Source organism: Ailuropoda melanoleuca, chromosome 1 (genome assembly GCF_002007445.2).
Source record: "Ailuropoda melanoleuca isolate Jingjing chromosome 1, ASM200744v2, whole genome shotgun sequence".
NCBI classification, from domain to species: Eukaryota; Metazoa; Chordata; class Mammalia; order Carnivora; family Ursidae; genus Ailuropoda; species Ailuropoda melanoleuca.
Window position 1 is genome coordinate 62,003,096 of NC_048218.1, and position 71,694 is coordinate 62,074,789.

General features: G+C 40.9%; 3 protein-coding genes and 1 long non-coding RNA gene across 6 annotated transcripts in view; 1 reads left to right on the plus strand and 3 right to left on the minus strand.

The window, feature by feature from the left end:
* Positions 1–4,594: 4,594 nt before the first annotated feature.
* On the minus strand, positions 4,595–22,498 carry POPDC2 (popeye domain containing 2). Of its 3 annotated transcripts, none has more exons than XM_019795307.2 (4): positions 20,009–22,498; positions 15,982–16,090; positions 10,057–10,588; positions 4,595–5,081 (listed from the first exon to the last, which is right to left on the minus strand). In XM_019795307.2, the coding sequence occupies exons 1-3, from the start codon at positions 20,497–20,499 to the stop codon at positions 10,100–10,102; spliced, it is 1,089 nt and encodes a 362-aa protein (XP_019650866.1). In that variant the 5' UTR covers positions 20,500–22,498; the 3' UTR covers positions 4,595–5,081; positions 10,057–10,099. The 3 variants fall into 3 exon arrangements, with proteins under 3 accessions (XP_019650866.1, XP_002915302.1, XP_019650867.1); XM_002915256.4 differs by having other exon boundaries at positions 10,198–10,588; positions 20,009–22,497; XM_019795308.2 differs by lacking the exon at positions 4,595–5,081 and adding an exon at positions 5,088–6,021 and having other exon boundaries at positions 10,198–10,588.
* Positions 22,499–31,038: 8,540 nt separating this feature from the next.
* LOC100479471 (cytochrome c oxidase copper chaperone) lies at positions 31,039–38,537 on the minus strand. The gene is made up of 3 exons (XM_002915255.4): positions 38,325–38,537; positions 36,343–36,431; positions 31,039–31,175 (listed from the first exon to the last, which is right to left on the minus strand). Exons 1-2 carry the CDS (start codon positions 38,429–38,431, stop codon positions 36,347–36,349), a joined length of 192 nt encoding a protein of 63 aa, XP_002915301.1. The 5' UTR covers positions 38,432–38,537; the 3' UTR covers positions 31,039–31,175; positions 36,343–36,346.
* A 9,874-nt stretch (positions 38,538–48,411) lies between these two features.
* CFAP91 (cilia and flagella associated protein 91) overlaps positions 48,412–71,694 on the plus strand; it is a 95,963-nt gene continuing 72,680 nt past the window's right edge. The window contains exons 1-5 of the mRNA XM_002915268.4: positions 48,412–48,623; positions 54,826–54,902; positions 55,417–55,574; positions 56,359–56,442; positions 57,720–57,776. Of these exons, the coding sequence (XP_002915314.1) occupies positions 48,500–48,623; positions 54,826–54,902; positions 55,417–55,574; positions 56,359–56,442; positions 57,720–57,776 (500 nt within the window). The 5' untranslated portion in view covers positions 48,412–48,499. The remainder of the gene's footprint in view (positions 48,624–54,825; positions 54,903–55,416; positions 55,575–56,358; positions 56,443–57,719; positions 57,777–71,694) is intronic.
* LOC117801958 overlaps positions 64,358–71,694 on the minus strand; it is a 90,789-nt gene continuing 83,452 nt past the window's right edge. Inside the window, exon 5 of the long non-coding RNA XR_004624875.1 lies at positions 64,358–64,427. This is a non-coding gene — a long non-coding RNA (uncharacterized LOC117801958). The remainder of the gene's footprint in view (positions 64,428–71,694) is intronic.

The following is a 71,694-nucleotide window of genomic DNA, read 5'->3' on the forward strand; positions in this document are numbered from 1 at the left end:
TTTTCTTTTCACATGTGTAGACCTCTAGTGTGGGGTTAGTGTAGGAGGTTCACAAATCTGTGTCATGTCAAGAATTTTCCATAGACTGAGTAAATACGATGCTTTGTACCTACATGTCATGCTAGATTTCAAGTACATAAAACCGTTGTGCTGAATTTTACATACCCACAAATTTATCTAAAAACTGTATAGGAATCCAGATATCTTTTGCCATTACATACACCATTAGATAACAAAAGCACAACTTCTACCAGGTAAGGTCTGTTCCTTTTAAAAACAAAGACAGGGTGCCTGGGTGGCTCAGTCGGGTTAAACGACTGGGTCTTGATTTTGGCTCATGATCTCGGGGTCCTGAGATCGAGCCCTGCATCAGGCTCCACAATCAGCATAGAGTCTGCTTGTCTCTGTCCCTCCATTCCTCCTCTCACACACTCACTCTCTCTCTTTCAAATAAATAAATTAAATCTTAAAAAAAAAAAAAACCATAGACACACACATTAAAAGAAGTTCCCATCCTGTGAAGCCGCTGATATATACCACATGTATGTACAATAGCTCTGCTTAGGCAGTCCTCTAGCTTGAGGGGCGGCACCATATCCCAGGTAACATTGAGTCTCAATTTACAATGTATGAGCTTTTTTGTTGTTTGTTTATTGCTTCATTTATTCTCCACAGTAGCCCTCAAGGATTGACAGGAGAGCCATTGAATTTCTCAAAATAGCAGGGGAGAAATATACTGTGAATTATAGAGGGAAGAGATAGAAATCAAACAAGAAAAGAAATACACAATGTGATTTCAGAAAAAAAAAAACGATAAAAGAACGTAAAAACTATATGGAACACACTGAACAGTTCTATCAAGCACATAATTTGAATCCCGGAAGGAGAGGAAGGAGAAAAGGAGAAATTAGGACTCTGAAGAAAGTCCAAGCAGGACAAGGGGACAGAAGGTGATGGTGGGGTAAGTGGGTATCGTAGGTGGGATGGTGACAGGGGCTGGAACGGAATGGCCAGGAGAAGTCACCCAAGAGAAGTTATGAGGGAAAAGCATTTCAGGGAGAAAAAGTAAGTAAAGGCCCTAATACAGAAAAAGAAGCTAGGTATGCCTGACGGGCACCCAAAAGAACAGTGTGGCTGAAACATGATATAGAAGAATGAGATCAGAAGGTAATATGGCTGAGGGATGGGCAGGTAGGGCTTTGTGGCTTATACATGGCCAGAAGGATAGGACTCACCAATCATGACTTTCGCTTCCCCACATTTCCCAATCTTTTCAATCAACAGAGCACAAAGTTGATTATTAAGTGGGCCCATGTGACTACCTTTAGTCAGTGGACTCTGGGCAGAAGTGATTTGTATCCTTCCTGAGCCACAGAATCAAAAAGCTAGCACCAGAATGTCAAACTGTTTCTTTCTTCTGGTGACAGAGCCAGAAGGTCAAAATAGATTTAATCACCAAGTTGCAACATCATGATGGCTATGCTTATGAGTCATGCAGACTCTCAGTAGACTTTAAGAGAGAAATAAACCTTTGTGCTATTAAGTCATAATAAACTGATTCTAATATCACATGGTAAGAAGTTTGGATTTTATTCTAAGTATAACTGGAAGGCATTTGAAATTTTGAGCAAGACAGTGATGAGATCAAAAACATGTTTAAAAGATCACTTTGCTGTGTATACAATAGATTATGGGGAGGAGAAAAGGGAGAAATCAAGGGACCTGTTGTAAGTCTACTGAAGTTAATCTAGGTATGAAATAAAGGTAGCTTGAAATTAGTGGTGGCAGAAAGGTGGTGAATTGCATTCAGGATACATTTTGAAGATAGAGCTAAGATGGATGGAAAGACTCCAAGATTTTAGGCATGGGCAACTGAGTGGATAGTAGGAGGTAAAGTAGGTGAGGTAGTACTCAAGAGCTATAAAGCCGTTTGGTTTAAAGATCTCCTTCAAAGAATAGGAAAGAAGAGAGAGAATACTTCCTAACTCCTCTTACAAAGTTGCATAACCCTGATATCAAACCTGACAATGCTATTACAAAATACATAGATGTAAAATTCCTAAAAAAATATTTGCAAACTAAGTTCAGAAATAGGTAAAGAGGAAAATACAACATAATATAATTGGATTTGCTCTGGGATGCAAAGTTATTTTAATATTCACATATCTACTAATGTAATTCATTAACAGAAGGGAGAAAAATAATCTCAATAAACGCAGAAAATCATTTAATGCAATTCAATACTCATCCATGATTTAAAAAAAAAAACCCTCAGCAAATTAGGAATAGAACTTCTTTAATCTGATAAAAACCTAATAACATACATCATACTTAATGATAAAATATTGGAAACATTTTCCTTAAGGTCAGGTATGAGAGAAGGATGTCTTCCTTATCCCTTCTACTCGTCCCTGTACTGGAGGTCCTACCCAGTGCACCAAGGCATCAAAAGAAAAAGGAGGAGAAAGAGGTGGAGGAGGGGGAAAGTATAAGTTAGGAAGGAAAAAATAAAACCATCATTATTTACAGATGATGTATTTGAATCTATGGAAAATCCTGAAGACTCTATGGATTAATGATTAGAGTTGATAAGTTATGTAAACATTTGATTTATGACAAAGGGGACACTGGACAGTAGTGGGGATAGAATAATTATTTCAGTAAATAGTGCTCAGTCTATTGGATATCCACTGGAAAATAAAGAATTTAATCCTTACTTCATCCCATACACAAAAATCAAATCAGGTTGATTGTAGATCTAACTGTGAAATGTAAAACAATAAAACACCGAGAGGGTAATATAGAAGAATATCATCAGGGGAGGAAAAGATTTCTTAAACATGACACAGAAAGGACTACTGATAGAGGAAAAGATTGATAAATTTTTATATTGAAATTAAGAACATATGTTCGGGGGTGCCTGGGTGGCTCAGTTGGTTAAGTGTCTGGTGATTTTGGTTCAGGTCATGATCTCATGGGTTGTGGGATTGAACCCCGCATTGGGCTCCATGCTCAGTGGGGAGTCTGCTTGAGATTCTCCCCCTCTGTCCCTCCTCCCACTCATGCTCTCTCTCTCAAATAAATAAATGAATAAAACTAAAAAAAAAAAAGAACATGTTCATCAAAAGACATGATTTAAAGAAAAAAGAGAAGATTCACAAAGTGGGAGAATATATTTGAATATATATAAGCAATGAAGGATTTTTAACTTGAATATTTAAAGAATTCTTTTAAATCAATAAGCAAAAGCATACAAACAAATAGAGAAATGGGCAAGAATAAGAACAGACACTTCACAATAGAGGATATCGATATGGCTAATAAAAACATGAAAAAGTACTCAACCTTATTACTCTTCAGGGAAATGAAAATTAAAACCACAGCAATATGCTGCTGCCTATATCCAAATGGCTAAAACATTTTTTTTAAATGACAATGTCAACAATTGGGAGGATGAGAAACAACTAGAACTCTCACATACTGCTGGTAGAAATCTTAATTGGTACAATCACTTAGGGAACTGTTTGGCAGTATTTACTGTAGTTGAACATACATGTACCCAGTACCTGAGCAATTTCAGTCCTAGGTACATGCCACAGAAATGTACACGTGTACCAAGAAAGGCGTTCAAGAGTGCTTACATCAGTACTATTCATAATCACCCCAAGCTAGAAACAACCCAAATGCCCATCAGCAGTAGAATGGATAAATAAATTACAGTATATTCATTCAACAAAGAATTGCAACAGCAGGGGCGCCTGGGTGGCATAGCGGTTAGGCGTCTGCCTTCAGCTCAGGGCATGATCCCAGCGTTGTGGGATTGAGCCCCACATCAGGCTCCTCCGCTATGAGCCTGCTTCTTCCTCTCCCACTCCCCCTGCTTGTTCCCTCTCTCGCTGGCTGTCTCTATCTCTGTCGAATAAATAAATAAAAAATCTTTAAAAATCTTTAAAAAAAAAAAAAGAATTGCAACAGCAATTTTGCAAACAGCAACACAATGAACAAACTATTGGGAGAAAGAGACAGATGCCCAAGGACTCCCAGCTGTTTTGGTCCTCAGCTGTTTGACTGTCCCCAGACTAGGCTCCAAACATGAGTGAAGAAGTCTTTGAGATGACTCTAGCCTGAGCCACTATCTGAACATGACAGCATGAGAGATCTTGAGTGAGAGCAGCCCAGCTGGGCCCAGTCAAGCCCCCCATGCATCAGCAAGTAAACTATTTTAAGTCACCATTTCAGGTATGAATGTTACATGACAGTGGATAACCAGAATATATGTTGAAGTATTTAGGGAAAAAGTGAAATAGAATGTGTTAAATTTATAAATCCACTTTAAAATGTTTGAGGAAATTTAATTAACTGAGTTTGTTAAAGTCCCCCTAAAAACTATTGTTTGATGCTAGGGTCCTAAACAGAACAAGAGATTTGTAAGTTGAACTTAAAAGCTTAAGGGAAAACCAGGTTTCTAAATTTCTACTTCCATCAATTGAATCTAACTGGGAAATAACAAACAAACAAGCAAGCAAACCGTGAAAACTTCTCGGCTAGCTGACTCAGAGACCCCTTCAGACAGTTCAAAGAAACAACATAGGGAAAAAGATCCGAGTGATTTATTGAGTGCTTGAGAGGTGCCACGCCATGTCTGAGGTGTGTTACCTAAGTCATCTCGTTCGACGCTCACGACATCCCCGTGAGATGGGTTTTATAAGTCCCAACTTCACAGGTGAGGCTCAGAGAGCCTATGGAACTTGCCCAAGATTCTGCAGTTAGCGAAGGATGGCATCAGTACTTTTGGGTGCCTTCTTCTGGAAGGAAGGCTGGTAAAGGCAAATTTGTACAAGTCGCTGGGGGCCCTTGGTGTAGCTGCAGTGCCGGTGTCTCCTGGTTCTGCTCCGAACTGGCCTGTGAGCCTTCCGTGGGTAAGACGGGGTGTGCACTCAAGTGACCTTCCTGTGAGCATTAGTGTGACCAGAGAAAAAGATAGCCCGTGGATCCTTAAAGTTCAGGAGTGTGGGCTGGAGCCAAGGGGGCCTGTCCCCTGGACATAACTTGAGAGTAACTGTGGAGAGGAGTTCTAGAAGCTGTGGAAAGAAAAAGAGGAAGGATTTCAGCACTGTGGCTCCAGCTGGCTTGCCTAACTTCTCAGGGTTCTTCTCCGTTTTATTTTCTTCTGCTAATTCCCAATGTTTTAGCTGTACCTGAGGCCTGACATGGTACGGGCAGTTGTATCTTTGAATCATTTCATTCTAGAGTATTAGGATGAACCAGCTTTGAAGTTTTTTAGCCCCACCTCTTGTTTTACAGGGAAGAGACCAAGAGATCAACTCCCAGTGCTTCCCATGAAGAATCTATGGAACTCTATTCCTGTCTGGCACTACTGCATGAGTTTCCAAAAAATCGGTATCACTAAATGACTAGTTTAATAAGGCCCCTGCCTTTTATTTTCACAGAGAGAGGGGTAGGTGAACGAGGCTTGCACAACACAAGCAGGAGAACAACGGCGCGGGCACAGGTGGCAGGCTGCTGTGATCCAGAGGGCTGGGAGGGTGCCACTGCCTCTGCTGAGCTGACCCAACATGGGGCCTTGGCAGGCAGAGCGGTGCTACCTTCAGACACCCAGAACCCCAGGCCCCGGGGCAGCTCCTGCCATGCCATGGTCAAAGGCACATGTTCCGTTCTAGGATTCTTCCCAGTGGTTTCTGTGAGAAAAGTGCTGTTTAACAAAACTGACAGCTACAACAGCACCTTAACAGCCACTGCAGAGAGACATTGCACGTAATGACTAGAGTGTGAATAGAGTGGATATAGTGTGATGATGTCCTGTCTCCCCCTGAGCCAATAAAGGAAAAGAGGTGAGGGTCTGGCCAGTTGTTGGTTACGCAGGGGCCGAGGAGCTCCTCGTGTGTGTTTTCTCTGGTTCTCCACCTTTCTGCTGACCCTTCTGTTCTCAGGAGCCCCTGCCAGTTGCCAGCTTCCCTGGAAAGCCAGACTGGGGGAAATGAGAGGGAAAATCATGTGTCTCTGAAGGAGAGAGAGGGAGATTGCTAAACAATTCCACACATAATAGGATACTGAAATACCTTACACACTTATCCCACGCTTTACAAATTACAAACTACCTTTATATACGTTATCTCAATTACTCCTAACCGCAACCTACTAAGGTAGACAGAGGCTACCTGTCTACCTATTAGTAGGTATTAATTATCTATGAGCCTCTCAGTCCTGTTCTGCTGATGAGAAACTCTTCTATATGGTGGCTGAGTGACAGAACCAGAATCAGATCTTAGAATCACAGAATCATAGCATCGCAGAGTTAGAAGGCACCTTACCAGCAATAACCTAGGGCATCCTTCTCTCAGAGCCCGAATCACCTTACAAGATCTCTGAGATTTCCTCTTCCTCCTGCTTGGCTTCTTCCAATGGTGAGAAACTCACAACTCCATGAGGCAACCCATTATTAACGCTGAGCAAAGCCCTTCTCCTTATGACAGTCAGCCCTCACCTCATTTCTGCCCTCAAGAACTACACCAACTGAAAGCAAATTCTAATTCCCCTTCTTTTTGAAATGTGGGGCTATCACTCTTGCTCATCTCTCCCAGATTAAACACCTTCAATTCTTTCTACCGTTATTCACAATGATTCCTGATGTAATGAATAAATTCATGAAAAAAAATTCATGATACCTGGCACAGCGCCTCAGATATAATAGATACTCAAACGTTTGTTGAATTGGCTGTCTGGCCCTTGGCACTATTGTACCGGTCCTGTGTTCCTTCCCTGACCACAATTAGCCTCCATGTTACCATCTGTTTCTCATTTGCTTGCTTATTTCAATAATAGGGAGAAAGGCAGCAACGTATGGTTTCTACTTTCAAATCACAGTTTTCGGAATAACTTGAAAACACAATCAAAATTTGCCAAATTTCAAACTTTCAATTAATTTGTTTCAAGCTTTCAATTAATTTGTGCTAACAGACTTGTGATCTGACTTCATTGCTCACTCCAGAGTTGCATTTGCTGAGCATCTCCGGTAGGAAGACACCGAATGGAGCATTTGGAGAGTGTCCGCTGCATTCAAGCGTGTCGTGAAGGCCAGGTTAATGTGAGGTCTCACTGGAGGACCTTGCATGAGTGCATTAGGCGGCAGTGCTGCTCTGCTTGTTAAAAGGAGCAACATTCAATCCTGGGCACCACCAGACCAAAAGATGCACTGTCTTCCACAGAGAGCTCTAATGGAAGCCCTGACTGTTTGTAGCCGGTCTTGGTGTGAGGGACAAGCACCCGTGTCCATGTGATGAAGCTGTGTCCTTCTCAGTGAGGCAGAACTCAGCCGGCTTCCTGCCTCTTCTGTCGGTGATATGCCAGGATGAATAGCTATGAGCTTACAAGGCTACTAACTGAGGAGCCAGGGAATAGACGGTGAGGTGTGCCCTGCATTGTAAAGGACACAATAGGAAATTGCTACCTAGCACAAGGGACTAGGCTTACTCATTAAAAGAATAGCCCTAGAAAGGGTCTGATGGCAAATGAAGTCAAACCAAGCACCCCAAATCACAGTTCCAGAAAAGGATCTCTGGTTTAAAGTACCCCATTATCACAGACTGAATTGAAAGCCATCTGAAATTTGTGCAACTTGACCAGGTTTTCAAGTTGTTCTCTGAACTCTGTGGTTTGGAAGTAAATATGTTTTTTACATTCTATTACTTAAATAACAAACATTGAAAAACCTACTCTCTTCATACTGTCAATACCAATACTTTAGAAAGGGAGTTATATGAGCAGTTTGCTCCTCTTGAGGTTCAGAAAAAGCTGGATTTGAAAATGGGCATTTCATATGAGAGTGTTAAGGGTGGAGGAGCTTCGAGACTGAGTGGTGACCTCCATTCACATAGAACATCTGCACCGTCGTCACATGGTAGGGGGTAGACTCTTCACAAGTACAGCATGGAGGGCATTTCTAATCAAGGAGGACCCACAATTCAAAGGAGGACAGTCCCAAGTCAAAAGAGAAATTGTAGTGAAATATGGCAGAGTGTTCTTGCTGAAAGACAACCAGAAGTCCTGGGTCCTGGGTCATTATACTGCCAACTGTTTCTCTTTTCCTCTTCTGAACAACTCATCCATTGCCTTCTTACTAAAGCCAAGAAGACCTTTGGGGTCCAGCTGGTCCACACACTCAAACGCAGAAAGTGAGGTTTGGTGACGTTGTGTGGTTTGCAAAAAGTAGCAGATCCAGACACAGAAGCCAGAACTGGCTCTCTTTCTGGCGTATCATGCTGCCTCCTAACGTCTGGGAAAACGCATGCAGGAAATGTGTAGCCACCTACAGCTGGGAATGGTCACACTTTCACTCAAATGGTTTCATCTACAGGCAGAGGGAGAGGCACTAATCTTGGAAGAGTATGGATTAAAGACCAAGATGAGGGTACAGGGTAGTTTAGGAGAAAGAGTAAGGCAGGAAAGGGGGGGGGAGGAAAATAAGGTTATAGAGAAATACGTAAATGAAAAAATGGGGAAAATGTAAGGGACAAGTATAGGGATGAGAAATTATGTAAGAAGAAGAAGGAAAGGGCTTTTTTCTTCTTCTGAGCAGCAAACGGAGACAACCAAGGACTGAGCAGGAGTCAGAAAGAGGGAAGAAAGAAGAGCAAATAGAACCAGGAAAAGAGAAAAAACCCGGAAAAACACGAGAACACCGAGAGCTGCCGGGAGTGAAGTGCGTGTACAGGGGGGTGGGTGTGCTGGAGAAAGCGCGGGAACCACAGGATGGGACCCGTAACCATGGATGGAGGTGGACAAGTAGGACAGAGAGGATGAGCACAGTGGGAAAGGGGCGATGAGAGTGCTCAGTGCAAATGGAGGAAGTCAACAAGTGATCTTGTGTCCTGGAGAGATCCATGGAATTACTCCAGAATCAGCCCAATTATGGTTCTAGGGGCCCTGGTACTACAGGAGATGATGAGCTCCATACCCATAAAACAAGACATCTAATTTCTTATCATTCACTTCCCCTGCCTCTTCCATCATTTACATAACTTGTTTTTACAAAATATACAAACATTCACTCATTCACCTTGTGTACCCTGGAAACCTTCCTCACTGGGCTAGTTTCTTAAAAAATTTGTCTGTGCTTCCCAAAAGACGACGGGTCTCTTAGGCCCCTGCATTATACACACACACACACACGCTTGGAAATGCTTTCCCAGTTGGCAACGGTGGGATTTTCCTCAGGAAAAGCCAGGTCTCCACCATGGCTAGGTAGAGTCCCAGAGGAAAATGTCACTGCATTGTGAGAGCAACCAGGGGGAATATGACAGCAATTTCCCAGGACTACTCAGTAGAGCTTTCTTGTATGTTCTCCTGAGCTGTGAGGGAAATCCTGCGCTTCCTGTTAGGTCCTCCCACATCTGTGCCCATCCACCTCACGCAGGTGTGGTTTGGGGGAAGGCCAGGCTGCTGTATACCCACATGATCATAGTAACAGAACAGCACTGGCCCCTGTCTGAAAAAGCAAGGCATTCTCTACTAGGCAAGAGAAGAGCAAGGTGGGCCATTTTCCTCCTGGGGTTATCCGCCTATATCACAAGCCTCTTTGAAATTTGTGATTTTAACAGAGCTAGCTGCCAATCCAAGCTAAAGAGCGACTGCTTTTTAGAGCTGCCTCTACACTAGGAAGAACTGATAGGCATTAGAACCATGTCAGCTTTTTTTCCCCCTTTAAAACGCATGCCACAAATAAAATCCCCTTGAGCCCTGGCCATCTATGGCCTTAACTCTTCACACAAACTTGCAAACAATTTCGCAACCATTTGCTTGCTCAAAATGTCAACGAGCCCGCTTTCCAAAATGCAATCACACTTAAAAAATGAGTTTAAAAAATCCCCTCATGCCTTACATGCACCTGGAGTGAGTTGCTACCGCAAGGTGGGGTTAACGCCACTTTCTGGGAGTCCCCTGAGAGGACAGGCTCCATGAAAGAGTGTTTTTGCCCTTACAAGCCGAGCTAAGGCCACCTGTTGGCAGGAAGGCGTCAGCGGCCTTCTGAGTACTTACGCAGGGTCCTGAGCCGGGCGGCTGAGCCCGTGCTCGTCCTCCCTCACCTCATGTACTCCCCATCACTCCTATAATCCATGAACGACTCTGATCCCGACACCTCCTCAAAATCCTCCAGCACCAGACTGCTGGAGTCCTCACCCAGCACGCCGCTGTCGGGCCTGGACATCCTGGCCCGCGAAGGAGGGGCAGGAGGGCCGGTGGCGGCCGCAAGAGCAGAGCAAGGGGGCATTTGTCGGGCGGATGTGGGCATGGCTGGCTCACGGGCTTCCTCATCCTCCTTCTCCGACTCTGGCCCTGTATCAGAGGCCGCGGGACCCAGGACGTGGTAGAGGCTGGGGAGACGAATGTCGAAGCGCAGCCCAAACTTGGCAAAGAGCTTGTCGTTGAGAGCGTAGAGCTTCTCTGAGATGTCATAGCCCAGCAGGGCCGAGAAGAGGTGGGAAATGTATCGCTCTTTGGTCAAAAGAAGGTGGAGACTTTTCCGGGGCCAGGAAATGTAGCTACATGGGGTCTCAGCAGTCAGAGTGACCTGAGAGGGGTCCAGAGAAGAGAGTGGAGGTTTAAATTAGACCATGTGTCCATGCTTAACACAGAGAAACATACAGTTACTCAACAAACGGCTGCACTTTTGTTGAAGAAACTGTGGGAGCGCCCGCCATGGCCTTGCCCGGAGGAGGTCCAGTGAATGACTTGACTTGTGTGCACTGATCTGGAGGGGTCCTTGTCAGGGGCCCTGGATCCAGCCATCCACTCACTGGGCCTTCACCCCCTTGGAGCCTCAGCTTCCACGTCCAGTCTCCTCAGCCCTCACATTCTGTGGTCCCATGGGTGATACCGTTAGCAGCTAAGGGAGATTCTGAGTCTGTTGTGATCTCGTGAGAGAGACGGGGCCTCCTGCTGCTCTGAAGATAGGCTGGAGGCTGATGACAGTTTGTTTTGAGAATAAAGAAGGATAATATATTGTAGGAGGGATTAAGGGAGAGTTGGAAAGCAATTCAGTTAGAGAAGAGCTTCTGCTTAGGCATGCCAAGCTGCGTCAAGTGGCAGAATGCTGGCCTGGAATTCAGGCCCAGGAAGCTGCCCTTGACGCGGCCACAAGTAACCAAAGAGATCTGATGGCTAAAGTCAGAAGAAGGGCCTGAAGGAAGAGGAGCTCTTAAGAGCACAAAGTCGAGGGCACCCCACTCTCCAATTATTTAGCCACCTAGGGATTTCCAAGCATTCACTACCGGCCCACAACGCAAAGCTGAATTACACTCGCAGGTAGGTAATGTGTGCCTGGCATGTAGCAGGTGCTTGATAAATCCTTATTAAAACACCGATGAGTGGTAAGGCTAGCGTTAAACTAGAAACGTGCCTAGAATAGTAAAGGAATAGGGTGTAGAATCACACAATTTTCTATATTTGGATTGGCCACAATACTTCATTTTTTAAAAATTTTTCAAGATTTTGTTTATTTATTTGCGAGAAAGAGCACGAGAGGGGGGCAGAGGGAGAGGGAGAAGCAGGCTCCCCACTAAGCAGGGAGCCTGACACCAGGCTTGACCCCAGGACCCCAGGTCATGACCTGAGGTGAAGTCAGATGCTTAACCAACTGAGCCACCAAGGCGCCCCATGGCCATAGTACTTTAAACATGAGAAGGCCAGCAGGGCTCATGGTGAAGATTTGTGAATGGAGATAGTGGAGATGATGGCGATGATGATAGCAGCTAACGTTTATTAGGAGGTGACTGTGTGCCAGGCATAGTGTTCAATTCTTCATGTAGATTTTCTAACTAAAGGTAGGGTTGACTTCCAACCATCCTTTCTTAGAGATCTTCTATAATCCTTTTAATTCCTGCATTGTGTGCCAGAGCTCCCACTACCCTCCTCTCTTCTCCCCTTCTGCAGTACCCCTTGTCCACTTTCTTCACTCACTTCCTCTCCTCTGCTTCTCGCCCCCTAATCCCCAGCACTGAAGTCAGGCCCCTAAATTACCCCATCAAGGCTGGGAGCTGGCTCCAAGTTCCAGCTTTCCCCCTTGACCGGCTGTGTGATCAGAGAAATCACCTAGTCTCTCTGAACAGGCTGCCTCATGAGGAAAAGTGCTGAAAGTCATACTCACAATCTGCCCGCTCTCTGCCAGGGCCCGCGCTGGAGCTGTACTTACTAACGATTCCCAAACCAGACATCAGAGTCCTGACCCTGAAGCAGGTGTGTGTCAGAGCCACTCTGGACATGACCAGCACCCTTAACGCCAAACACAAAGACCATGGGCATGCTTACGAACGTGATCTTACTTCCTTCCCTCTTAAAATAAATCGAAATCCTTTTTCTTCACCTCACTTCTTTCGCTAGCTACCACCTCATTAGTTTACTCCCCTTCTCAGCAAAACTCCAGGGAAGGAGTCACCTGTACCTGCTGTCTCCAGCTTCTCTCCTCTGTCTCTGAGACCAGTTAGGCTTTGCCCCTTGCAGTCCACACACACTGCTCCTGGTAAGGTCACCAGTGACCTTTAAGATGCTGTGTGACATCAGTTTTCCTGGTCAACCCTGCTGATGCTCCCTCCTCTTTGACATGCTTTCTCTACTTGGCTCGCAGGGTGCTTCCCTTTCCTGGGACAATCTCCTGCCTGCTTCTTTGAGGTTCCTTTTGATCTCCAGCTCCTACACACTAGAGTATCCCAGGGTTGGTCTGTTCTTAAACCCTTTCTCTCTCTAAACTCACTCACTCAGTGGACTCATCCAATCCAACGGCTTTAAATATCATCTGTATGCCAAAACTCCCAAATCTATATCTCAGCCTCAGACCTCATTCCTTAATTCTAGACTGTGCAGCATCTCCATTGAAATGTCCACAGATGACACAAATCTAACATAGCCAAAAGCAAACTTCCTCTCTTCCCCCCAAACCTATTCTACTTGTAGGTTCCCTTTTTTCAGTTGATAGAAGCTCCATCTCTCCAGTTGCTCAGACCAAAACCTAGAGTCTCCCTTGATCATCTTTCTCTCACACACACTAAATCCGATGCATTAGGAAATACTTTTGGCTCCATTTAGAAAATGTACNCCTATTCTACTTGTAGGTTCCCTTTTTTCAGTTGATAGAAGCTCCATCTCTCCAGTTGCTCAGACCAAAAGCTCCATCTCTCCAGTTGCTCAGACCAAAAGCACTGTTACTACAAGATGTGGTTCCTCATCCTGTCTTTGACTTCCTCTCCAGCTATTCTCTCCCCTTCCTCTCTCTGTTCCAGCCACACTGGCCTCCTTTCTGCATCTCAAACATGCTAGTCCCTCCCACCACAGGGCCTTTGCACTGGCTCTTCCTTCTGTCTAATATGTTCTGCCCTCAGCTTCTCAGAGCTCACACTGCCACCTCCCTCAGGTCTTTGCTCAAATGTTACCTGCTCAACAAAGACTTCTATGACCACCCTATTTAAAATTGCAACTAGGCCTCTCTTATACCACTCTATTTTTTTTTACTAGCCCTCATTATCTTTTAACATATTTCATAATTAACCATTATGTCAATGGCTTATTTTTTTATCTCACCTACTAGAATGCAAATTGCATGAAGGCAGGGAACATCCTCTGTACCGTTCACTGATACATTCCAAGCACCTTTAACAGTGCCTGGTGTATAATAAATGCTCAGTAAACGTTACAGAAGTGAATGAATGAGTCCACAAATCTTATATGCTACAAAAAAACCGAATGTCACTTTCTCAGGTCCCGTATAAAATCCTTCCTTGAAGGTCTTCAGGAAACCTGCTTATTGCCTGGTTCCCACATGTATATATGCATATGTCTGTAATGAAGTTTTGACAACCTTTTTCTCTATTTCTCATTTCAGAGGCTGGGTAAATGGATTAAATGAAATAACATATGGAAAGAGGGCTCGGGTCCAGTAAGACACAATGTAAATTGGAGAACTAATGAGGATTTCTGTGTGATACCTCCTATGCTATGCTCTTGGTGACTAACAAGAGGCTCACAGTGCTGAAGAGTCAATAAATTCTTATTTAATTGGATTGTTGAGAGGTGTGATGGAACATTGATTCATTTGTGGTAAACACAATGAGAATTATGATTCAGTCACTGTGGATTGCCCTATTAATCTGCAAAGACCGTAATTGCAAAAGGCAAGGACAGGGTGAACTATAACTCAGGATAACACCTGACATTTGCAAAGAGGAAATGGGACTTTACACAGCCAGTAGCGAACGTGTGGATCTCATTGCTCCCAAAGGAGGTGTGCACTAAAAATATAAATGGGAGGAATATGACGGTAGCTACATTCCAGGCTGAGAGGCCATCTGGGGTTATAGCCTCTCCTTTCAAGCAGAGCTTAGGGGAGGACACCCAGCTTATCCACCACCTGTTCCTCGGTGTCAGTGTCAGAGACAGAGGCTGGTCTGGCTGGCTCAGGACCTGACTCGGCCCTCCTGGAGGTTCTTAGGGGCCTGAAGGAGTTCTCATAGAAGACTGCTGGGCTGGTTGGAAAGGGCGGGGGTGTGCGTGGTGGACAGGGAACATGATCAGTGGAGGTCTATGGCTGGTGGCCCAGCAGTGGGATCAGGATTTCCTCTCAGGGTCTGTCCTCACAGAGCCAGAAGTCAGGGTGGGGCAGAAACAGGCCCAGACAGGTGGCCCTGCCTGGCATGTGTCTATTCTGGTGTTAGCTCATAGGCTAGCTTGAGGGACTCCCCAATAGAAGTGGTAAAAGTCACAGGGAACCCAGTACTAGCAAACTATCTGGACAGGGGAGTTCCTATAATAGGGTGTGTGTGTGTGTGTGTGTGTGTGCATGTGTGCGTATGTGCACGTGCATGCATGTATGCACGTGTGTGTGCGTGTGTGTATGTATATACTCTGCTCTACTGGTGCCCTGCTCATTAAAAAAAAAAAAAACAACAACGGTAATAGCAGAGCCAGGCAACTTCGCTTTACCACTTTCTAGGTGAAGACCTTGGGCAAACTCATGTTTTGGAGGCTCACTTTCCTTATCTGCTCAGTGTGGAGGGTTGTTGTGAGAATCAGTAAGGCAATACAATATTTAGTGCCTGACACATACTAGCCATTCAGTAAGTGAGAGCTACAAAGCAAGGAACTAAGGTTTGAAGGTTTGCAGAGAAGAGAGCAGGGGCCAAGCAGCCAGGCCCTCACCTTGGAGTATGACTGTGAATGCCCCATAGAGTTCTCTGAGACACCGATTCCACTGTCAAGCCAGTTCAGCAAACCTTTATTGAACACCTACTGTGTTCAGGGTACTGTCCTTTGGAGCCTGGGAATAGAGAAGAGGAAGCCCAGATTTCTACCTCAAAGAGTTAGGAAAGGAAACCAGATCTTTATGGCAGAGAGCAATCTGTGCCCCAGTCAGCATAAGTAAAAGGGATAGAAAGGCACAGACAGGAACACGGGGTTGTGGGGATTAGAAGCTGATGAGGTCAGTCTGGGCAGGCTTCAGAGGAAGTAAGATGCCACAGCCTCATTTAGAGAGGGAAATGCATTTCGGAAACATTAGGGGCCAAGCATGGCCATTGCAAAACAGTGGGATGTGTTTAGGGAAGTACTAGTCCTTCCGTTCCCGGATGGCTGGTATGAGCAAAAAGTGTGAAGGGGGAAAGAGCTGGAGATGTGGCTGGATGTCACTGAAGGTCTTAGGTTACTCTCTAAGGAGTGTGGGTTCTTATTTTGTGGTCATGGGGCTCTTCTGGACGAGTTTTAGGCATAGGAGTGACATGGCCTCTCAGGGGTTAGCACCTCCTGCCCGCCCCCGCTGCCAGCAGCCCAGGCCCTCTTTCCTCAGGCGAGCGCTCCCACCCCTAGCATCACACTGGCAGTGGTTCAAAGAACAGATGTGAGTGGGGAACGATGGGGGGGGCATGATCCTGGGTCACAGCGGTTTGGGGCGGGGCAGTGCCGCCACAGGCCCCCGATTACCTGGAACACGCCCTCCTCTGAGGGCTGCAGCGATTCCCACTCGGGAGAGTCCATGAACTGGTACGGGAAGATGTAGTGCAGAAACTGCCCATCCTGGGTCACGCGAACCCTGGCAAAGAGAGAGGAGACTGTGTGGGAAAAGCCTACCCAAACCCTCTTCAGTTGAAATTATGTTTAAAAATGGAGAATGGTTAGGACCCAATATGGGCTTTTTCCTCTTTCCCCTGGAAAACTCAGGGTTTCAGCTTCAACCTCTCTCTAACGTTGAGTTATGCCAGGAAAGGAGGTGTTTCTATCAAACAAAGGGGGGGCAGTTTAAGAGATCTCTGAGGTATACTCCATCCATCAGGAAGGAGCTACTGTTCCTTTTTTTTTTTTTTCCCGGAACTTTACTGGCCAAATGCATATGCATGGAGTGCTGCCTGTGCTCCTGGAAGTCTGGAAAAGCAGAGAAGGGTAGGATCTGATCCATGCCTTTAAGGATTTCACAACTTAGTGGAAATCACAGGTGTGCAAATAACTGGCTGTGAGTCTCTGTGTCTGTTGTGGACAGGAGACTGATTAGTTCTCTTCAAGTGAAGACTTCTCAAAGATGACATCTGAGTTGACTTTTGAAAAAAGAATAGGATGCCAAGAAGCCAATGAAGATGGGGCTAGATGGTGGTGGGGTCGTCTGTGTTCTCTTCTGTGCTCTCTCCTTTCTTCCACCGTACTAGAGTTTTAGTGGGGCCTGCGGTGGCTCAGGTAGATGGCATGTCCCGACCCCCCTTGCAGCTAGGTATAGCCACGTGATTAAGTTCTGGTCAAATGGAGTATCAGCGCCCCAAATCTTGCTCCTATTGAATGCCTGCATATGTGCATGCGTACAAATTACCAAAGACCATCACTGAAGGCTATTTATTGCCTGTGGTGTTAGCCCATAGTCTCCGATGACACACAGTTGCTCCTACAAGACCAGGTAATATATGGAGATAGCCAGGCAGAACTTCCCTGAGAAAGAAAAGGATACAAGAGAAGGTGAAGTGCCATGCTCTCCTACCTCAGGGTTTCCCCGTAGTCTGTCCCCTCTAGCTGGCCCTCTTCCCAATCTCTACCTTCTCCTCAGGTCTCAGCTTAAACATTCCTTCTTCCAGGAAGTTTCATCTGACCTCCTCAGAAAAGTTAGCTCCACCAGGTACGTGCTGAGTGCACTTTGCATTTCTCCTTGGAAATATGTCTGTGATAGTATTTTTCATTTTAACACTGGATCCTAAGTCCCCTAGCACTTTTAATAAATATTTTTGGAAGGGGAAAAGTAAAAAAGGAAGGTAGGAATGGAGGGAGAAGGAGAGAAGAAAGGAACAGTTGAACAAATTGTGTGAACTCACTTGTGTTGCCATAAAAGGGGACCAACCTCTCAAGGAAAAGCTTCTCGAACACAGGAAGAGAGACAGCAGGAGAGAAAAAGGGGGTTGGTGGATACACCGGATCCTCTTACCAACTCTTCAGGCAAAGGATCTGACCACTTGAGCGAACTACGAGGAGTGACATCATTTAAAGTATAACGTCTGATGAGCCTGCATGGCTTCCTGAAGCCATTTGAATTGGTATATTATGCCTTTAATCATTTAAGTCTCTTCTTCCTTCTTGATCCCCTGGACCACAGGTATTTCCTCCCACATGAATGGCTCAGACAGTTAGCTGCCTGCTCAGGAGGCTGTGCATGAGAGAATTCTGTAGGAGAGAAACTCACCCACAGTAAGCCCAGCTTAACAAGGTGACGAACTTTGGGGAAGTCACTTGGCCTTTCTTAAAAGGGACTGGTTGCATATATTAAAATAAAATAGAAAGGGCATCTGAGGTTTCAGCAAAGGGCTCCAGATGAGCGCCCGCACGTGATATGGGGGAGGTCTGCACAAGAAGCCCCTACTTCCTGGCACAGAGCTCTTGTTCACAGCTTTGAGGTGTTCGGTACCTCAACTGTAACCAGCCCAAGGTACCATGATTCTCCTTTAAAACTGGAGCCTGGTCACAGACGGGAAGCCTCTTCTCCCAGCTCCAACTTAGCAATGTTGGGACAGGATGACATTGAAAGATAGCAAATAAAACTCTTACTCCAAACCTTGAAAAGCAAGAAAAAAATTGTCTAATTTCTGACTCAGGTTTTTAATGCTAAGTATACTAGGAAAAGCCATACGGAGGAGGCAGGCCCACCTCTCCCCCTCATGGGGAAGCGGTCTTCTACAAGTTCATGGTACATTCATCATATAAAAAATAGCTGAATCAAACAATAATCATGATATACTTCCATAAATGCACACCATCCAAGTGCTGTGGGCCTTTCTCCTACCTGTCTCAGCTCCGTCCTTTGAATAGAGGAGCTACAGGCAGCAAATAACATCCTGGATCTCCTGGATGAGAATGTTTCTTAAATTGTCTTTATTTTATTTTTAAAGATTTTATTTACTTATTTGTCAGAGAGAGAGAGAGAGCACAAGCAGGGGGAGCAGCAGGCAGAGGGAGAAGCAGGCTCCCCGCTGAGCAAGGAGCCCGACTCGATCTCTGGACCCTGGGATCATGACCTGAGCCTTAACTGACCGAGCCACCTGGTATCCCAAATTGTCTTTATTTTAAGCATGAAACTGTAGGTGTCAAACATTTGGCAACAGTCATGATGTACTTCTATTAACACAGGTATTTGTTCACAAATAATTCCATTTGTTTACCTTCAATTTATTCATAAATGAAATGAAATGTCTCCCCACAAAATCTCATAGATCATTCAACCCAGGACTCTCTAGTCCAAACAAAATCACACGTATACCTAACACTTTTGATTCTACACAGTAGTACAGAAACGCGGATTATTACTACTAGTAGTCCTTGTAGTACTGTCATCATCATTCTGAAACTCCTTTTTTCCCCACTGTGTGGTTGGCAGTCTTATCTGGTTTCTTTTTTATTTTTTTTCCCTCAGAATCAGAGCCTTCTAATAAGATTACTATCTTATATTTTCTATCACCTTCTCCCGGTCTCAAGAAAGTAGGGAAGGAAACTGAGAACAAAGCTTTTGAAATACTTTGCTTTCACAGAGGTAGCCCAACTGTACCAGGTTATGTAGTTCACTGTCTGATGCTCAGCCCCACATATAAGTCCCACTAGGGCAATATTTCAAAGATTCTACGACGGGCTACCAAACATACAGCATGGAGCCCTGTGGTATTTGTTCAGAAGATGTCAGCCAATGGCCACACTCATGTAGAGGCTAATTGGGCATCCACTAATCTCGACTAAGACCACTTCTGCTCTTTTCTGCTGTCACCAACCCTAAAAGGAATCAGCCAGTTACCTCCACCAAATCCTCAATGAGACACATGTGGGCATCACTACTCTTTCCTTACGATGTGGTCTTTTTGGTACTCGATCACTGGTCTGTGAGAATCTCAATAGAACAAATGGGAATGGAGAAGTGGACAAGGCATATGCCCTCTTCATACCTGGTTGTATACCAAATGGCTTTCCCAAAGAGGCTATATAGGATATCCTCAACATAATTGGGGCTGTTTCCTTGATGCCCTGGCAAGGAGCAGGCACTGTTTCGAAACACAGTCGGCGTTTAGGAAACACTGAATACACATGTAAGGAACAAATCGACCTTATTGAAATATTCAATTTTTCAAAGCTTACAGAGATATTGTGGCAGCTTAAGCATGACCCGCTGGTGTGTGTAATATGTGTGTGTGTGTGTGTGTGTGTGTGGTCATTTTAGACCCAGGTTTAAGAAACACACTCACCCCACACCTCCCAGCACCAAGCGCACACATGGTCCTTCCTATAAACCAAGAAGACACCTCATGATCTTGTTTCCTCTTGGAAAATGCTAAGAAAGAGGAACCAAACCCATGCTTAGAAAAAAATCTGTTTTTGTTTGTTTGACTTGCCACATCCTTCCCTCAATGGCAGAAGCCTCAGAATGGAAAGAGACACACAAGGAAATGAGAAGCATGGGCAGAGGGCGGAAATGCTGAGCCACGACAGAGCAGCTTACCGGCCAGAGAGTAGCAGGGACAGGCGGTTGATGGGTGTCTCGCCTTCCACAGCGTAAGTCTGCTCAGTGGTCAGAGTCAGGACCCGCTCCTCACAGCAGCGAACAATCTCCTTGTACACCTGCAGAGGCACCTGCAGGGGTAGACACAGAGTCTTGTAGAGGACGTCGAACTCCTCGGGGAGGGTGCTCCTGCGCAGGCGGTCTATCAGGTACCCCAGCTGCAGCAGGCAGGCCGCCGCCAGCAGGACGCTCCAGAGGATGATGTCCAGGCCGCAAGCATCAAACCAGCCCCACATCACGCAGCACACGTAGCCCGTGCCCAGGAAGCCAAAGAGGTAGAAGCATCCGTACACCCCGCTGCCCCCCATGAAGCCCAGGAGCAAGAAGCAGTTGGCCAGATGGTAGACGGCCCCTTCCAGATCCCGCTTCCAGCCAACGCACACTGGGCCCTGCCAGAGAAGCTGGCTCATGGTGCTGCTGTTAGCATTCATCTTCAGGGCGTCTCAAAGCCTGGCCGGGCTCTAAGACTGTCCCCACATAGGAAATGCAAAAAAATGGATTAATCTGTCCTCCCAGGAGTCTTCTCACGTCCGGCTTCTTGCCACCAACTCCACCTTTCCTGAGAGGAATGCTTCCAGTAGCTTTGGGAGCAAGTGGCAGAGCATAGTACACTTCATGGAGGATTTTTAAGCTTGTTTTCCCTCTCTCTGCCCTTCAGCAAGGCCCTGGCCCTCTCCGCAGAGCTCTGGCGAGCTTCCTTGCCTCCAGGTTTCTTAGGACTGTCTTCACATCTGGCTCGCGGCAGAAAACCTAAATTGTCCCGAGGCAAAGCTAGGACTCTGGGCCTGAAAACTTCAGCCGTGAGGGATAAAGTGGCCACATCCTGCTCTCAGTTGTCCCCAACCAGAATGAGGAGAGCCCAGCACGGGAGGCACACTTGTGTTCCATTTGGAATGCGTCTCTCTTGGCACCGGAAGAAAGGGTGACCCCAGATGGATACCATGTTTGGAATTGGAATCCAAGAGGTACTGGCAGTGAGAAAAAACAGGCCAGGCATACAGGCAGCCTGGCAGAGCACTTAACATTATCTCCCCAGAGGACAAGACCTCGGAGCCAGGGAGGCAGGCAGGGGAGAGCAAAGGAAAAGTGAGCGCAGAATTTACCACAACACCTCAGGCAGGATACTGTTCAGAGTTCCTGTGGGGAGGGCTAGGGGCTCTCCTGAAGTAGGAGGACACATCAAAGTAGGAAAGTAGGGGACTATTATAAGAAAAAATCCTAACAGTGAGAACTGGAAAACCCCTCAGAGGCCTTTATTAGGTCACATTATAAACATCACAAGGCATTTATTTGACATCCATTAAACAAAAATGACTATGCAAAGCAGCTCTTTGAATTCTAAGCTGACTTTCTCCTGCATATGTCTGGATCTAGTAATATAGTTAATACGATGGTAATACAGTACTCAGACCATCACCCTACCCATTATTTGCAAATTATAGTAACTACCACCTATTAAACACCTACCAAGTGCCAGACCATGATTAGGTACTTTACACATATATTATTTAGTCATCACACAACCTTTCCAAATAAGTATTGTCTTCCTTCTATATCTGAAAGAAACAGGCTTATAGAAGTAACAAGTTCCCACAGGCAGTAAGTGGTCCAGCCAGGATTGATCCCAAATTGGACTCTGCTGTGTGCCAAGTAGTTTGCACAGTAAGTAGAAATACACTAGATCCATGACTCCCAACCCCGCATGCACCCCCCCTCCCCCGAAGTCTGATGACGTCCAAGGAACTTCTGGACAAACCTAGGGTCTATTTTGGGTCATCAAAAAATAAATCTGGAATATGCAAACATTAAGACATGTCCCTCTGGCTTCCAAATGACTCCATGATTTTTTCCCTTGCTGCTAGTTAGTATTTATTATCAATGTTCCTATTGCCCCTGAGATGGGGTGGGGGACTCAGTAACCATCTAGGACTATTTGAGTACTCAATCCATAGGGATTTTTATTATACTGCTGCAACCTAACTAAAATTAGTAAGAAATTAGAAATTGGCAAATGTGCTGAGGAGTAGAAGTTTCAACTCAACAAGTATTTACTGGGTGGTTGCTATGAGCCAAGCCCTTAGAGAATCAGATTCCTAAAAGCTTTCACTCTATCAAAGGAAAGATACCTCAAAAAACAATGACAGTTCAGTGTGTGAATCACAATAACTGAGTTAAGCTTAAAGAGAGGTGGCTGCCTAGTAGGAAGGGTGGTGTGCAGGAGGGAAGACGGAAGAGCTAACACTGAATTTGAGGCACAAGCATTGAATTAACCAGGTAGGTAGAAGGAGAAGAGCATTTCTAGTGGTGAGAAGGGCAGAAGCAGAACCACAGAGCTGTGAAAATGCATGACATGTTGAAGGAACCCAGTTTTTTCTTTCTTTCTTTCTTTCTCTTTCTTTCTTTTTCTTTCTTTCTTTCTCTTTCTTTCTTTCTTTTCTTTCTCTTTCTTTCTTTCTTTCTTCCTTTCTTTCTTTCTTTTTCTTTCTTTTTCTTTTTCTTCCTTCCTTCCTTCCTTCTTTTTAAAGATTTTATTTATTTGAGAGAGAGACAGAGCAAGCAAGTGAGCATGAGGGGGGGTGTTCAGAGGGAGAGGGAGAAGCAGGGAGTCCAATGAGCAGGGAGCCCGATGCGACGAGGGGCTCCATCCCAGGACCCTGAGATCATGACCCAAACCCAAGGCAAATGGTTAACCGATTGAGCCACCGAGGCATCCTCTTTTTTTTTTTTTTAATTAAATCAACTGACTGACAGGTGTGTATTTTATTCCCTTCTTTCTAAAGTTGGTGGGGGGGGGAAATTGGTGGAAAAGGAAAAGAGCTAGAGAGGGCCTCGAGAAGGAAAGGCCCTGCCCCCAGTCTTCCTCACAGCAATGATATGGATGTCATTTGAGCAGTAGAGTTTGGGGATTTCCATATGCTGCTTTTATGTCACCTGCCTGTCTCCCAACCAACCCACTGACTTTAGCAAGCAGCAGCTGTTCCTCCCTCCACCTTAGTCATGCACCCAGAGCTGCCAGAGTGGCTATTCCTGCCAGCTGTGAGCCAGGAAATCAGAAACAGGAAAGGAGAAGCAACCAAGGCTCTGCCCGAGATAGAATTTCAAAGCAGGTCATCTTTCTCAGCAAGCCTGACGACTGTGCCTGGGCCAGCCCCGACCCGTTAAAGAGACAGGCAGACCCACTGACTGTTATTCTCAGCCTCCCTCCTTTGTCAGTCCACATACGTGTTCATCTGAGGATGATAACATTTGTCAACCAGTTATTGTTTCCTCGTGTCATCCCTCCGTACCTTTTTTTTTAATGGAAGAAACTCAGGTTAAGGAAGGTCACAGAGCTAGTATGTGAACTAAAGCATAGGTCATTTAATTTGTATGCTCTCTGTGTAGTCCCACCTTGCTAGGTACCTTTGGGAGTTTATAAGTATCCACATACAGGCTCCTTTATTGCTCCAGGGGATTTGACTCTGCTTCCGGGGGGTGGGGGGGTGGCATCACCGGTGCATAAACTCCACATGCTGCCTGCAATGACAATGACACTGATGCCTGAAGGATGGGACCTGTGATGGGAATACAACAATGCCAAGTTGTATCTTGTTTGTTTTTAAAAACACATTTGCTAGGGGTGCCTGGGTGGCTCAGTCGATAAGCGTCTGCCTTCGGCTCAGGGCGTGATCCTGGCATTCTGGGATCGAGCCCTGCATCAGGCTCCTCCGCTGGGAGCCTGCTTCTTCCTCTCCCACTCCCCTGCTTGTGTTCCCTCTCTCGCTGGCTGTCTCTCTCTCTCTGTCAAATAAATAAATAATAAATAAATAAAACCACATTTGCTAGAATAGGGAAAAAAAATCGTGTAAAAATGGTATGTCCTTTTTTCTAATTAATTAATTAATTTTCAAAGTAATCTCTATACCCAACATGACCCTGAGATCAGGAGTTTCATGTTCCACCACGTGAGCCAGCCAGATGCCCCCGAGTGGTATGTTCTTATAAGGAGATCCACAAACATGCACGCAGAAGCACAGTAGAAAATATTGGGGGAGAATAAAAGGAAATGCACAGAAATCACATCATCACATCGTTTGTTGGTTGATGGAATTCAATAAGCATTTATTTAGGGCAAAGTATGTGCGCCAAGCACAGGGGATATAAGGATGAGCAAGACAATCGTCACTTTCAAGGAACTGTTGGTCTAATGAGGGAGACTGACCCAGAAATAATTGCAATCCAATGAAATAAATATATTTGGGGGTCAAAGGAAGCACTGACTGGGGAGAAAGAATTCAGAAAAAACATCACAGGGAAGGTGACATTTAAGCTGGTCTAAAAAGATGACGAGGTGTTCCCCAGCTAGGAGGAGGGCATTCCAGGAAAGGAGAACAGAATGTGAAGTCAAGTCCAGAAGTAAAACAAAAATACACGACATATTCTGGTAACAGAGTATAGCCTGCTGTGGGCGAACCAAAAGGAGCAGCAGGACACGAGACAGGAGAGGCAGGTGGGGGCTGGATTATGAAGTCAGCGGGCTAACCTGCCTCTCCAAGTGCGGCTGTGAACGACGGCTGGTCTGTGGCAGTTACTGTCCATGATGAGATAAGTACAGAAACTGAGAGAATTTAGACATTTTTATAGCAATTTGACAGAGGGAATTAGGGCCTTTTAATGCAATAAAAACTTTGGGATTGTAGGGTATATGTTTTTTAAACTGTATTTTTCCCATCTTCCTAGTAGTGGTTGTTAATTGGAAAAAATTAAACCACATATAGTTTGAAAAACACTGAGCTTGAAATTAATCCTTTCCTAATATCTATTAAAATAGAGGCATGACCTAGAGGCTTTGGACACATACTGCTAAGCTGACCTTAGCTAGATACTACTGTTTGTCAATCCTGTAGCCTTTCCTCATTCCTTAGTTTATGGAACTGTGATTTTGCTTGGGCAGTATGTTAAGGAAGGTGGGCTTCTCCCTCAGCTGCCAGAGCCTGAAATAAGACTGGTCAAAGCCAAGCACGATATCCTATTCCCCTCGATGGCAACTGCCTTACGAGTGGGCATGTGACTAACGGGATGTAAGAGGAAGTGTATGTGGGAGCTTCTGGGAAAAAGACTTTCTGACAGAGAGAAGGCCTGCTACCTTCTACCCTGGCTTGACCAGCGCAGTGCAGTGATGTAATGCTTGAAGCTACCATGAGATGAGAAGCTACCTAAGGATGAGAAGGATAAAGAGCTGAAAAATAGAACAAGTCACACTTCTCTGAAGTATTACTGAGCCACTGTCTCAGATCTGGAGCTTTCAACCTCCAGACTTCACGACAGGAGGTAAAGTACATTTATTGCTTCACTTACTGCTTAAGCGCTGTAGCTAGGTGTTCCGGTACTTGCAGGTGAGTGCTTCCAGATCCAGATCTCCCCTAGGATCTCCAGAAGGACCACTCTTCAGGAAACAGTTCTCTGAACATCTGCTGATTATTCTATGAAAACTTAACATCAGACAACTTATTGTGTTCTACTAATACATTTCTCTCAAAAGTTTGAGTAAACCCTGAGAGGAAATGCTCCTTTAAACTCAATTTGACCATTCAGGATGACTTGGTTGTTAAGTGAACGAGGTGGTTTAGTGGAAAATCGGTTGTCTACTCTAAGTCCATTTACCCCTTCCTTTTGTTACAGAATTCCAGTTTTGTGCTGATAACTATAATTAGACATGGATCCAAGGCGGGGGGTGGGGGGGTCCTGTTTAAACCAATCAGCATAAGGCATTCTGTTTGGCAACAATTATCTGTCCATAAAAATACATATAACCTAATTTATCTCAATCAGACTTAAAAAAAAAAGGTTTTTCATGTCTTGTGAATGGTTTCTCTCTTCTGCTGGACTTGAACAAGAACGTACATGGTTTCATCAGGCCTGGAAGAAAGAGCTCTGAGATGAAAACAACTTGAGTCTTGGATGGTATCATCGAACCTCTGACATCATTGCATCTAGAGCTTGCCCTAACTCTGGATTTCCCATCATATGAGTTTCCCTTGATGAGGATTTTCTATTTACATCCTTTCAAAATCACCATAATCAACACAGAACTAAGAGCTAGCAGTTTTTGATAGCTAAAGAAAGAAACCCCGGGTAGTCACACATGCACTCTTTTTAGGAAAGTATCTTGGAATATTCATCATAGTACTGAGTATTCAACTTTTATGTTTATAGCTTATATACATATATCTACTAGATTATAAGCTCTCTGAGAAGCTTATAGTAAGACTGTGTCTTACATCTTTGTTCACTACTTAGCATACAATTAGCATATATTATGTCCCGAGTAAATGTTGAGTCAAATACAGTATGGTACTGGCACAAAAACAGACACATAGATCAGTGGAACAGAATAGAGAACTCAGAAATGGACCCTCAATTCCATGGTCAACTATCTCCGACAAAGCAGGAAAGAATATCCAATGGAAAAAAGACAGTCTCTTCAACAAATGGTGTTGGGAAAATTGGACAGCCACATGCAGAAGAACAAAACTGGACCAATTCATTACAGCATACACAAAAAAGGACTCTAAATGCATGAAAGACCTACATATGAGACAGGAATCCATTAAAATCCTTGAGAACATAGGCAGCAACCTCTTTGACCTCAGCCTCAGCAACTTCTTCCTAGGCACATCGCCAAAGGCAAGGGAAGCAAGGGCAAAAATGAACTACTGGGACTTCATCAAGATAAAAAGCTTCTGCACAGCAAAGAAAACATTCAACAAAACAAAAGACAACCAACAGAATGGGAGAAGATATATGCAAATGACTTATCAGATAAAGGGCTAGTATCCAAAACCTATAAAGAACTTAACAAACTCAGCGCCCAAGAACAAATAATCCAATCAAGAAATGGGCAGAAGACAGACATTTCTGCAAAGAAGACATCCAAATGGCCAACAGATAGCTAAAATTAACAAGTCAGGAAACGACAAATGTTGGCGAGGTTGCGGAGGAAGGGGAACCCTCCTACACTGTTGGTGAGAATGCAAGCTGGTGCAGCCACTCTGGAAAACAATAAAACAGGTTACTCAGAAAGTTGAAAATAGAGCTACCCTATGCCCCAGCAATTGCACTACTGGATATTTACCCCAAAGATACAAATGTAGTAATCTGAAGAGGTACCTGCACCCCAATATTTACAGCAACAACGTCCATAATAGCCAAACTACGGAAAGAGCCCAGATGTCTATCGACAGATGAATGGATAAAGAAGATGTGATCTAGGGGTGCCTGGGTGGCACAGCTTAAGCATCTGCCTTCGGCTCAGGGCATGATCCCGGCGTTACGGGATTGAGCCCCACATCAGGCTCCTCCGCTATGAGCCTGCTTCTTCCTCTCCCACTCCCCCTGCTCGTGTTCCCTCTCTTTCTGGCTGTCTCTATCTCTGTCGAATAAATAAATAAAGTCTTTAAAAAAAAAAGAAGATGTGATCTATAGATATAGATAGATAGATCTATAATNTGCTCGTGTTCCCTCTCTTTCTGGCTGTCTCTATCTCTGTCGAATAAATAAATAAAGTCTTTAAAAAAAAAAGAAGATGTGATCTATAGATATAGATAGATAGATCTATAATGGAATACTACACAGCCATCAAAAATGAAATCCTGCCATTTGCAACAACATGGGTGGAACTAGAGGGTATTATGCTAAGCGAAATGCTAAATCAATCAGAGAAAGACAATTATCATGTGCTCTCACTGATATGTGGAATTTGAGAAACAAGGCAGAGGATCATAGGGGAAGAGAGGAAAAAAATGAAATAAGATAAAACCAGCGGGAGACAAACCTTAAGACTCTTAATCTCAGGAAATAGAGGGTTGCTGGAGTGGAGGGGGCTGGGAGGGATGGGGTGGCTGGCTGATGGACACTGGGGAGGGTATGTGTTGAGTGCTGTGTACTGTGTAAAACTGATGAATCACAGACCTGTACCCCTGAAACAAATAATACAAATAATACATTACATGTTTAATTTTAAAAAATTTGCAGCAAAAAAAAGTAGGAAAATTACCAATGTAATTTACTAAAAATTATTTTATGGATTTTAAAATACTTTTACTTTCTTAACTATTATCTTTTTTTCATTCTAAATAAATGTTTACTTTCTTCCCTGGAAAAAAAAATGTTGAGTCAAATAGCCTCTCATCTCTTCGAGGGCAAGATGTGTGTCTGATTCACACATGAATATTCAACACCTAGGGCAGTTCCTTGTAGGCCTTTACTAAATATGAACTGAATGAATAAATGAATTTAAAACTATGAATATGTGATGTTTATATTAGATACTTGGTACAAGAAAGAACATTGGACTTGAACTCTACTGACCAAGACTCACAGCCCAGATCACCAGCTATTTGACCACAGTGATTTCCTTAAATTGAGTACCTCTTACCTGTAAAATGGGGATTATGGTTTTTCAGCAGCCTCACATCAGACCGATGAAATGTATAGTCATCCTAAAGTAGCCCTTGCTTAGGGTCATGGCCCTATTTTTCTTTAAATATTTTATTTATTTGAGAGAAGAGAGCGTGTGCATGGGCGCCCAAGCAGGGGGGAGGAGCAGAGGGAGAGGGAGAAGCAGACTCCGGGACTCGATCCCAGGACCCTGCGATCATGACCTGGGTGTGAATGTGTTTGTGTTGAATTTGGGAATTACTGTGAATAGCAAGGGCTTAGCAAAGATGTATGTCAGAATGTGGTGGTCACCTACTAGAAAGTGAACTTTCTCATTTTTCAAATTACTGTGGTAACATCTCTATTATTAGTACCAAAATGTTATGCATAATCTTTGGGAAGGCTTAAGCACTAGGGAAGGATGGGCAGAGGGTCTTGTGAGATACATTTTTAACTATGGCAGATGTCAAAAAGGGTGCTTTAGTTTCTTTACATACCACGCGAGCATATCAAACTGGCAAAGGTTGAAAAAATTAACCTTGCTAAGAACTTAGGGTAATAGGCACCCTCAGATACAAAGGTGCAAATGGGTAACCGATTTCTAGAGGTCAGTCAGGCAGTACTCATCCAAAGCCTTGAAAACATGCACAGCCTCTGGCCCATCCTTAGCTAAGTGATTAGTAAAGGATTTGTAAAGAATTTCCTATGGAAACTTCCAGTGCAGTGTTATTATGAAATGGCCTAAATAAATAAATAAATAAAGTAAAAAGAAAGTATATACATGCAGAAAGAGATGAATGGCAAAGTCACCAAAAAGTCCTATTGCAGACTGGTAAGCTTTCAGATGATTTCTTCCTCTCTCTTATATGTTTCCATAAAACCAGCAACAAAACAACAACAAAAAAATCAGAAATAATTTAGGTATCAGGTATATGTCCTGTTCAAGACCAATACTCAATTCCATGAATGGTATCTGACATATAGCAAGCATTCTGCAAAACATTTTGTTTAATGAATGAATGTACTAACAATAGGGAATCAGTTAAATTATAGTAAGCTCAGAATGGATTCATACATAGCCAATACGAATCATGTTATGAGGACTACATTCATGGCTAGTAAAATATATCAAGGGGAAAAAGTAATATTATGATTTCATTAAAAATATACAGCATAGAAAAATGACCTCATTTTTTATTTTTAAACATGTATAAATGCATAAGAAAAGTCTGGAACAGCATACAGCAAATGTTAACACTGGGTGGTAAGTTTATAGATTTTTTTCCCCCTTTTTGTAGTCCAGGACATATTCAAGCAGAATCTGGATGCCCATCTGCCAAGGACTGGTGTTTGGTGGGAAGTTGAGTTTTATCTGTCTTAGGAATCCAAGATTCTATTCTTTACCTAGAATTCTCCGAAAGCTATAAAGTACTTCCTTAAAGTATTATATCCAAACAAATATTCAGGTGGAAATACGAGTATAGAATCAAAGAATTAGAGAATGTTAATTAACACTAAATGCTAGATATTGTGCCAAATGCACAGTACATATGCCATTTTAATTAGTACTCACAATCTTGTACATTAAGTATTACTTCTATCCTTGCTTCTTTCTTTTTCTCTTTCAGATGAGAAAAACAGACAGAGGTTGTGACCTGTTGAATCTAAGTCTGTCATACTTCAAAGCCACACTGTTAATTAACTAGAAGGAATCCTAAGGAATAACTTAATTCAGCTCCTTTAATTTATAAAAGAGGCAATTTTCTCATCCCAGAATGACGAATGGACACTACATATTCTCTTATGTTCATCAGTATTTTTGTTGTTGAGATTTGAAACTCAATTTACTTCAGGCAGAATATGACCTTGCTTCATTAGCCCATAAGCAGCTAACAGGACCATGGGACTGTATAGTAAGTAAAATACACTCTATGTTCTACCCCAGGTATCACTACAGCAGAGCACTGAGCTATTTCATTGGTGACTTATTTGTACTAGTCCAGCCTTTTGTCTGGGCCAGCTTGTGATCAATAAGAGACAATTATCTGGCCAGTAGGCATTAAACTAATGATCCTAGTTTGTCTTAAAATGTAACTAGACATGTACAGATTAATTATGCCAAATAGTTGAGATCTTCCAAGCCAAGGCACATGAATGTGGTCCAAAATCTAAACAAATAACTTTCTCAAAAGAGAGAACGAGTAAAGAATAACAATAATGATATAAAATATTAAGACTGAAGGCTTGTCCAGTTCTTGCCTTTAAGTAAGTTAAAAATAAAAAACAAAACATTTAATGGGATGATATGGTTAACACACTCATTCTAAATTGGTAAAGGGTTATTTCCTTACTTCTATGCACTTCATTTTGGAGATTTCACTGACTGAGATCAGTATCTGCTTTCTCCTTAAAACAAATATCTAGAGTTCCCAGTACGACACAACAACAGAAGAAATCAATATTACAAGATTTTTTTATACTATATCCTTTAAGAAAAATAAATAAGTGTCATGTAAGGATGCAAGGAACACAAAAAGAAACACACCTGAAGATTTCTGACCAGAGATATTTTCCTTTTCTTTAATAAATTATAAATACTTTTTCCATTTATCAAAGTTCCTCAAAGAATTTCCAAAACTACTGAATCTTCTTCATTCTTCAGAAATTATTCATTCACAGAGTAAACCACCTACAAAAAAAAATTTATATTAGAAAATTAGATTTCAAACATCATGCCAGACCTACGGAATTAGGGAATTAAGACCACTAGAAATGAATGTCTCAGCCAAGTACTATTAACTCTAAACTGTGGTTTAGAATAAAAGCCTACAGTTTTATTAAATTCTAGTTTTGTCTAACTAAAAAACATCACTGAAACTGTTCAATCCAGTAGATCTACAGAAGTCTTTGTTAAAAACTATATATATTTGGGGCGCCTGGGTGGCACAGCAGTTAAGCGTCTGCCTTTGGCTCAGGGCGTGATCCTGGCGTTATGGGATCGAGCCCCACATCAGGCTCTTCCACTATGAGCCTGCTTCTTCCTCTCCCACTCCCCCTGCTTTGTGTTCCCTCTCTCACTGGCTGTCTCTATCTCTGTCAAATAAATAAATAAAATCTTTAAAAAAAAACTATATATATTTATTTACTAAAAAATACCTTCCCAAAAAGGCTAGGGCAGTTTATTTTTACGGATACTCAAGAGATGAGACTTGTAAACCCCTCCTTGCTGATTCAAGTACGTTTGGCAAAGATCCACAAAGTGGAAGGCAGAAGGTCAGCTCTGTATATAAGTCACTTCTCGTGTAAAGTTACTCACTTTATCCCCAGGCCAAAAAATGGGCAACCCTTTTGAAATCTATTTAGAAATCAAAAAAAGGAAAATAGTAGAGGATAACAGTTGCTGCTCTAAGTCAATCAGTACCAGGCCTCTCTCCAGACCATTCTCACCCACCCCCACCCCCAGTCCCTATCCCAGAAGACAGAAAACAATGCTTAAAAAGGTAAGTAATTTGGGCCTGCCAACTCTTGCAAGCCCAATGCAAGCGCTTCTTCCTTCATCTAGCTATTATTCCCTGCATGTGGTTTGGAAAAGATAAGCCTCATCAACAATACAAACATCTAAACTCTCTTTTCTAAAATGCTCAAAAGGAAGAATACACTTAAGGAAAGGATTGAGCAGGAAAGATAAGCAGAAATGAAGCCACTCAACATTGTGAGAGAGAGGAATCCATAGTACTGTTACCTCTTCTGCCAATAACTATGTATCAGGAGGGGCTACTCCTGAAAGCCTCTGGGTGTAAACCTCTTGGTTATGTATCTGGATGTAAAGTCCTGGAGAGAAGACACCCTGTCTTTCTCATGCTAGCATTTTTTAAGGTATTAAACAACAAATATCTATTGAATGAATAAATGTTCAAATAGCAAGAAATGACACTTTTTCTGGATTTTCTTGGGATCATATTTTCATAATCAGGTGTGTGTGTGAAATCAGCATATTTTAAACGACTATTAAATTCTGCTAAACAGTAAACACTGAGTATCCCCACTGTTCAGTGCTAGTCCTTTCATTTTCTTTCAATGATTTTAGCCACCAGACTGAGTTCTCAAGGTTCCTTCTGACTCCTAAAGTCAGAAAGATACTAGCTGCCATTTCCTCTTTACATTTTTAAGCAGGTTCCCGGTTCCTCTAGTTTCTCTTTCAGTTAAAAAAAAAAAAAAAGTCATAAGATAGAAGAAAGTGTCTAGAATCACCACCATCATACACCTATTTTTCCTTAGGAGCAGTTTTCGAGTCTCTGCCTTTGCTACTACTAAATCTTTAGGCAGTTTATATTTAGCAATATCCCTGCCACTTCTTCAGCTGAACCCAATGGTTCTTAAAGGGGGCACAAGAAAATTATCTAGGAGTTTCTGCGTCAACAGGAACAGATCAAGGCCTAGGGCATGTGAATTTTGGAAAACAGTCCTCACAAGGTACACCTCTGGCTGAATGTAGCCTACTTTTATATTAAGTCCCAATGGACTAAATTCAAGGTACAATAAGACCTATCTTATTTAGGATATAACATTAAAATCTACAAAGGTTTTTGAATTAAAAGTAACTTTTGTGATCATTACTGGGAAGATCTAGGTCTGCAAAAGTATTTTTCCTTTATAGCTATCCTCAGAAAAATGTGATATAATAATCTAAAGGATATCAATTTAGTTAGGTTTATCTTATAACAATGTAGACAGTAGTATTGAATTTTACAGCCAGTGACCTGGTTACTGAGATATATATACCTACACATTTCAACAATAGGTCTTTCTAATTTGCATTCATTAATAGTTTTAGGACTGAAGATGAAGATGATGTGCAGTCCTAAAATCGAGTATGTTTGCAATAAGATCTCATTAAGTGCAAGGAATGAAGTGTAAAGCATCTGTGTTTTGGAGAACATAAAAGACCTAGACTCTAGTTTTAATTCCACCAGCTATCCATTCTAACAAGTCCTTTTTTTTTTTTTTTACTTCACTGTTTGTCCATTCCCCAATAGAGGTTGGGGAAATAGGACACCTGGGACCAAAGGAAATCCAAACACCTGTTTCTTTTCAAAAGCACTATCATGCTGAAAATGAAAACATGACATTTGAATTCTAAGAAAGGCCCTATGTGGATTCAGATTGTTCTTCTCATAACCAGTATTCAAAAATATGTAATCAGGTCATATAGTCAACAGACCTCAACTGGATGTCTGCTACCCACGATTCCCAACATATAGGCTATTCCGTTCTGCTTTTTGATAGTTTACAAATCCTGTTCATACACCTGTCATTTAATCATCACGATGACTCCATGAAGTAAACTAATTAAGGTTCAGAAAGTTAAGGACTTGCCCAAGACCACACAACCAGTTAAACATCAGGTCTTGTAAGTCCAAAGTTCTTGCATTTTCTTCTACACACAAACGAAGTACACAGGAACCACTCTCACTCTCTATCCCAATAATATAAAGAAAACTAGGATATCTTCGAGTCCTTGTGAATTTATGCTAATTATGACAACAGTTGTAGCACCTTTGTGGTCCATGTGAAGTCCAAGAGAAACTTCTGCTGCTCCTAAAATTAGCATTTTTAAAAATCACCTTTTTTTATCAAGACAGGCGTGGCACTAGCCAACAGTTTACACAATACCATACGAAGAGAGTTAGATTATGAACAAGGAAACCATGTACAAATGTTAAGATTCCAGGTCTTAGAAATAATCAATAGGTATACTTACACTTTTAAAGAACACCCCCCTCACATACACCTAAACTTACTTATTTTACAAAATAATTCACCATGGAATTTAAAGAAATCTAAAAGCCATTTAAGTATGTCATGTACACAGAGTAGATATACCATACCATATATAAAATCACAAAATATATTATGGTTCTCTATTTATGAATTAAAAAAATGAAACCCAGAGAGGATTAGTGTCTTGATGAATGTTAAATGTAGCTGAAGTAAAACACATGCTAAGCTAGATGTCAGGAGAACCAAAATTAAGCCTCAGGACTTTCACCCTAGACTGTTTGCCACTACATAGTGATACTTCTTATCAGCTTGGAACAGGTTCCATATCCATCCTTTTTTATAGCTCAATGAGGAAGATTAGCCATACGTGAAATTCTAAAGAGGCAGGAGAGAGGTGAAAGGGAAAGAAACCAGGCTTTCTATTACTGTTATACTGGTATGTGACTTCGGCATTATCTCTCAGCTATTATTAAGTTAAAAGTGGCAGTGTGGTGTGGGTGTTGTGGGGGTGGGCGGGGGGCAAAAAACAAAGGAAGTCTACCTGGAGACAGAGGTTCCATTCTGATCCTGCTAACTCACCTTGAGAGCCATTCCATACCTATAAACCTTAGTTCCTCATTTATTTATTCATTTAATTAACAACATTCTATTCAGCACCTACTATGTGCCAGGCATGGTTATAGGTCCTGGGGATATGACAGTGAGTAAAGCAAAAAATTCTTACTTTCTCAGTGCTTACATTCTACTTGGAGTAAAGCAATGCAGATAATAAATAAATATCTAATATGCAAGCAGTATGTTAAGAATAGGGTAGCCACTAGCTGAATGTGGTTATTCAAATTAAAATTAAACTAAAAATTCAGTTCTTTAGTTTTACTAGCCACATTTCAAGGGCTCAATAGCCACATATGGCTCCACATATGGCCTAGTGGAGAGTGAAGGGACAGAACATTTTCATTATCACAGAAAATTCTACTGGACAGTGCTGGGATAGAGTGATGGGGAAGGGATGCTCTTTCAGATGAAGTGTTGAGGCAAAGCTTCTTTAATGAGGAGGCTTTTTAAAAAAAGATTTTATTGATTTATTTGAGAGAGAGAAAGCACAAGGGGGGAGCGCAGAGGGAGAAGGAGAAGCAGATTCCCCACTGATCAGGGAGCCTGAAGTGGGGCTCAATCCCAGGACCCCAGGATCATGACCGAAGGCAGGCACTTAACTGACTGAGCCACCCAAGCGCCTCATAAGGAGACTTTTGAACAGAGACCTGAATGAAGTGAGGGAGGGAATTAAGGTGCTATCTGAAGAAAGAGCTTCCAAACAAAAGATCATTTATTTATGATACTGTTGTATAATTTAAGGTCCCTTTTAGCATTAAAATTTGGATTCAAAGTTCTTAAAGAAAAACTGTCTGGGGTGCCTGGATGGCTCAGTTGGTTAAGTGTCAGCCTTCAGCTCAGGTCACAATCCCAGGGTCCTGGGTTTGAGCTCCACATCTGGGTCTCTGCTCCTCAGGGAGCCTGCTTCTCCCTCTCCCTGCCGCTCTGCCTACCTGTATGCTCTCCCTCTATGTGTGGCAAATAAATAAATAAATATTTAAAAAAAAAAAGTCTGAGGTTGTGAGAAATAGTGATAATTCCTTTCTCTTTTGCAGAAAGCAATGCTTCCATGTACTGCTTACTCCCTATTTAAAAGCCCCTACTAACGACCCACAACATCAGAAACAAGAAATAAAGACTATTTTCTTTTTAGTTCCTTTAAGTCAGACAACTGAATATTTTGAACTTCCTAACCCATTATTCCTTCTGACTCTAACTCTAAAGGCTTTTATCAAACCCTTTTTTCAAAGATAAATTCTCCCTCCCCAAATCCACTGAATGCCTCTCAATTTATTAGCATCATTTACTCCCTATATTAGAAACTAAAAATTATTTTTTAAGTGATACTTAAGCATCTTTGATTAACCAGGTGAACTCCCTTTTGAATAGAATGTTGCCCAATGACTGCTAAATCTATAAAGCACAAATCTGAAGCAATAAGTCTATGTATTATCCTCCCAAACAGAAAGTATCATGCTCACCATTTCATATCTTAAATCCCAGGGCTCTCATGCACTCCTTGTGGGCCTCGATTAGGTGTCCACAGTGCTCTTCTCCTTTTTCAATGATGCTATAAAACAAAATGTACATGTTATCTAACAAAGTAAGCATGAAACACATTAACAGTAAATAAGCATGCATGACAGTGATGGAGTGAGGGAGAACACGGGTCTGATGGAATGTAGCTGGTGTTTAAAAAAAATGCTATTACACCAAATGGCTGTTTTTATTGGCTCTTGTGATATTCCCATGCCCATGAAGATGTTCCACAAATAACTAGTTTCTAGGGAGAATCTAATTAGAAGACATAATTATGCATAATGTTGCCTCTAGGTCATATCTAAGAATGGGGCAGAGAATAAGGAACAATACAGTTCTCTAATAAAATAAACCATCTGAATACAATATTTACCTTAAATGAAGGACAGAGAGAAGAACTTAATTTTTTGCCTATTACAGAGGAATTACATTTTTTATTCTGCCCTACATTCAAATAGACCTAAATAAATCTTCTAATCATAAAATACCCAACAACATTCAAACAACAAGATCTGGCAGCCAACAGCAGCCTGATGAGCCGCCCTTGTGATGATCAAAGAACTTTTTATTTGTAAAATTCACAAAGTAAAACCTAGGGCCACACAGCTTTATTTCTAGGGCCTGAAAATGTAATTTTAGCAAAGATCAAGTTAAGCCAAATTCAATTATAAGAGAAAACTGACTACTGACGATAAGTATTTGGGCATAGTGGTCTGAGGCAACTGACACAAAAACAATTTGAAGGATAGGTTCTCCTTCTTTAAAGATCTAAATCCTACACATCCTTCAATAGCTCAAGGGCTGCCTGCAAATGAATGAACGCTTGGCTTGGGATAGCCAGCTCCCCATGAAGATAACAGCTAGCAAGGCACTTGTGTGTCTTGTATCATTAACCCTTACAGTAATCCTAGAGGCAGATACTTTTATTAGGCCCATCTTACAGACACGGGAGGCAGGTACCTTAAATAATTTGCTCTAGGTCACAAAGCTGGTGGACCAGCATTAGAACCTTGACTCTGGATCCCAGCCTCTTAGTCATGACTAAGACATACTACCTTTAGATTCAATAAGCACTTACTGCTAACTAGGAAAGCAATTTTCAGTATCAGATTGTAGTCTTTCAATCCTCCTTTCACAATATTATTTGTAAAGTACTAAGTATTAATAAAAAGCACTAAGCTCCTACAACTCTTACACCACTATGCCACTTTTGATTTTTTTTTTTTATATGAGGACAAAAAGGGGCTGGAGGGAGAGGTATACGTTGACATTTCCTGAGCATTCCCCCTAATGCGATTTGTTCCACAACACAGGCTGTATAAAATGAGAACAAACAAAACCTTTTGTGCGTTGATAGTAACTTAGATGTACTACTCTGAACGCTGTGTCACCAACGTCATAGATGACTTTTAATTTAGCTACCCAAAGAGGGGGGAGAAGTAAGGAGAACTCTTCAGTACTTTAAGAAATGTACCGTGTCCTACCACGTCAAAATTTTACCAGAAAACTTTTACTCTTTGATCTTGCGAAATCTTCTAGCATAACCCACACCACGTGGTAACGGCAATCTTAGCATATGTCTCCATTAATTTTAAGTTCCTTTAAGTAGCATCTTTATCTATTTCTGTTTTTAGTAGTCCTAAGACAGTGCTTGACACATAACAGATGCTCAAAAACCCTTTGCAGTGAAGGATGAGTGGGTGAAGCGAACCCGGTTCAACCTGACCTCTCTCCTAACCCTTCATCCATGTCTCCGAGCCGGGCTAGGGGCTCAATCAAGAGACGGCTGACTTAAAGCCTACAAGGCCCTGTAACTCTGAAGAGCGCAGCACAGCAAAACTGGCAGCCCAAGGCCAGAGCACTAAGGCACCGGAAGGCGGCGCGCGGGGCCTGCCCGCCGCCCCCTCCCCGCTTGCGCACTGACCAAGCATCGCGCGCCTTCTTGGTCTCCGGGCAGGCGCAGCAGGGCTTCAGCGGCTTCTTCTCCTGTGAGTCAGATGGGGCAGGGCTTGCGGCCGCAAGACCTGGCATCTTTGAAGCCTAAAGCAGCAGCTAGCACTAACAACCTACACTCTCCCAGGCTTGGCGAACGACGATTTGCCTGCAGTCACTTCCGGCAGTGGCTCTACAGGGGACAGGAAGTCCTGCCTCTCTCAGACCGGGAGGGAATCAGGCGGGGGAAGAGAAGATAAAAAGTGGCGCCTGCGCAGGAGAGGCTGATGGAGACATTAAAGCGAGGGCGCCTCTTCCGCGCAGGCGCAGAGAGGTGGGATGAAAGGGCAAGGTTTGTCAATCAACTTGGGGAGGACTCGAAAAGGAAGAGAGGAGTATGTTAACTCATATTTCTTAGCCTCTCTGCCCATCAGTGAAAAACCGAAGCCCCAAGAAGGTGAAATGACTTGTTCGCCCTAAACAAGAGAAACCACTAATGAGAGTTCCCTCCAGTAACGGATGAGTTCCGCATGTTTCCTGCTGTTGTATTATCGGCCTGCTGCTCCCTCCCCATCCCCACCTCCAACTCCACCTCCATCTTTTTCTCTTTAAGTTAAAAATGATCAACAAAGACGCTTGAACGTGTGCAATCCACAAGTGTGTGGGGGGAAATTCTAATACTCATACCGTACCCTATACACTCTAAATTCTTAGCGAATTTGTGTTTATAGCTCCCTTTCTAGCTGATTTGATTTCAGTATGAATTTTTCAATCATAGGGCATACATACTAGTTAATAAAATTGAAAAACGACTTTTCCTTGGCATTTCTCGAATTCGATTAGATATATAGGTAAACTAGCGCCTACTATTTGGAATTGTGGGGTTTTTTTGTGTTTTTTTGTGTTTTTTTGTGTTTTTTTTTACTTCAGAGAATTGTTGGACAAAGGGAATAAACTTATTTGTTAAACCAGGACTTAAAGGCATAGTTGAAATAGATGCCTATTGATTGCTATTTTGGGTAATCAAGCTTTCAGTATCACCTAAACAAGATTTGTTTCTGTATTTCAGAGATTTAGCTCAGGGAATCCATTGGTTTGTCTGTGAACTGGTGTTATATAGAAGTAATTTCTTTTTTAAAAAGATTTTATTTATTTGAGAGAGAGCAGGAGAAGAGGGGAGGTAAGAGGGAGAAGCAGACTCCCTGCTGAGCAGGGAGGCGGCTATGGGACTGGATCCTGGAATTCCAGGATCATGACCTGAGGCCAAAGGCAGTCCCTTAACCAACTGAGTCACCCAGGTGCCCTAGAAGTAATTTCTCCACGTGTGTTTTCCAAATTATAAAACCATCCCCATTTTATCATCTAAAAACTTTTAATGAGCATGATTTTTACTTCATTGTGGATTGATGTGTTTAAAAATACAAGGTATTGTCCGTCTGTTCTCTTAAAATCACCCTTATCTACCATTATCAGTTCTTTCAACTAGGTGTTCACTACTCTTGTTTAATGTTTTGCTGTTGAAACAGTGCTTCTTGGACTACCAACATCAACATCAGTTAGAAAGGTAATGTAGAATAAACATGGCTGCACAAATCAATGGGGAAAAGAAAACAAATGGAAGAAAATTAAACACCACATCAAAAGGTGGGGCTCTGGATGCATTAAAGGTGTACATGTGAAAAGTCAAACTACGAAATTAATAGAAGGTAGTGATAACAGTGGAACATAGCTTTTTCTTTTTCTTTTTTTTAAATAATCATCCCAACTTTAGGGGTGCCTGGCTGGCTCATCATCGCAACTTTAATAGTGTCTCTCTGTTACTTAGGACCCCAAAATATGTTCATATAAAGTTGGTGAAGGTTATCTCTATACTGAGGAGTGGAGTACAACTTGTTTGACAACATTTCAAAAGCACAGATTGTGTCAATGCAAATTGAACAAACCATTTAGAATCTCTAAAAGTAAAGAGAGTTTTGAGCCCAAGTTAAAACAGCTGCCCAGGAAACACTCTTCACAGGGAAGAAAGTACTCTGGAGAATGAACAGTTTTTACAGAGTTATATACTTTTTTACATCTTGTAAAAGCTCAAAAGATTATACGTTAGCATATAGACAGGAATTACAAGTTTTACTGTAAAGGAAGGCAGGGAACAAGAGTGTCTTGATATCTCAAGAACAAGAGGGTTTTCCTTTAGGCTACTCATTCACAAAGCGCAGGTACAATGCATGTGTGGCAGGCCATAAATCAGGCTTTTGGTTTGAACAAAGTTTATGTACAGTCATGCTAACCTAGAAATCTAAAATGGCTGCCCTTGTATATCAGGCCTTTAGAGAGTTTTTCTCTCATCATAAGTTAAAAAAAAATGAAGTTAATTACATCAAAACAAAGGCTTGTTGTTTTCCGTAGGACATGTTAAATTAATTAAATAAGCCATTAGACTGATGGGACACTGATGGTGCAGTGCCCTACATTAAGCAAACCAAAAGTTAAGCCTATAAATATTTCAAGGTTACAAAATAAAAATGCTAAGGACAAGCATTCACGAACAGCTTACTAAGGTTTAAGCTGTAGCCAGTCAATAATTTGCTTACTTTTCTTCTGCCTTTTCCCTGTAGAAGCCTCTCTCTGAGCTCCTGTCAGTGGAGTGAGTATTCCTAACCATTTCTGCTGCCCAATTTGTACCAGTTTTTGTTCAGAGAAACTCTTAAATTTTTATTATGCCTCAGTTTATCTTTTAATAGAAACTAAAGTTAACACATAGATGATGAATTGGTCAAAGATACTTGAAGTATCTAAATCCAACAGAGGATTAATGTCCAGAATATTTAAGGAACATACAGAAAGTAAAGATAAGAGAATAGCAACCTCAGTAGAGAAATGGAAAACGGATATGAACAGACAGTATATAGAAGCTGAAATGTTCCAGCAACTTGTTTTTGTTTGCCTACTTACTGCAAGAGGATATGTAGAATATATAGAAGAGAAAACCTGAGGCCAACACTCATAAAAAGAGCAATTCCAAATAAGTATGAATCATAGATATGGAAAATGAAAAACGGTGAAGTATCACTTTATACCCATTAGACTGACAAAAATTAGAAAGCTGAATAATGCCAAGTACATGTAAGGATGCAGGAACCCTTCCAGGTTACTGCTGGGAATGTGGAATGGTCCTGCCATTTTGGAGGACAGTTAGGCAGTATCCAGTTAATTTAAGAGTAGGGGCATCTTCTGTGACTCAGCAATTCTGTTTCTGGATCTGTATTCCAAAGACCTTCCTAGCAAGTCCATAAGGGAACATATATGGGGAAAATTGTCACAGTGTGTTTATGGGGCAGAGAATTGGAGGCAATGTGGGCATTCATCGCTGCGGGGGTGGATGGGGAATTGTAGAGTCCTGGGCACATGCTAGAAGAAATTGACAACGTATACAAAGTAACATGGAAAAATTTTTTAAAGAGTGTGGGTAATGAAAAAAGAAAGAGAATAGATACATACCTCAATACCATTTACATAAATTTAAAGAAGGGGTACAAAACCCAAAAATACACATAAAAAGGCATATGTGTAAAAAGACTTGCTTTAAACAGAATGGTTGTTTATGAAGGAAGGTAAGTGGGGAAAGAGAATGGGGATAAATGCAAATAAATAAAGTGATCTTGCAGGGACCAATAATGACAATGTGTTATGCACAGAACAGAATAAGGAAGTCAATTATCTGTACTTGAAAAACAAGTGTATCCCACTAAATGCAACTTGGAAAACACTGCTTCATGGGGTAGTAATTGAATTTAATGATTTTAATGTCCTCTTTCACTACCCTTTTTGGTGGTATGAAACAAGGTAAGTTTTATTCTAAGAGCTTTAGCCATGTCCTTGCTTTTAAGCAAAAATAATCATTTTGTCATAAAGACATACTGTGAATTTGTAGATGATGTATTGTGATCTTGTCATACTCCTTTTGGTGCCCCAACAGTAGTTAGCAGATGGTAGACACAGCATAAAGTTTTATTCAGACAGATTGTTCCCCAAAAAAGCTTTATTTTGCCCTGTTGCTGCAAAGAATCTTGAAGTATTTTTTTTCCCATAGATCTACCTTAAATAAGCAGAGAGACAAAAAGAAAATGTTGTTTGAACTGATTTTTCCCCTCTGGTACTGTCCAATAACTCTCATATTGGCACTGATAATTCTTTTTTAAAAATATTTTATTTACTCATGAGAAACAGAGGCAGAGGCAGAGGGAGAAGCAGGCTCCCCGCAGAGCAGGGAGCTGATGTGGGGCTCGATCCCAGGACCCCAAGATCATGACCTGAGCCAAAGGCAGACGCCCAACCAACTGAGCCACCCAGGCACCCCAGCACTGGTAATTCTTAATAGAGAAGCCAGGTTTGTAAGATTGGCTCACTTAGAATGTATAGGCAGTTGAAATGGCAGCATAATCTTCAGCTGCAATGTCTTCCATACGTGATGAGTTTGTGAACCATCATTTGATCGCCACAGCAGTGGAGCTTATTATTTACATCATAGGTGAGAACATTGAGAGAGGGATGTGATTTGTTCAAGGTCACATAACTCGTTAGCTGAGGCCTGAGGCTCAACATTTTCTTCTTCTAAGGTCTGTGCTCCATCTACTATCCCACTTAATTTGTCTAAATGCAAGGTGAATATTTCTTATTTTTAAATTAATCATTGATCTCTAATGTGCTACTGAATTTTGTGTCTAGAAAATCAACGAGGAAGAAAAGAAAGAAATATCTTAAGAGAATTTAGGGAGTTAAGAGAATTGAAATAAACTGTAGGTGTAGATTATAGACCAAAATACTGTAACAGTTTCTGCAATTGAGAAAAGATTTTTCTTGCCCAGTCTCCTTCCTTGCTTCAGTGAAGAAAGGGTACTGCAGTGACAACACTCTGTGACTTCCTCAGGGTAAGCTAGTATTGGCAGGCCTCAGGCAAAGAAGTTGGGTAGCAGCCCCTTCTTGTCCTGCCCCCACTTCCTTTAACAGGCTGTGTTCCAGATATTAGCAAGCTCTTAGTTTCCTCCCTGAGCACTGTGACTCTTTTTTTTTAATATTTTATTTTATTTTATTTAAATTCAATTAATTAACATATAGTGTATTGTTAGTTTCAGAAGTAGAGATCGGTGACTCATCAGCTGAGCTACCATGACGTTTAAAACCCTTCCAACAACTGCTTCTTTGGGATGGAATATTCTACTGCCCTTGAAAAAATGACCAAAAGATAATCCTTTCCAAAGTGAAATACTTAGTTATTTATATCCAGCTACTTACCTCTCCTCTTGTTTCAGAATGGTACAGTTACCCTACACATGTAGGTTGCTTTTTCTTCTTTTAATTTATGAAGAGGTAAGCTTTAAGGTTAATGATTGATTTTTGCATAAAGACCATTCTTTACTTTCTTACTCGGTGTCTTTAGACTCGTGGGATTGTTAGAGTAGGCGGTGAGTTAGGTTCTAACAGGATACCTGGTGCCCAGCACTGAGGAAGTCATGGCCAGCTTTTGGGAAAATCAAAGGCCTGTCCCAGCAGCGTTCCGCGAGAAGCCAGATCCAACCAGACAGGCTCAAGATGGTGGATGCCATGACAGGAAACCCCTGACCAAATTAGGAAGAAAAAGTGTGAAACACAGCTTCCCACCCCAAGTAATAAATATTTTGTCTCTCAGTTAATTACAGTCAATAAAAGATAGAAACTGAACCCCCAGCTCACACATTGCTCTTGCTATCATTCTTGCTCTCATATCTCTACAGGGTACTTTTTGCCTTAATAAACTTTCCTGCTTGTGTTACTCATCCACCGTGCTGCATGTTGGTCCTTGAATTCCTTCTTGTGACAAGACCAAAAACCTTCTGCAACTCCTTCAGTTCTGGTTGGGTCAATGGATCAGGAACCAGGGTCTCCCCGGTTCACCCAGCAACAGGATGGCCTTACTCTTAAAGGAAAAGTAGGAGTATAAAACAGTGACATTTAGTGTTTCCCATTCTCCCCCAAGAAAAATCTCAAAAACCCACTTCCCCCAAGAAAAACATGACAATTTTAGAGCTGTCACTGGAGATTAAATTGAGAGTAGGTGGCATGTGAAAACTAAATAATAAAGGATTAGATTCAACTATCTGTTTTACAGAGGCAACGCTGAGGCTGGTTTGATTAGTACCTTTCATATCAAGTTCTTACTTGCCAATTCTGATTCTAACCAACAATATTTTACTATTTTAAGCCTGTGGGGCTCTTCGCTATTGCTATTGTAATTGCTTTATTAATAGGCATTAAGGGTTGAAATGGTGACTATAATGGACTTTTTAATAGAACAGTGAATATGTTATGGTGTGGTACTGAATGGAAGCATTACCTATGAATGGCACCAAGCAATCATTCTGTGGATGACAGCCCTGGTAATGTAACAAACAACAGCTAAGGAAATACTTTCTAAAATCCCACCATGATGAAAGTACTTAGCTATTTTTCATGCCTAACTAATTTCCAGGTGTGGAGACTTTACCAAGTAAGGGTAGGAAGTGGATGTTGGTAGAGGAGTGACACCATATGCTGAGAGAGAAGAATTACAAGGCTTGAATTCTCACTTCCCTAGTTAATAAGTTCAGAGGTAATTTTGTATAGTATTTATATTTCTTCCTGGGGGAAAAAAAGCTTTCCAATTTCCACAGGTAAATATGTGCTGTATATCATGCTCTATAGCTTTTCAAGAATTCTGAAGGGTCTCAAACTTTACCCTATTTGCCTACCACAGTCCCATGAATGCTAGTAGAAGCCGCAAACTGCTAGGTCAGAGATATAGGATGATTTATTACTTACAGCCCTAGCAGCAATGTATCAGCATTTTTGTGTCAGTTCGTGGAGCCCCAATTTCCGCAGGGTGATGTGAAGAAGGCCAAATGACATCTGCATACACACTGGGTTGCATTACAGGAAAAAAGTAGTGAGCTTAGGAAACCCAAATCTTTAATAATGGGCAGTAAGAATGTCTGCCCTTTGCTCAAAGGGAGACTGACATTTTTTTTCTTTTTAAAGGTTTTCATTTATTTTTGAGAGCGCGAACACGAGAGCATGAGTGGGGTGAGGGGCATAGGGAGAAGCAGATTCCCCACTGAGCAGCGAGCCCAATGTAGGGCTATCCCAGGACTCTGGGGACATGACCTGAGCCAAAGGCAGACGCTTAACCTACTGAACCACACAGGCACCCAGGAGACCGACTTCTAAAGCTTAAGCAAACCTGCCCTTTGCTCTAGAGGTGTATACTATCTCCCTTTGTCCAAGGTTGTTTCCTGCACAAAGGAACAAGGGCAGAGAGTATCCCCCTTACAAGACAAGCAGAAACATGGCCAACTGTCTTCCAACATGGCAAAGTATAACTTTAATGATTTTTTTTAACTAGAACCCCTCTACAATATCAAAGTTACAAGTAAACTGCAAGACACAATGTAATTTCATAAAGATTGCACATTATTTCTTGCTGTGTAGCATTACCAAAAACCTAGTGGTGATACACGTTTACTATCTCAGTTTTTATAGTTAGGAATCTAGGCACGGCTTAAGTAACTCCTCTGATTAGGGTCTCACAAGACTGCAATGAAGATATTGGGTGAGACTGTGATCTTATCTGAGGTTCTAATGAGGAAGGATATGCTTTCAATCTTACTCAGGTTGTTGGCAGAGTTCAGTTTCTTGAGTTGTACGATTGAGGGTTTTGGTTTTTTACTGTGGGTTGGAGGTTGCCCTCAGCTTCAAGAGGCTCTGTTCCTTACTATGTGGGGTTCCCCAACATGGCCACTTGCTTCCTGCAAGCAAGGGAGAGAGTGAACTACTCCAGTAAAATGGCCTGTACTGTCTACATAAGACAATTACATAGTCACATATATCTCATTGCGTTTGACATATTCTATGGGTTAATGTCTTCCAATGTATTTATGGAAGGGGCTGGCTGTTGGCTACTGAGGATAATTTATGCAATTCAGTGAGAAGTCTTTCTGAGGAGGGAACATTTTAGCTGAGAACTCAAATGTTGAGGAGTCAGCAGTGAGAAGATGCAGGACAGGGATAAGGAGCATTCTGGGAAGAAGGGACAGAAAGTGGGAAATGTAGCTATGCCCACAGACAGAAAAATATTATCATAACATTGTATTTTGTTTCTGTGTCTGTTTTTTCCATCATTCAGTAAGCTGCACAAATAATCTCAGAATTAATACCTATTTTATAGCAGATAGTAAATTTGTTTAATAAACAGATGGATTTATTAATTTAGGAATCATATTATTAAGTTTTCATTTATCAGGAACTTCAGAGATACAAAATATTCATGTGAGGGCCTGTGCCCACAATGAACTCACAGTTATGTGGAGCAGAGTTGCAAACAATTACTAATTCAAGGTGGTCCATGCTATCGGTGCTACTATAGCATTGGAAGAAAGAATGAAGCCTCGCTTGATTTGGTGGGTTTGAGGAAACTACCTAAAGGTAGTAAAGTTAGCACCGAGTCTTCAAGGATACCTAAATTAGTTGGGGTGCATAAATAGGAAAAGGCATTTTAGGCAAAGAAATCAGCTCGAACAAGGGCTAGAGAGTGACAAAGCATATGGCTGGTTTGCAAAACCCCCAAGAAGTTTAGGAGTAAACAAAACCAGGAATATGCGTGGAAAGAGGGGTAGACAGCCAGGACGCTTATTCAATAAGTGTCTATGGATCACATCGAAAGGACAAAGAAGTCAACTCTAAGATGTGCCACTAGCCTAACGGGATCATTTGAGTATCATAAATAACAATAATGGATTAAAACACATCGGCTTTGTAAAATGTATGCATTCCTAATGATACTAAACAAACAAAACCTTACTGGTTAACACTGGAGATTGCTAGGGCACAAATTCATTACTCTGAAATTTTATAATTAAAATGAAGAACCGCAACATTTATCCAGTCTTTCTTCTAGAATACAGGTATTTCAGGATAACCAATGAGTTGGTGAAAGTTTTTTTTCTTTTTTTTTTAAGATTTTATTTATTTATCTGAGAGAGAGAGAGAGAGAGAGCTGGCTGGATGAGGGGCAGAGGGAGAAGCTGACTCCTGGTCCAATTGAGGACTTGATCCAAGGACTCCAGGATCCTGACCTGAGCTGAAGGCAGATCCTTCGACTGAGCCACCCAGGCCCCTCAAAAAAAGAAATTTTTATAGAAGAATCCCAGGTAATAAAATCAGTGAAAGTATTAGAAATCTACTGTTAAAAGACTTAAGAGCTATACCAAAATGCAATGTGAAGTCGGTTCTTTTTTTTTTTATCTTTTGATAGGAAAAAAACTATTAAATGACGTTTTGGCTTTAACAAGGTTAATTCGAATAGGCACTATTAGATGACATGAAGGAATTATTGTTAGATGTGATAATGGTGAAGTTAAAAAAAAATCCGTATCAGTTTGAGATGCACATTAATTTAAGGGTAAAATAAAGTCTGGGATATGTTTCAAAATACTCAAGCACAGAGCGTGGGAGGGGATGAAACTAGATGCAAAATGTTAATTGTTGATTCTTGGTGGTGGGTACGTGAGGGTTATTAAAAATGGATTCACTTTTGCCTATGTTTAAAATCTTCCTTAATAGTTTTAAAAAGCAGAACAAGTCCCACGGAAAGGGGATGTCCAAAATGAAAGACCCCCAATTATTCTAGAAGGTTCTGAGACTTCCCAGGGATTTCCGAAAGAGCTGCGACCTGTAATTGCCAAATCTGCTGGATTTGAGCAGCAGACACCGGCTCTCCGGGAGCCGACCCAGGGTGGGCGGCTGAAGCTCACGGCAGTTTTGGGAGTGTAGTAGGAAGCGAGGACGTCTTACCCCACCCCAGCAGCCTCCCCTCCTCAAGCCTGCCCTTCTTTTCGATCTTTCTTCCCTCGAGCCCCACACGCCCCTCAAGCACTTCGGCTCTTCTCCTTTAGCCGCCAATCCTTCCTCTCCACCGCCTAGCCGCACCCCGCCCTTTTCCTGACCCTATTTGTCCTCTCCCACGCCAGCTCCGCCCCTTCCGTTTCAAGCCCCGCCCCTTATCCCGGCGCTCGGGAGAAGGTTACCATAGCCACGGTGCACACAGCAGCTAGGCGTCCCTAGTTGGTCCCCGGCTGGCCAGAGGGAAGAGGCGACACTATGAGCCGTGTGGTGACTATTGAGGAGCCCCAGGCCAACCCGCAGGTGTCTCAGACCCGGTGCGGGGTGAGGTCTGGGGCCCGGGGCAACGTCTCCTCCAGTCGACCGTATGATTTTCTGTATGGTAAGGGTGGCACCAGACCTCCCTCCGGAGTTTTTGACTCGTGGGCTAGGTGGGCTTCGGGACGGTGGCAGGGCCAGGGGCGCGGTGAACGGAACACGAGCTTCAGGACGGATCCCTTGTCCGCGGTTATTCTCTGTTGGGTGGGAGCAGCTCCGAGCTCCCCAGGTGGCGGTGCTCCCCGGGCGCGTCGGAAGCCCCAGGTGCGCTCAGCGTCTCCGAGCACCGCGCGGGATCGCCTTACTGTTCGCCACCGTCTTTTCCTGATCCTTTGCACAGCCTTAAGCAATCTTCCTGAAACCTGTTCCCGGTGTTTTCTTATCCAGAAAAGTTTGCAATGATTTGCAGACTTGGAGATTCCCTCAACATTCCCACGTTCAAACTGTGTAAAGTGCCCAACAAAAAAGACCTTTCCGCTCCCATTCCCCCGGGCAACTCCAAATTTGGCTTTGTAGATAAAGAAGTGGCACTTTATCTCACCTTTGTTTTCAGTTTTGTTTTATTTTTTAACTTATTGTTACTCATCAAAGCATTGCTTATAAACTAGGTCCACTGGATTCTTTGGGATCAATAAAGGCAGGCCCAGTCTGTTTTAATGCCCTGCTTGTCCGTTTATTTCTGTCTCTTTTACTGGACCTGAAGTTCCTTGAGTTCTTCAGGTACTTGTTTTATACAGCTTTGCAGCCTTCTCAGCACCTATTCCAGGGTTGATACATATGCTAGGTACTTCATAAATGTTTACTGAATTTTGAGTTTACTATTATAAGAGTTTTAATCAGTTAAGCATGATTTTTTTTCTAATTTTGCTCTCATCAGTCTCATGCTCTTCACCTGAACCTTGCATTGCTTTTAACCATGTGGTATCTTCTGTAGGATTCCCAGGATCATCTGGGGATTGGATGGGAATCCACAGGTTACCCATTTCCTGGTATAGAGGCTATGTAATGATTGCTTACTTATTGTGACCCATGGTTTTCTTTTTTTTTTTTTTTTAAGATTTTATTTATTTATTCGACAGAGATAGAGACAGCCAGCGAGAGAGGGAACACAAGCAGGGGGAATGGGAGAGGAAGAAGCAGGCTCATAGCGGAGGAGCCTGAATGTGGGGCTCGATTCCATAACGCCGGGATCACGCCCTGAGCCGAAGGCAGACGCTTAACCGCTGTGCCACCCAGGCTCCCCCGACCCATGGTTTTCTTTATTCACTCTTGGCTTCATCTTGTGAAATAAGTCTGGTAAACTGTAAACACATCGCTGTGTTTGTTTCAAAGGTAATTTGGGAATTGGATAGACCTCTTCAGTAAAGACAGGCAAAGAATTTATCAAGCTTCTTGTCTCTTTTAACATTAAAAGTCTCTCTCTCTCTCTCTTTTTTTTTTTTCTGCAGAGAGATTGCTAAATGTTTCCATGTTCTTTCAGGGAACAGAAACTTACTCAAAATAGAACAAATAAAGTTTGGATTGTCCCAATAAAACAGGCAGTCTCACAGCTATCAGTGGACAGGAAGCATAGTATAGCCAGGAAAAAGTAGAACCAAGTCAGGGAAGGTCAGAACTAAGATGTGGTGCCCTTCTGTGTGATTTCTTGGCCCTTATGGTTTTTTACATTGTATAGGCTGTCAGATTTAGCAAGTAAAAATACAGATGCACAGTTAAATTTGAATTTAAAATAAATAGCGAATAATATTTTAGTATAAATTTTTAGCCCCATGCAATATTTGGGGTCTACTTATATAAAAAGTTATTCATTGCCTATATGAAATTTAAATTTAACTGGGCATCCTGTATTTTATCTGGCAACTCTAACCCTTGCTTTTTGCTGCACATATGTTTCCTTCTTCCATCTAACAGAAAGCCACTTCTTTATGGATTTCTCTTACTCTGACTGGGACTGGGGTGGCAGTCTACATGACCTCTTATCCTAAAGCTTATCACCAATTGTATAGAGTCCTTTGTGTATCTTAGCTGAAAATCGAGGAGAGAAATAAGATAGGTTGTTGACAAGCCAGTGAATTGACTGGCTTGGGTCCGATTTCCACCCTCCATCCTGACAAAACTGTGGTGGGGTCAGTGTGGTGGTCAGTGGTACATGCATGAACACCTTTCCAGCTTTTTCACACTTCCCCCAACCCCACCCCTCAAACCCAGTGGGCTTTTCCCAGAATTAATTGTCTGCAAGGCTTTTGTTCCTCTAAGAAGCTTTGGGCATCTTCATTAAATGTAATTTTTACTCTTCTGATCACTCTAGCAATTAAGATGAATTCAGATACCTTACATTTTTTTGGTACTTTAGGTTAACATCATTTTCTTTATTTTATTTTATTTTTTTTAAGATTTTGTTTTATTTATTTGACAGAGACAGCCAGCGAGAGAGAGGGAACACAAGCAGGGGGAGTGGGAGAGGAAGAAGCAGGCTCCTAGCACAGGAGCCTGATGTGGGGCTCCATCCCAGAACGCCGGGATCACGCCCTGAGCCAAAGGCAGACGCTTAATGACTGCGCCACCTAGGCGCCCCTAACATCATTTTCTTAATAGATTTTACCTCATTTATATACCATTTTGCATTTTACTCAGTCTTTTGGTAAATGCTTTGTATCTCCCAAGTGCCTCTCGAAGTGACCACCGTACGTTGTCACTTTCCTGAATCTGTACATTGATTAGTAGCTACACTACTGATAATGAAAGCCTTTGAAATATATGGTATAGTTTTCCTAGCTTCCAAAAATGTTTTCAAAATGCTTTCTAGGTTTACAATAAGCTCTTTCCTCTTTTCTTTTTACCCAGAATATGCAATTATCATACTTTTGCCAAAAAGTAATCCTTCTGTTTTGGGGCTTAATGCACTTCCTCTCTCTCATGATTACTTGGTTGTGACAACTTCCTAGGCTTGCTAGAACAGTTTCTACAGCATGGGCAAATTGGCTGAAGGGCTTTCTCATGGTTTCCGTGGGAAATTTTCACCCATAAAATTCATGGGGTTTCAATAATTTTAGGCCTGGAAGCCAGAAGGATCAGAGTTGAAATTCGAACTGTCGGTAAGTGGCTAACTTCTTGAAGCCCCAGTTTCCTCCCCTATAAAAAGAAGGCCTAGTGCCTACCTCATTGGGTTTTTGTGAGGATTGAATGGAATATTGCACATAAAGCACTTAATACCTGTCTAGGAATAAGTAGGTGATACCTGGTGAGTCGTATTACCTGGGCATCTCAGAGGTTCTTATATTGCCTTTTGAGCACTGATTATGATCACAGTTGTAGGATATGTTGCAGAATGTGTAGTCCTAAATCACACAGTATTGTGTCATTATCTTCTATAGACGGCAGGAATGTTTCTATAGGTAGCCTGTCTTTGTACGCCTTATGGGAAGAAGAGAATGGTTTATAATTTATTATTCAGATTTAGGGGAAATGCAGGCTAAACTCATTTAAGATGAACAACACAGTTGGAACTGTAGACCCAGTGACATCTTTTAAATTACTTAAAATAAGAGTATGAATAGAAATTTTCCTTTGGGGGTGCCTGGGTGGCTCAGTCAGTTAAGCCTCTGCCTTCAGTTCTGCTTCTCCCTCTCCCTGCCTCTCCCCCTGCTTATGCTCTCTCTCTCTAATAAATAATCTTTTTAAAAAATTTCCCTTTGTCCCATACTATTCTCAATATATCTGACATGTTGAAGCTATAGCCGTCTTCCCTTTAAACAGGTGCATTCATTCAGCCTTTAATTCACTAGCCTGTAATTTGGGGCCATAAAATCTGGCTCCATCATTCTTAATCAGCCCAGTTTCCATCACTTCTCAACCTGAATCGTAGGTGTGAATTTGGGTGCTGCTGCTAAAGAAGAGTGTATCTAAAAGTGATGATTCCCAAATTCACATCACTGGTCCAGACTTCTCTCCCGAACTCTGGATTCTTATATCAAATTGCCTACTTCATTTCTCCACTTGGACATATAATAGACACCTAGGGCATGCTTTTCATGTTTTCCCTACAAACCTGCTCCACCACAGGCTTTCCTGTGTCAATTGATACCAACTGCATGCTTTAGTTGCTAAGTCCAAAAATCCTGGAGCCATCATTGTCTTGTCTCTCTCTCTCTCTGACACACACCATTCCAATCCATTAATAAGTCCTCTCTGTCCCACCTTAAAAATATATCTAGAATCCTGCCCCAATTTGTCACTTCTGTTGCCATCACCATCATCTCTTCTCTAGGCTCACTGCATGACCCTCCTAATAGGTCTCCCTGTCTTTTCCATTGTTTCCATGCAGTCTGTTCTTTACTGGGCAGCCACACATGAGTGGGTGGGCAGAGGGGCAGAGAGGAAGGGGAGAGGGAAAGGGGGAGAATCCCAAGCAAACTCCACACTGAGCACAGAGCCCTATGTGGGGCTCAGTCCCACAACGCTGAGATCATGACCTGAGCTGAAACCAGGAGTTGGATGCTTAACCAACTGAGCCACCCAGGAGCCCCTACAGTGAACGCTTTAAAATGTAAGTCAGATTTTGTCACATCTTGTCTCAAAATCTTGCAACGGTTTCCCACCTCAGATTAAAAACCAAAGTCTTTTCAGTGGTCCACAAAGCCCCATGTGATCTAGGCTCCTGGTAACTTGCCTGACCTTTTATCTACCATATTTTGCCTCTCACTCTTTCAATCCTGTTGGTCTCTGCTGTTCTTCAAACATGTCATGCATGCTGCCATCCTAGAGCCTTTGCTCTAGCTATTTCCTCTGCTTCAAATGCTCTTCCTTCAGATGACTGTATAATTAACTCCCCACTTGCAAGTCTCCTTAAATGTCACCCTTCGGGGTGCCTGAGTGGCTCAGTTAGGTTAACTGTTTGCCTTCCGCTCAGGTCATGATCCCAGGGTCCTGGGATCGAGCCCGCCTCGGGCTCCCTGCTCAGTAGGTAGCCTGCTTCTCCCTCTCCCTCTGCTGCTCCCCCTGCTTTCTCTCTCTCCCTCTGTGTCAAATAAATAAATAAAATCTTTAAAAAAAAAAAAGTCACCGCTCAATGAGGCCTGGCCTGCCCTGACTACCCTGTGTAAAATTGCAACCCAATCTCCCTTATCTACTCTTTCCCCACTTTTTTTAGTAGCACTTACTATCCTCTAACATGTTATATAATATGCTAATTTGTTGTGTTGTTTATTGTCTCTCTCATGAAGTCAGGGATCTTTATCTTTTTCTTGATATGTTCCTGGCACCTTGAACATAGTAACCTGTCAATAAATCTTTCTTGAATGAAAGAGAACTGAACCTCTTGTAGTTTTTCAACCTTGCGGAGAACATTAAATGTTTGCATCCAATATATTATTTTTGTTGGGTAACTGAGGAGTTATTAGACTCTAGGAATTGACTCACATTATCTAAATTAAATTAAATTTAAATTACTTGTAAATCACAATAACAATTATTAATTTCTGTGAAGAAATATGTTGCCAAGTCATCTATACTAGTTGGTCAAGGTATTTGTTTCTCAAGAGATATCTATTTCGGAAATCAAGTCTCTATCTGGAGGTTGCTTATGAATTTAATATATTGTTTAATTTTAAGGGATGGTATAATCAATCATAAATATTCTTCATTGCCTTAAAGATATACCTAATAAGCCCATACTTACAATAATAGGGCATTTTTTGGTTGAACTTTGGAGAAAAAACTTAGTCCCATCATCAACATCCTTCTAAATTTAAGGAATGAATTATAGCTGATTTTATTTATTTATTATTAGAGAATGACATTTTCTTACTATGTTTATCAATTCTGAGGTGACATATTGTTAAGAGTGCGTATATTTCCCTTGTACTGAATATGGGAGGTAGTGCCCCAATCGGTTATTTTTTTCACTTGCAAATGGGTGTAGTTAGTGTATATAGGGTTTCTCATCTTAGAGTATTTCCTGGGCTACCCAGACCCAGAAAGTGGTTTGTTCATAGGAGAGAAAAGACGGTGTGTTTAGGCCCTGGTGCTTGAGAACATATCAGGCCTACTTCGTGCCTTCCAATTCTATAACCTGACTTTGGAATACACAGAGGAAATTGCATCTTACAGACTCTCACTGGTGGTAGATTAACAGGGCAATGAGCTGCCGTAGAGTTAGGCAATATCTAAATCTTGTAATTTGTTTTCCAGTTAAGAAGTAACATTTTGTCATTATTCTCAGTCTAGATATATTCCGTTCCTTATACCACTTATTGTTTATTTTGCAGATCCATTGTTTATTGTGTCAAGTGAGAAAGACCATACACAGGCAAATATCCAAGCTAACCTGATTCGAAAGAGACTGGTAGGTCTAATTCAATTACTAAGGTAGCCTAATGAACTTGAACCATCTAGTTTTGCTAATCACGCTAATCAGATCGACTAATCATGAGATCGCCAGTGGATTTTATATTCTGCAGGAATTACTCTGCCATGATTACTAGGGGATAAGACATCTCGATACTTGTAGCCCAGTGTGGAGATTAATTAACTAATAGTGAATAAAGGACTCATTATAACCTAATTTATTTCAGTGGGAAAAGTTATATATGCCTGTGTTAAAAGAATTCAAGTAGTACAAAAACATATATAGTATGAAACAAATTCTAACCCTCAGCCCCCTTCTCATAATCATCCATTATCATCAGTTTCTTGGGTATCTTTCTAGAGATATTCTATGCATGTACAATTACCCTTCTTTCTATGCTACATACACTGGTTTGTACCTTCCAAAATTTACAGTAATAAGTAAAATGCTCTAAAACATCTGATGGTAAAATTTTGTCCTTTTCCTCCCTATCTCCCTGTCCTAATATTAGAGAAAAGTTCCCAGGTTTAGAGCCATGTTCAGTAATCTGATCCATTACCCAAGATATTCTCTGTATCGGAGCAAGGCAGACCCTGTCCCACCATTCATCCGCCGGGAATGGAAAGGACAGGAGGAGAAACACAGAGAAGCCCTCGGGCAGCTCGCCATGTAAGTGTCAGGTAGCTTCAGCTGCTACGCATGTTTGTAATGAAAGCATTTTTCTTCTTAAGATTTTTTATTCTGCATTTTTTAAAAAGTACAAATGCAATGTTACACCTAGATCAATTGACCCCAAATTCTGTCTCTTAAACCCTCTAACCAAAACGGGCCTGATTCAGGGGCAATGGTTGCGGGTTTATAGGTTAGTAGATATTCTCAGAAGCTTGGAGTGAATACATATATTAAATGACAGTTTGCCACCAAAGGTAGAGGTAGAGGTGATTGAATCTGTTTCTTTGATCCATCTTAGAAATTGCAACTATACCCTTCTGCTAGTATCTAAATATATATGCATATATATTTGGAGATTTGCAGCCAAAGCACCTTCAGAGACAAGTCTCTTGCATTCTTTATTTTAATTATTTACAAGTCATGCCTAGTAAATTAAAAGAAAAAAGCTACCTTTCAGCTTGGACATAAAAAGTTGTCTCTTGAAACTCTGTTATTCCAATGTACTATTAATTAAAAGTGTGCATTTTTGTAGGTGAGATTTCATAAATCTACTCTTTTCTTACTCTTACTTCCTGTTGTTAGCTCCTGGTTTCCTGGCTCAGGGAAACTAATTATTATCTAGTCTGGGATGTAGGTCAGTCAAGTGCATGTTATAGAAGACTTTCTCTCAGTCTCAGATACCCTGTGCATCTCCTACTTTATGGACATAAAAATATGAAATATAAATTATATTTGGAAATGACATGTTAGACTTTAATAATGTTTTCCTGCTTCATTTTAGAACTGATACATCTTTTCAGATGGTTAAAGAGGCTTATGAAGATCCTGAAATTACTGGCCGGAATCGCTATAAATATTTTGAAAGGTAAAAAGTAATTACTAATGAAAATGAGCCCTGATACTATTTATATATTTATGATAATATCTTTGTGATAATGATAGCAGCTATCAGTTTTGAGTGCATGCAGTGTGTCAGGTACCAGTTTAAGTGCTTTATATATATAATCAATTTTTTTAGATTTTGTTTTTAAAATAAAAATTTAAATTTTAATATTTAATTTAAATTTAATAAAAATTTATTTTTAAAATAAAAATAACATGGGGGTTGAACTCACAACCCTGAGATCAAGAATTGCATGCTCTACCAAGTCAGCCACCGAGGTGCCCCAAATAATTTTTACAACAGAAATGTAGAATAAGATCTATTATCCCTATTTATCAGTAAGGAAGCTGAGACCAAGAGAAGAAAAATAAATTGCTTGAAGCCTCTTAAGTTGGCTAGTGGCAGATCTGGGATTCTAGCTAAATCTGCCTAACTTCAGAGATGCTAGTTGTAAATAAGAATGTATATTTGAGAACAAAATGTCATCAAATCAAATGAGATACAGCAGAGACATCATGGCAGTTGTAGTACATGAGAATTTGTTACAAGCAACAAATAGGCGACATTCACTGTGTTTGTGTGAATATTGCCAAAACCAACATGGTCAAAAGTTTCACTTTGCTTCATTTGTGATCAATACTCATGTGATAGTCATATAGTCAGATTAGAATAAAATGAGGATCTCCCTATAGGTCTTGTGTGGTTAGAAAAATAGTCTTGATGCCATATGTACATAAGCTTCCATGAGAAAGTAAATTTGTAATCCACATTGTTATTTGTGAGCAACTTCCTTAGAGAAGTTTTATAATGCTGACTTTTTAGAGAAATGTTAAATTTTCAACATAGTATACTCAGTTCCTAAACTTTATGGGGGTAGTTTTAAAAACTAAATCATTGAGAATTCAGAATGTTTCAGGGAACTGTAGAAGTTGCTGGGAGCTCATGACCAGCTGAAGCCCAGGCATAAGGCACTGCTTTTGAAAGTGTGACTTGGCAAATATTGGAATGTTTAGTACAAATGCAGATTCATTAGCACTACCTTAAATCTACTGGGTCTCCTGGGCTAGACTTGGTAATTTGCATTTTAAACAAAAATCTCCCCACTCTCCAGTGATTTTGTGTTTGTCCAGGTTTGAGGATTACCCATATGGGATATTTAAGCTGACTGATTTTAAGGGACTAATATGAGGGTTGGAATAAAGCCCAGAGAGCACACAATGTAAAAGTCCCACACGTTTGTGTTCTTCTTTCTTCACCAGGCCTTTCCTTCCATTTCATCATCAGATGCCATTCAATGTTGTTTTTGCAGCAACCAAGTAAGTAACCATTATTTTATAACTTTTTTTCTAGTTATTATTTGTTCCCATATTTGTTTCCAGAAGATAGTTCTCTAAATCAACATTTTTCAAATTCCAGATCACAAATCTTTAGAAAGTCATGATGTATTTTAGTGGGTCATGAACAGCATTTTAGAAAATGAAATAGAAAATAACCAAAAGCATCAGATACATTGAGGGTAAATTGTCTTTTTGCTAATAACTTCTGTTTTGGAGATATATATATATATATATATATATATATATACATACGTACATATATATGCGTATATATATATCTCCATATGTAATGATTATAATGTAAAATGTTTTTCTTATTATGCATTATGGTAAAAAGAAAAGTTAAAAAAATGCTTTAAATATCCTCTTTTGCTTCCCTGAAACACGTACTTATTTGGCAACAGCTCTTCAACAATTTTATCGAGAAAACTAATCAGTTATGAAATAGTTTTTGAGTACTGGAATTTCATAATTTAATAATCGTCTAATCTACACAAGGTAATTTAATATACAAAGATCAATAGAACATGGTTTCTGTCCCACAGAGGAGTCGACCAAGGTGAGAGAGAAGTAAAGAACATCCTCGAATCTGGGATGAATGTGCAGTTCTCCAGTCTTGTTTAGGGCTATACTGTTCCTGTGTCAGTATAACTTAATGTATGTATAAGAGAAAAAAATGAAATGATCAGGAAAAGAAACCTTTTTTAAGGTCTCGGATTTAGATAGGGCTTGGCTTTCAAACAAGCATTTAAAGGGTACCCTAATGATACAGCATTTTATGAATAGAATATATGTTATCAAATGTCTGTAATCCTTAAGATAAGTACCTGTTATGATCCCAATTCTCTGATAATTTATTGATTCATTTTTAAAGATTATTTATTTATTATGCACGAGCAGGGCGGGAGTGGAGGGTGCGGGGTGTGCAGACTCTCCACTGAGCAGGGAGCCTGACACGGGGCTCAATCCCAAGATCATGATCTGAGCTGAAGGCTGACGCTTAACTGACTGAGCCACGCAGGCAGCCCTGTCCTCTGATTTTTTAAGACTATGTGTGGATACCTTTGGCTCTTATGTAGATGGAGAATAGATTTCTTGCCCTACCCCCAAAGAGAGCAACTTTGTGTGGTGTCACTTTACTCGGGGATAGCTGCAGCCTTGTTTTCAGTGAAATGCTCTGTATGAGAAAAGGGGAACATATGAGATTGGTAGATCCCTATAGATACCTTTGATAATTCTTTAAAAGCAGGCTTACTGGATCACCTACTTTGGAGCTAATAATTACATCAGGTCTAAAAGTTGTTTAATTGTGGGGAGTTCTGAGGTCTACAGTGATGAACACTAAGCCTCTTCTTCTCTAAATGTGATATGAGAGATTCCCTATAAGAATTAAACCATAACAGTTGACATCTTAGATACTCTCTGTCTTTCTTAGAAGTTTTTAAAGAATTAGTCAGTATTCCTGAATGAAGTCAACTCTGGAATTCTGGCAGGGTTGAATTTCTGAGCAATGAGGATAATCCACTTTATGTTAGCAGGGATAGACTTGTCTGGGGACCAGCTGGCCTTCTCCAGCCATACCCTTTCATGGTTAGCTGTTGGAGTCTTTCCTTTGGATTCATGTAAGCATCTTGGTGAAAAGGATAAAAAGTTAGTACTTTTAAAAAGTTCAGTGGTGGTTTTTAGTTCCACATGTAAGGAGCTTGGCAGTTGCTAACAACAAGTAAAAAGCCGAACAAACTGAAAAAGCAACAACTTTTCTTGGATCTGTAAGAAAGGGGAGGATTCAGGGCAAACTGCTTCCCTAAGATTAGAGAGTCAGGTTACAAGAAGGCATGGCTTCCCAGAATCCCAGAGATTCATGAGTGGAAACCACTCCAGAAAACAAGTCCAGGTAAGAAAACCTGAACAATAATTGAAGAATTGCTGGAGGCTCTGAAAATTAAAATTCTAGAGGGACCTAGTCATTGAGGCTTCCACAATTTTGTGAGATTTACCTCCAGGATCTCAACTAGGTTCTCACAGTAAATATTGGAAAAATATCCCCTCGTGCTTCTGGTAGGGGGAGTGGAAAGGGAACTGTTTTGAAATATGCCAGAGCACTGTTCTTAACAAGGTCAGCTATTGGGAGAAACTAGATAATCAGAGCCTAACCTGCTGGGTATTATTAGAGCCTAACTGACCTGGGGGAAGGAAAATGTACAATTCTAGCCTCCTCTAGCCATCCTGCCTCACCTGGGCGGGGGGAGAAAAAACTGAGAAACGCTTAAGAAATTCACAGCCATATGCATAGGCTCACCAAAAGACTGAGACATAATCATAGGACAATAGAACACTTATCTTCCCCCTCCTCCCCACCTCACCAACACATTACTAAAGGCCTATTTACTGTAGTTCTTCTTACCCAGTACATTATGTGTAGCAGTTAAGAAATAAATTAAAAGGCATACTGAAAGGCAAAAAACACAATTTGAAGAGACAGCATAAGCATTAGAACCAGTCATGGCAGATAAATTATCAGATCAGGGAATTTGAAACAATTATGATTAATATGCTAAGGGACTTTAATGGATAAAGTGGATAGCATGCAAGATCAGATAGACAATGTAAGCAGAGAAAAGGAAATCTTAACTAAAAAAAATGCTAAAAATAAAAAATGCTGTAACAGAAATGAAGAGTGCCTTTAGGGGCTCATTAGGAGGCTGGACACAGCTTAAGAAAGAATTTTGGAGCTAGAAGATATAACTACAGAAAGCTATAAAACTGGAAAACAAAGAGAATAAAGACACAAACACTAAAAAAAGGAGCAGAATATCCAAGAACTGTGGACAACTACAAAAATATAATAAATATGTAATGGAAATACCAGAAGAAGAAAGAGAGAAAGGAACAGAAGGCATATTTGAAACAATAATGACTGAGGATTTCCCCAAATTAATGTCAGACACTGAACTACAGAGTTAGGAAGCCCAGAGAACTCCAAGCAGGATAAATGCCAAAAGAGTACACTGAGGCACATCATATTCAAACTAAAGAAAATCAAGATAAAGAAGAAATTTTGACAGAATCTAGAGGACAAAAATACTTATAGAGGAACAAAGATGAGAATTACTTCTGACTTCTCAGAAATCATGTGAGCAAGAAAGAAGTGAAAATTTAAAGTGTTGAGAGAAAAAAACAAAATCAACCTAGAATTCTGTATCCTATGAAATTACTTTGAAAAGTGAAGGAGAAATAAAAACTTTTTCAGACAAACAAAAATTGAGGAAATCTGTTGCCATTAGACCTGCCTTACAAGAAATGTTTAAAGAAGTTCTTTAGAGAAAAGGAAAATAATAAAGGTCAGAAACTTGGATTTGCATAAAGAAAAGATGGAATAAATGAAGGTAAAATGAAAAGTTTTATTTTTTTAATACAACAGTTGACAGTTTGTTCAAAATGATAGCAACAATGTATTTGGAAACATATATAGAGTTGATACACACAGAGTTGACTCTTGAAAATATGGGAGTTAGGGGGCACTAACCCTCACATATTAGAAAATCCATGCATAATTTTGACTCCCTCAAAACTTAACTTACTCATAGCCTACTGTTGACTGGAAGCCTTACCAATAATATAAACAGTTGATTAACACATACATGTTTTGTATGTTATTATATTTACATACTATATTTTTTTATAATAAAGTAAGCTAGAGAAAAAATGTTAAGAAAATCAAAGAGAAAATACATTTACAGCACTGTACTGTATTTATGAAAAAAATCCATGTATAGGTGGATACATGCAATTAAAACCTTTGTTGTTCAAGGGTCAACTGTGTGTGTGTGTGTGTGTGTGTGTGTGTGTGTGTGTGTGCTTATGTATGCTTATATATAAGTAAAATGAATGACAGCAATGATGAAGAGATGGAAGGGAAGAATTAGGATTTTTTTGTTATTATATAAGGTAGGTACACTACCCATGAAGCAATATAGTGTATTTGAAAGTGGACTTGGATTAGTTTTGAATGTATATTGCAAGCTCTGGAGCAACAACTAAAAAAAGCAAAAAAGGAAGTATAACTAATAATACTTAATAACTGATAATACTTAAAAAAAGATAAAATGAAATTATAGAAAATGTTCAACTAAAACCACAAAAAGGAGAAAAATGGTAGAAGACAAAATAGAAACAAAAAATAAGGACAACAAATAGAAAATGGTAACAAATATAGTAGACATGAATCCAAATATATCAATAATCACTTTGACCATCAGTGGTCTAAATGTACCAATTGAAAGACAGATTCAGTCAAGATAGATCAAAAAAACAAGAACCAACTATACGTTGTCAACAAGAAATCCACCTTATTTTTTTATTAAGTTTTTAAATTTTAATTCCAGTATACTTAACATACAATGTTATATTAATTTCAGGTGTACAATATAGTGATTCAACAGTTTTATACATTACTCATCANCCCCCCCCCACCCCGCCCCCCTGCCCCAGCTACCTCCCCTCTGTTAACTATCAGTTTGTTCTCTATAGTTAAGAGTCTATTTCTTGTTCTTTCTCTCTCTTTTTAAAGAAACCCACTTTAAATATAAAGACACATATAGATCTTTTTTAAGATTTTATTTTTAAATAATATCTACACCCAGTGTGGGGCTTGAACTCACAACCCTGAGATCAAGAGTCACAAGCCCCACCAACTGAGCCAGCCAGGTGCCCCATAATGTGTCCCCCCCCCCTTTTTAAAATGTACACTGTATGCCCAATATGGGGCTTGAACTCACAACCCCAAGATCTAAGAGTTGCATGCCCTATTGACTGAGCCAGCCAGGTGCCCCGAGACACCTATAGATTAAAAGTAAATGAGTGGAGAAAAATACATTATGCCAGCTCTAATTAAAAGAAAGCTGCAATAGTTATACTAATTTCAAACAGAGCAGACTTCAAAGCAAGGAAGATTATCGGGGATAAAGAGAAGCATTATATAATAATAAAAGTCTCAGTTCTCCATAAAAACATACATTCTTTCATGTGTATGCACCTAAAAACAGAAGGTCAAACTACATAAGGCAAAAACTAATAGAATTACAAGGAGAAATGGATGAATCCATTATCATAGTTGGAGACTTTAACACCCTTCCAGCAGAAATGGACACATCTAGCAGGCAGCAAATCAGTAAGGCCCTAGGTGAACTCAACAACACCATCAGTCAACTGGATATAATTGATATCTACAGACTACTTCATCTAACAACTGCAGAATACACGTTCTTCTCAAGTTCACATAGAACATTCACCATGATAGACTACATTCTGAGCCATAAAACACAATTTAACAAATGTGAAAGAATAGAAATCATACAGTGTCTGCTGTCAGACCACAGTGGAGCTAAACTAGAAATTAATAACAGAAGGATAACAGAGAATTCCTGAATATGTAGAGATTAAATGATACATTTCTAAATAACACAAGGGAGAAAGAAGAAATCTCAACATTAATTAAAAAATATTTTGAACTTCATGAAAACGACAATACAGTTTATCAAAATTTGTGGGGTACATTGAAAGCAGTGCTTAGAGGGAAATTTATAGCATTGAATTCATGTATTAGAAAAGAAGAACTAAAACCAATCATTTAAGCTTTCACCTTAGGAAACTAGAAAAAGAAGAGCAAATTAAATCCAAAGCAAGCAAAAGAAAGGAAATAATAAGAAGGAGAGCATAAATCAATGGAATTGATCAAGAAAATCAGTAGAAAAAATCAACAAAACCAAGAGCTGGTTCTTCAACAAGGTCACTAGAATTGGTATGTCTAGCCAGGATAACTGAAAAAAAAAAAAAAGAGAGAACACAACTTACTAATATCAGAAATGAAAGAAAGGACATCACTACAGATTCTATTCACATTAAAAACATAAAGGAATAACTATGCCTGCAAATTTGATAACCTAGATAAAAAGACTAATTACTTGAGGGGCACCTGGGGTGGCTCAGTTGGTTAAGTATCTGGCTTTGGCTTGGTTCATGATCCTGGGATTGAGCCTGGGCCCCCTCCTCAGCAGGGAGCCTGCTTCTTCCTCTCCCTCTGCCCCTCCCCCACCCCACGCATGCTCTCTTTCTCACTCTGCTCTCTCTCTGATAAATAAAATCTTTTTTTTAAGGAAAATAATTACTTGAAAGACACAAAATAATTCAAGATATTTTAGGATACAGAGTTTTGTCAAAACTCACACAAGAAGAAATAGACAATGTGAATAGACCTATATATATTAAAGAAATTAAATCAATAATTAATAACCTTCCAAAACCTAAAGCACCAGACTCAGATGTGTCTGCCGGTGAATTCTACCAAACATTTAAGGAAGAAAAAATACCATTCTCTACAATCTCTTTTAGATAATAGAAGGAGAGGGAATACTTTCTAACTTATGAGGCCAGCATTATTCTAAAACCAAAATCAGACAAAGACATTAAAAGAAAACAGCAGATCAATGAAAATAGGCATAAAAATCCTCAACAGAATATTATTAAATCAAAACCAACAGTGTATAAAAAGAGATACACACCATGACCAGGCTGGTGCAAGGCTGGTTCAGCATTTGGAAATCAATTAGTGCAATCCATCATGTCAGCAGGCTAAACAAGAAAAATCACATGATCATGTTAATAGAGGCAGAAAAAGTATTTGACAATATCCAGTACTGTTGATGATAAAAACTCTGAGTAGACTAGAAATAGAAGGAAACTTCCTCAACTTGATAAAGAACATGTACAAAAACCTATACCATACTTAATGATGAGAAATGCAAAGCTTTTCCACTAAGATCAGGAACAAGGCAAAGATGTCCCCTCTCTCCCCTTCTTTTCAACATCATAGAAGTCCTAGCTAAAGCAATAAGACAAGAAAAGGAACTAAAGGTTATATGGATTGGGAAGGAAGAAATCTGTCTTTATTAACAGATGCTATGTTTATCTATGTAGAAAATCAGGGGGAAAAAAGGACTAAAAAAACTGGAACCAATAAGTGATTATAATAAGGCTGTAGGATACAAGGTTAATATACAAAAGTCCATTGCTTTCCTATATACCAGCAACAAGCGGGATTTAAAATTAAAAATACAGTTCCATTTACATTACCATAAAAAATGAAATATTTAGGTATAAATCCAATAAGATATATACAAGATCTATAGGAAGAAAACTATAAAACTTCGATGAAAGAAATCAAAGAAGAGCTAAATAAATGGAGACTTATTCCATGTTCCGGGAAAAGAAGACTCAATATTGTCAAGATGTCAAGTCTTCACAACTTGATCAATAGATTTAATGTAATCTCAGTCAAAATCCCTACAAGTTATTTTATGCATATCAACAAACTGATTCTAGAGCTTATATGAATAGTCAATATGTGTTGATAATAGCCAACACAATATTGAAGGAGAGGAACAAAGTTGGAGGACTGACTCTACCTGACTTCTAGACCTACTATAAAGCTATAGTAATCAAGATGCAGTGGTACTGGGGAAAGAATAGACAGATCAGTGGAACAAAATAGGGAGCCCAGAAGTAGGCCCACATAAATATAATCAACTAATCTTTGACAAAAAGAATAAAGATAATACAATGGAGCAAAGATAGTCTTTGCAACAAATGGTGCTGGGACAACTGGACATCTACATGCAAAATAAATAGATCAGTCAATCAATCCAGACACAGACCTTACACCCTTCACAAAAATTAATTCAAAATGAATCACAGATCTGAATGTAGAATGTAAAACTGTGAAACTTTTAGAAAATAACAAGAAAAATCTTAGAGGACCTTGGGTATGGCAATGACTTTTTAGCTATAACACCAAAGGTATGATCCTTTTAAGAAATGATGGATAATCTGGACTTTATTAAAATTAAAAATTTCTGGGTTTTGAGCAAAGATGGCAGAGTAATAGGAGGATCTTAGGCTTACCTTATCCCTTGAACACAGCTAGATAAATATCAAATTTTTCTGAACACCCAAGAAATCTGAGTACTGACAGAACAAATTGCACAACCAGAGGGAGAGAAAAGGGCACGTGGAGGAGGGTTGGGGGTGTAGAGATGTGATGTGGGGGAGAAAGGGATGGCAGGTGCTGCAGAGAGGAGGGAGCCCTGATCATGGAGAGAGGCAAGGTGGGGATGTTGCACGGGGATCACACAAGGAGAACGTTTCCCCAAAGACATTGACTGGGAAAATGAGAGGGGCTGATTATCATGAGTTTTTACAATCAACAGAACTCAAAGACTGGAGTTTTAGAGTCCCACGCTGTGGCCAGTGTGGAGCCCAGTAGGTGCTGCAGTGCTCCTGTGGAGGAGGGCAGAGAGCCTGGGAACAGACGGTGTGACCTGAGGATCCCCTGGGATGCACTGGGAGAGATGGTTCCCTCTTCCTGGAGTGCATCTGGGAGGAGTGGAATTGCTTCTCCAGGGAAAAAAAGAGGTTGCAGGCACCATTATGCTCCTCCACCCCTTAGCATAGACACAGGCATCTCCTGAGGGTGGCTAATGTGGACACTGGCTTTTTGCTTCCCTTTACTTCAAACTCCTGTGTGTTCATGCTGTTTCTGGGACAAACCTGTACCAGCACCAGTGTGGCAAGACCCTTCCCAGAGGACCAATGCACAGGTCCAAGCCACGCCAGGTCCCTAAAGTTTGGAGCTGTAAAACTCAGGTGGCCTGCCTGGGATAAAACACAGGTGCCCTGCACTGCTGGGTAGGCAGACACCCAGACACAGGGTGAAGGCAGGGATCTGAGGGACACCTGGGACACACAAGGGGAGATTGTTTGCTCTTCAGTGAGGGCTTCTGAGACAGTGGTGGGCACAAACTCCCCCCTCCAGGATGAGGGAGAGGGCTGGTGCCATTTCCCTTCCCGGCCCCTCAGCATAAACTAACTTCAGTAAGCAGCACAAGCCAATGGTGGCAGCATAAACTGCTTACACCAAGCCCTGCCCCCTCCGCTCTGCAGGTGCTTCTTTACTTGGGCAAGTGTGCCTGAGAACCTGAGCTGTGGGCCCCTCCCCCAGAAGACCAGCATAATCCCCCTGTATGCACCAAGTCTACTGACCATAGAATGCTACAAAGCATCAGGTCTCTTTTAATAAGCAGACCAGAGCACACATAGTTAAAACTTGCCACACCCTGGCCAAGTTTCAAACAGTCCCCAATGTAGGCAAGGTGAAACTCTTCAGAGGACTGACCTGAGGGAAAGAGTAGCCAGAACACAGCAGCAGAGTGCACACAACATATACTAGAGAAACTTCTTGAAGTGTTAAGCCCTAGACAGCATATGACCTCTTCTTCATAAAGCCATTACTCTCAGGAGAAGGAAACATAACAGGCTTTCCTAACACAGAGAAGATGGAGACCTAAACAAATACCAAGACGGAGGAATTCATTCCAAAAGAAAGAACAAGAAAAAGTCATGCTAGAGATCTAATCGAAACAGATATAAGTAATATGCCTGATCCAGAATTTAAAACAACAACCATAAGGATACTAGCTAGGCTTGAGAAGAGCATAGAAGACACCAAGGAGTCCCTTACCTCAGAGATAAAAGACCTAAAACTAGTCAGGCTGAAATTTAAAAATGCTATAACCAAGATGCAAAACTGACTGTATGTAATGACCACAAGGATGGACAAAACAATGAATAAGTGATATAGAAGATAAAATTATGGAAAATAATGAAGCTGAAACGAAGAGGGAAAGAAAAATTTTGGATCATGAATGTAGACTTAGGGGACTCAGTGACTCCACAAAGCATATAACATTCATCATAGGAGTCCCAGAAGAAGAAGAGAAGGAAAAAGGTTTATTTTGAGGAAAGCAGGTTTATTTGAGGAAATTATAGCTGAAAACTTTCCTAATCTAGGGAAGGAAACAGATATCTAAATCCAGAAGGCACAGAGAACTCCCATCAAAATCAAAAAAAGCATGCCAACGCCAAGACACATTGTAGTAAAATTTGCAAAATACAAAGATAAGGAAAAAAGCCTAAAAGCATCAAGAGAAGTCACTAACTTACAAGGGAAGACAAATAAGGTTAGCAGCAGACCTCTCCACAGAAACTTGACAGCCCAGAACAGAGTGGCATGATATAGTCAATGTGCTGAATGGGAAAAATATGCAGGCAAGAATACTCTATCTAGCAAGGTTGTCATTCAGAGTAGGCGAGAGAGTTTCCCAGACAGAAAAAGCTAAAGGAGTTCATGACTACTAAACCAGCCCTGCAAGAAATTTTAAAGGGGACTTCTTGAGTGGGAAAGAAAGACCAAAAGTAACAAAGACTAGAAAGGAACAGAGGAAATCTCCAGGAACAAGGACAAAACAAGTAATACAATGAATTCATATCTAACAATAATCACTCTGAATGTAAATGGACTAAATGCTCCAATCAAAAGACATAGGGTGTCAGAATGAATAAAAAAAAAACAAGGCCCATCTGTATGCTGCCTACAAGAGACTCACTTTAGACCTAAAGGCGACTATAGACTGAAAGTGAGGGGATGGAGAACTACTTATCATGCTAATGGACATCAAAAGAAAGCCAGAGTAGCCATACTTATATCAGATAAAGTAGATTTTAAATCAAAGACTGCAACAAAGAGTTGGAGAAGGGCATTGTATCATAATAAAGAGGCCCATCCAACAAGATCTAACAATTGAAAATATTTATGCCCCCAACTTGGGAGCACCCAAATATATAAAACAATAACAAACATAAAGGAACTCACTGATAATGATACAATAATAGTAAGGGACTTTAACACCCCACTTATAGCAATGGACAGATCATCTAAGCAAAAAGTCAACAAGGAAACAATGGCTTTGAATGACACACTGGACCAGTTGGACTTAACAGATATATTCAGAACATTTCATCCTAAAGCAGCAGAATACACATTCTTTTCGGGTGCACATGGGACATTCTCCAGAATAGATTATATAGTAGGTCACAAATCAGGCCTCAACAAGTATAAAAAGATTGAGATAATGCCATGAATATTTTCTGACCACAATGCTATGAAACTTGAAGTCAACCACAAGAAAAAATTTGGAAAGACCATAAATACATGAAGGTTAGGGAACATCCTGCTAAAGAATGAATGGGCTAACCAGGAAGTTAAAGAAGAAATAAAAAAAAATACATGGAAACAAATGAAAATGAAAGCATGCTTGTCCAAAACCTTTGGGATGCAGGGACGCCTGGGTAGCGCAGTCGTTAGGCGTCTGCCTTCGGCTCAGGGCGCGATCCTGGCGTTCTGGGATCGAGTCCCACATCGGGCTCCTCCGCTGGGAGCCTGCTTTTTCCTCTCCCACTCCCCCTGCTTGTGTTCCCTTTCTCGCTGGCTGTTTATCTCTGTCAAATTAAAAAAAAAAAATCAAAACCTTTGGGATGCAGCAAAAGCGAGGTAGGCCTACATCAAGAAGAAAAATCTCAAATACACAACTTAACCTTACACCCAAAGGAGCTAGAAAAAGACAAAGTGAAGCCTAAATCCCACAGAAGAAGGGAAATAATGAAGATTAGAGCAAAAATAAATGGTACAGAAATTTAAAAAATCAAACAGAACAGATCAATGAAACCAGGAGCTGGTTCTTTGAAAGAATTAATAAAATTGATAAACCCCTAGCCAGCCTTATCAAAAAGAAAAAAAAAGACACAAATAAATAAAATCACAAATGAGAAAGGAGAGATCACAACCAATACCACAGAAATACAAACAATTAGAATGTTATGAAAAATTATATGCCAACCAATTGGGCAATCTGGAAGAAATGGATAAATTCCTAGAACTTATAAGCTACCAAAACCGAAGGAGGAAGAAATAGAAAATTCGAACATACCTATAAACAGCAAAGAAATTGAATCATTGATCAAAAAATCTTCCAACATACAAAAGTCCAGGGTCAGGTTCCCAGGGGAATTCTATCAAACATTTAAAGAAGAGTTAATACCTATTCTTCTTAAACTGTTCCAAAAAACAGAAATGGAAGGAAAACTTCCAAACTCATTCTATAAGGCCTGCATTACTTTGGTTCCAAAACCATAGAAAAACCTGAATAGAAAGAATTACAGGCCAATATCCCTGATGAATATGGATGTAAAAATTCTCAACAAGATAGTAGCAAGTTGAATCCAACAGTACATTAAAGAGTTATTCACCCCAAACAAGTGGAATTTATTCCTGAGCTGCAAGGTGGCTCAATATTCACAAATCCATCAACATGATGTACCACATTAATAAAAGAAAGGAAACGAACCATATGATCCTCTCAATAGATGCAGAAAAAGCATTTGACAAAGTACAGCATCCATTCATTATAAAAACCCTCAACAAAGTAGGGATAGAAGGAGCATATCTCCACATCATAAAAGCCATATACAAAAAACCCACAGCTAATATCCTCAATGAGGAAAAACTGAGAGCTTTTCCTATATGGTCAGGAATAAGACAGGGATGTCCACTCTCATCTTTGTTATTTAAAGTAGTACTGAAAGTCCTAGTCTCATCAGTCAGACAACAAAAAGAAATAAAAGGCATCCAAATAGGCAAGGAAGAAGTCAAACTTTCACTAGTCATAGACAACATAACACTCTATGCAGAAAATCCAAAAGACTCCACCCAGAAATTGCCAGAACTGATAACATGAATTTAGTAAAGTTGCAGGATACAAAACCAGTGTACAGAAATCTGTTGCATTTCTATACACAAATAATGAAGCAGTAGAAAGAGAAATCAAGGAATCAATCCCATTTACATTGCACCAAAAACAAAATACCTAAGAATAAACCTAACCAAAGAGGTAAAAGATCTGTACTCTGAAAACTGTGGAACACTTATGCAAGAAATTGAAGAAGACACAAAGAAATGGAAAAACATTCCATGCTTATGGATTAGAAGAGCAAATATTGTTAAAATGTCTATACCACCCAAAACAATCCACACATTTAATGCAATCCCTATCAAAATACCACCAGCATTTTTCACAGAGCTAGAACAAACAATCCTAAAATTTGTATGGAACCACAAAAGACCCTGAATAGCCAAAGCGATCTTGTAAAAGCAAAGCAAAGCTGGAGGCATTGCAATATAGGACTTCAGATTATATTACAATGCTGTAGTTATCAAGACAGTATGGTACTGACACAAAAACAGATCCATAGATCAATGTAGCAGAATAGATGACCCAGAAATGGACCTACAACTTTATGGTCAATTAATCTGTGACAAAGCAGGAAAGAATACCCCATGGAAAAAAGACAGTCTCTTCCACAAATGGTGTTGGGAAAACTGGACAGCAACGTGCAGTAGAATGAAACTGGACCATTTTCTTATATACAAAAATAAATTAAAAATGGATGAAAGACCTAAATGTGAGACAGGAAAACATCAAAATCTTAGAGGAGAACATAGGCAGCAACCTCTTTGACCTTGGCTGTGGCAACTTCTTACTAGACATGTTTCTGAAGGGAAGGAAAACAAAAGCCAAAAGAACTATTGGGACTTCATCAAGATAATAAACTTCTGCACAGCAAAGAAACAGTCAAGAAAATTAAAAAGCAATTTGTGGAATGGGAGAAGGTCTTTGCAAATGACATATCTGATAAAGGGTTAGTGTCCAAAATCTACAAAGACCTTATCAAACTCAACACCCAAAAAAATAAATAATCCAGTTAAGAAATGGGCAGAAGACATGAATAGACATTTTTTCAAAGAAGAAATCCAGGTGGTAACAGACACATGAAAAGATGCTCAACATCACTCATCATCAGGGAAATACAAATCAAACCATGATGGGATACCACCTCACACCTATCAGAATGGCTGAAATTAACAACACAAGGAACAACAGATGTTGGT

What these genes read in the sequence shown, in the direction of transcription:
- POPDC2 (XM_019795307.2), bottom strand. Translation starts at nt 20,499, where the DNA reads ATGAATGCTAACAGCAGCACCATGAGCCAGCTTCTCTGGCAGGGCCCA. An exon ending in TCCCTGCTACTCTCTGGCCG is followed by an intron (nt 16,091 to 20,008) that starts GTAAGCTGCTCT and finishes TCTCTTTGCCAG; the next exon opens with GGTTCGCGTGACCCAGGATG. An exon ending in CAGAGGAGGGCGTGTTCCAG is followed by an intron (nt 10,589 to 15,981) that starts GTAATCGGGGGC and finishes GACCCCTCTCAG; the next exon opens with GTCACTCTGACTGCTGAGAC.
- LOC100479471 (XM_002915255.4), bottom strand. Translation starts at nt 38,431, where the DNA reads ATGCCAGGTCTTGCGGCCGCAAGCCCTGCCCCATCTGACTCACAGGAG. An exon ending in AAGAAGGCGCGCGATGCTTG is followed by an intron (nt 36,432 to 38,324) that starts GTCAGTGCGCAA and finishes TTTGTTTTATAG; the next exon opens with CATCATTGAAAAAGGAGAAG.